The 70,325-nt window shown below is 46.0% G+C and overlaps 3 protein-coding genes across 5 annotated transcripts; 1 reads left to right on the plus strand and 2 right to left on the minus strand.

The window, feature by feature from the left end:
• Positions 1-263: 263 nt before the first annotated feature.
• On the minus strand, positions 264-5,009 carry HEBP1 (heme binding protein 1). Its single transcript, XM_009491339.2, has 4 exons — positions 4,932-5,009; positions 4,620-4,758; positions 2,916-3,096; positions 264-1,567 (listed from the first exon to the last, which is right to left on the minus strand). Exons 1-4 carry the CDS (start codon positions 5,007-5,009, stop codon positions 1,396-1,398), a joined length of 570 nt encoding a protein of 189 aa, XP_009489614.2. The 3' UTR covers positions 264-1,395.
• Positions 5,010-24,927: 19,918 nt separating this feature from the next.
• Positions 24,928-46,304, plus strand: FAM234B (family with sequence similarity 234 member B). 3 transcript variants are annotated; one of them, XM_075724340.1, is made up of 13 exons: positions 24,928-24,964; positions 30,979-31,371; positions 32,317-32,415; positions 35,590-35,778; positions 37,267-37,397; positions 38,081-38,228; positions 38,578-38,719; positions 39,381-39,524; positions 42,988-43,069; positions 43,300-43,455; positions 44,072-44,189; positions 45,352-45,578; positions 45,999-46,304. In XM_075724340.1, exons 1-13 carry the CDS (start codon positions 24,928-24,930, stop codon positions 46,002-46,004), a joined length of 1,872 nt encoding a protein of 623 aa, XP_075580455.1. In that variant the 3' UTR covers positions 46,005-46,304. The 3 variants fall into 3 exon arrangements, with proteins under 3 accessions (XP_075580455.1, XP_075580447.1, XP_075580438.1); XM_075724332.1 differs by lacking the exon at positions 45,999-46,304 and having other exon boundaries at positions 43,300-43,484; positions 44,086-44,189; positions 45,352-45,650; XM_075724323.1 differs by lacking the exon at positions 45,999-46,304 and having other exon boundaries at positions 45,352-45,650.
• Positions 46,305-48,903: 2,599 nt separating this feature from the next.
• Positions 48,904-56,019, minus strand: GSG1 (germ cell associated 1). The gene is made up of 6 exons (XM_075720946.1): positions 55,957-56,019; positions 55,499-55,817; positions 52,944-52,991; positions 50,556-50,708; positions 50,321-50,432; positions 48,904-49,219 (listed from the first exon to the last, which is right to left on the minus strand). Exons 1-6 carry the CDS (start codon positions 56,017-56,019, stop codon positions 48,904-48,906), a joined length of 1,011 nt encoding a protein of 336 aa, XP_075577061.1.
• Between the last annotated feature and the right edge of the window lie 14,306 nt (positions 56,020-70,325).

Consider the following 70,325-nt stretch of genomic DNA (forward strand, 5'->3'; position numbering starts at 1 on the left):
CCTCCTTTTACTGCTGAGATTTGTTCTCAGAAAGCAGGCACATGTCAAACAGCTCAACTGGCCAGAAACTGGGGATGCCATCTGACAAATCTCTCTTTCAGCTCCAGGCAGAAAATGGCTTTTGGAAAGCGTCTGAACTTTGCAGCACTTAAGCATCAGAGGAGCACACCTCTTTTAGTGGAGCTAAATTATACAGGTACCCACAGTAGCATGGTGTGTGAGAGTGTTCCCACTGCAGGCATCCTGCTGCCTCCCTGGCAGAGCCAACAGCTACAATGCTGGTTTGATGCCTAACAGTTAAACTTTGCTGGTCTTCCTAAAACAAGACCCACCCTTACTATTGTATCTTAAGTTTCCAAAAGGCTACTCATTATTTGACATAAATGCCTGTTTTCAAGGACAGCCAGGTTTTCCTCCTCCTTTAAAGAAGGCAGCTGCTCTGAGTAGCCCTTCAGAAACTAACACCATTTAAGAGCAGAGGTTTTTTTAAAGATCTGTACCCACGGTGGTTCCACTAGATGCTCACCATTCTTCAAATGCACCCTCAGATCACAAGTAATAGGCACCTGCTTTTTTCGCAGCCTGTATTTTTCTAATTCAATTAGATTACCAGACACATTTTAGCTTTGGCCCTTGTGTAGGCTAGTTTCACAGAAATGTTACACACAAGTAACAGGAATGTGAGAAAATGGTCTTGGGGTCTCCACACCACATCATCCAGCTGCTAGCTGAGATCAGGACATAACACGCTCCAGAATGTCTCACCTCAAACAGAAGGATAGCTGCAAACAGAAACCTGGATCTTCTTCTAAATGATATTTCTCAGTCAGATGGCCGAAGTGTTGCTCTCCTGCACACTGAGAGTCAATGTAAAGGATGCTTATTTTCACTGTGCTGTGTTGGTAGTAATGCCCATGTCCCTTTAGACTGCTTTTGGAATGGCACAGATAAAAGCAGCATTTTACAGCTGCAGCAAGCTCAAGAAGATAAAAAAGTCCCTGTATGCACTTTTGTCATGTTCTCCTGCCTGCCTCAGGTGAGACTAATAGTCTGCCAGCACTTGGACGTGACTCCTGTCAGGCACCAGTCTTACTAATTAAGTACTCTGGCTGTCTTGGCATTGAACTCTGTGAGCATGAGGGAGATAAAAGCAAGCGACCGAGAGATCATGAGAGTCTGTGTGGTTGAGGACTTGGCCCGGAACGAAGGAGCAGGATCGTCAAGAGGGCTCTGCAGTGTTCTTCTAAAATTGTTGGTCCATAAAAGACCATAGGTGTGGAGGGAGGAAAAGGATGGTTTTCTGCCTCTGCCAAATTGTTAGTTTATTTTCAAGAACACAGGGACATAGTGTGGGGAAGCTACCAGTGCAAATCAGCACCACTGGGAGCCAGATGCTCACTCTTTCACAAACCAGACCTCATTGCGTCGCCCATAAGGCTTCATCGGGGGGTCATAACCATTGCAGAAGTAGAAATCTTTGCGGTATGCAGCTTCACTCCCCAGAGCAGACTTCAGCTTGGCAGCATAGTTCACATAATCCGCCTCTTTGGCATAGCCACCAAACTGCCTGCAAAGAAATGAAGCAGAGAGAGGTGCTGAGCATTCCTGGCAGAGCACAGAAAGGAAGAGAGGCAGAACAATATATAGCCACAATGTATTTAGCCACACATTTTGATCCAGGTCCCGCCAACATGCAATCATGCAGGTGTTGTTCTTTGTGAACCAGCACTTTGTCTGTGATAGATTGTCTCAAGGGTTACACAGCTGGGGTGCAGTCAGCCATTGGCAGACCCCAAAGCGACACCCCGAAACAGACCCATATATATCAGTCAGCAGAATGGCCCTGCCCTTTGAATCAACGCCATATCAGAGGAACAGCTTCCTAGAGCACAACATTATCTCCAAGTCTGCTCAGCCCATAGTCCTTACACCAATGCTGTCAACAACCATGTTCACTGTGGTGTGAACAACCATCTGCTGGAAGCCAGATCATGAACGGAAGCCAAACTCTGGTAAGTCCAAGGGAAAGGGGGAGTGGGAACAGAGATAGGGGGAGTGGGAACAGAGATGTTAGCAATTACAGCCCACAATGATATTTAAAAGGGGTGGGCTGGAATTGGTGTGGTTTATGTTGATCTCCCACCAACAGGAACTGTTTCAACATCAGCCAACACCTCACCACCCTGCCTCAGGGCCAAGGTTCGAGACAAAAGAGCCTGTCCTTGCAGAAGTGGCCCACGCCCGCAGCAAAGGTCAGGCAGCAGTCACAGGCAAGAGAGGAGCTGGACAGTTTAGAATCAGCCAAAACAGTTCAAGCAAGGAGGCAGGGGAACATGCAAGGGGTTAACATGCAAGGGGTTAAACACAAGGTGAAGAGCTTATTGCTATTGTGATGCTAGTTTGAGCCCAGCTTGTCAGTCAACAGCCGAAGACATTCAAAGGCTATTTGAAGCAATGCAATGGCTGCTTGTTTCCATGATGGACTCTGGCACGAGTCCATCTAAATGAGGCTTCAGCTGACACCTGTCATTTGATGTGAACCACACCAAAGGACATTCCTGATGACAAGAACAATCTTGATCCCAGAAAGTGGGGAAGACAATGGTTTTCAGAGATTAGGAATGACTCAGCAACTTCATATTCACCCTCCCCTGCTCTTCACCTCCCCAAGTGAAACAAAAAGGCTTTCAGGGCTAACCGGAAAAGTTTCCCAGTGGAAAAAAAATCTGTATTCCAAATGGGTGCAGCATGACCAATGATTAAGAAATGCCATAAAAAACCTGTCTTCAGTCTAGAAAGACCCCTCCATCTCCTTTTACCACATGCACCCATTGTCCAGGAAGTCACCTGGTAAAACCAACACTGCTTGTCAGAGCGCGCACTTGGGACTGGAAATCCCAGGATGCATTCCTTACGTGGAATAAATGGTCATCCCCTGTCTCTCTTCAATCTTAATGCTTTCATCACTAGGACAAGGAGGGTTGGCTTGAAACTGGCTTGGGATCCGCAGAGAGACCTTCACTTTCTGCTGTAAGGAGCCATCTTCAGCAGGAAAAGCAGTGATGGAGACAGGAGCAGTCATGCCCATTCCAACCCCTGAAAGAGACACACAGACATTACTAAAGAAGTCTAGGTTCTCAAGAACTCACAGAATTAGCAGGGGATTCACAAAAGCTAATTTTAGTTTAGGAAAACTCCTCATACTGAACTCCTTGTACAGTCAGTCAAGAGTAGGGTCCTCAGAGACATGCAGAATAGCCACACTAGGGTTCTGCTTGGGCCAAACTTCTCTCTCCACTGACTACACAAGGACCCTGGCAAATAAGGGCCCCAGGCAACCTCTGGATGGCTTTCTGTTAATGGTTCTGTTTCTGTGATTCTCAACCATGCAGCTCATGCCACCGAGACAGACTCTGTTCTGACAATCACCTCTAACATAACAAGGTCTACAGTTCCGGGGCAGGTTGGTGGCACATTTAAATCTATGTCAGTATTTAAATTGTTATCATCTGCACTTAGTGGTGAGCCCATGGCCAATACTGAGTGACAGGAGCTTTCTCCTAAACCCTTCCAAATGCTTCCAGATATCCTAGAAGTTCCAGGGCCCCAAAACTCAGAACTGTTCTGGCTTTCAGCAGGACTGTCCATGCTGTCCACCACTTCAGGAACAGCATGCTTCTTGTCTGCTCATTACTGCCAAGAGATACCACATGGCACTGAAGAACATTTTCCTTCCCTCTTCTTTCAGCAGTAGGGAACCTCCAACCCTCAGGATCAGGTAGCCACAGAATCATCTGAGATCAAGCCATCTTTCTCATTTATTTTGCTTTGATACCATACCTGTCTGACAGCATCCTTTCTCCTACAGCAACAGCGATCATCACCTTTCCAAAACATGCTGCTGTAAATGCCATTTCTCTCTGCATCTAGCTCCTATGCCCATACAGACTATACAAGTCCCCCTACCAGTTGCCTGAGAAAGATGTGAGAGCAAATGTATATGCCTCAGAACTACTCTGTGGTCTTCTCCTCCTGCTACAGGTGATTATCGATGCACATACTTTAATAAATTGAGAATTATAAGCAATCACCTGGAAGCACCATTATAAAACATTACAAAGTACCATTAAAAGGCAAGCTCATTGTTCATTATCCTTTCATGAATAAATATAGCCAGAGTATATGATACAATATCAGGGTCATAAAAGTTATTGTACTGCCTACAAGGGCACATCACAGAACCGAAGTGCCCCAGATACCCTGGATTTCATCAGCTACCGCTCATGCAGGGAGTTGTGATAAGATATATATGTGCCTATACTCACGGCTATCCCAGCTGCAAGGTAACTCATTCCAGCTTAAACAAATAATTTTTGAGATTTTTACCCTGGGTTAGGAATGGACTCATAGCATGAGTTGGCTGGGCACGCTTTGACCTGTGGCAAGTTTATTTTTCCCAGCAAGGGGCCATCCCCATCACAGACCCCCAGTGCCGGGAGCTGCAAGCCAGGCGGGCCTGCGCTGCCATCTCCTCCATCCATCCGGCTTTCCCCGTCCCTCTGCTAGCGGCAGTCAACCACAAACATCAGCCAAGCCCCGCTGGGCGGGGAGCATCTCACCCTTGTCGTTGGTTCCTCCAACGTACTTGAGGAGCTTGAGCACCCCTTCCTTCGAGGCTTCGTCGAACGGCTTCCCCGACACCTCCACCATCGCAAACTGCCCACCCTCGCACGCCCTCTCCTCGTAGCTGAGCTGCTCCTGGGGAAGGGGATGGAGAAGGTGCCAGCTGCCTGAACAAGCTGGGAAGAAAGCGCTGCCCGGAGGACACCCAGTGCCCCTGGCAGCGCCTTACTGGGCCCGGCTGTCACAGAAATCCGCCGGGGGAACAGGGCCCGGGGGAACAGGGCCCGGCTGCCCGCCCTGCCACCTACCTTCTCCCCCTTGCTCAGCACCCGGTAGGGCCATGCCTCCACCGTGCTCAGCAGGGAGTTCTTGATCATGCCCAGCATGGTGCTGCTCGGCTCGACTGGGCCCCGCTAGGCTCGGCTCAGCTCAGCCCCGCTCGGCTTGGCTTCACTCGGCTCGGCTTGGCCCTGCTAGGCTCAGCTCAGCTCAGCTTGGCCCCACTCGGCTTGGCTTCGATCGGCTCTGCTCGGCCCCGCTAGGCTCGGCTCAGCTCGGTCCCGCTCAGCTGGGCCCGCTAGGCTCGGCTCAGCTCGGCCCCGCTCGGCTCAGCTCGGCCCCGCTAGGCTCGGCCCGGGCGAGGTGGGAGGGCCCGGAGGAAGCCCCGCCGCCTGCAGCACGACGCGCCGCCGCCAGGGGGCGCCCAAGGGCCGGCGGCGGCGGGGGGGGGCGGTGGGGCTCGGCCGGGGGCGATCCGGTCGCGGCGGGCTGTGGGGGTGGAGAGCCGGCGGCCCCGGGGGGGGAAGTAATGGAGGACGCCGAGCAGTGTTGAAGGGTAATAAAGTGCGGGAGCAGGTGGAGTTCATCTGGGGGAAAGAGGAAGCCTGAAGGAAATAAAATACAAGGGAGGGGAAGTACTGACAAAAGTGTGTAATATATAGCTCTCCTGAAACTGCAAAATCGTAACTTTTTTTTTTTTTTTTTTAAATAAACGGAACTAAGGGGGATCACAGTTCTTGTCTTTTAAGACAGTGAATGTAAGGGAGTGCTCTGTGTCTCTCTGGATGTTTTAAGCTTTAGGTAAGGGGTAGGTGTTGGAAGCCGCTGATGATATTTGCTTTCCCTCCGCTGACCTCTGCATGTGTTCAAAGCTCAACCGGCGAACTCCATTTAAAACTCCAGCCAGGTTCTTTCCCAGACGTATATGTAAATGAACACAACAGGGGGCTTAGATGGCTTATAGAGCTGAGTATGTTTATGTGCATGGAGGACTTAGATCCTTCATGATCACAAGCGGGTTTTAGTTGCATAAGCCGTGTCAAAGGACAAGTGCCAGGCAGAGAAAGTGCCTTGCCCGGGATCGTTTAAGAAGAGGGTGACAGAGACGGGAATCAAATACTGGTCAGTGGGTCAGCCATGGATCAGACCAGCCTCCCCAGGCAGATGAGGTAGAGGCACCTTGAGATGCCTGCTCAGATGGACTTCTGCCTCCTCAAAGAGAAGGTGAGTGGCGTGGAAGCAGGCTGATGCGTAATTTTACTATACTCTTAAAACGAAAAAGAGAAAATGAGAAAAGAAATGTGCCATTAAAGCATTTCCATCGAGAGAGAGAGGGTGGTGCAAAGACAAAGAAGTTAAAGCAGCTGGCCATGGTCATCTGATCAAACAGGCCATGTTCAGGTCAGAGAGCAGGGCTGGAGCCCAACGTGGACTTTAACAGAGTGAATGGCAGGGGCTGCTATCAGTGGTGACAAGGCCACAGATCTAGTCATTTATTAACCATTTATGTCATTTGGTTTATTCACCATTATGCAAGAAATTGCAAAATTGTAATATACATTGCGTGCTGCAGCTTAGTTGTTCTCTTTTAAAAGAGTGAGTTACTCCATTGAGCTGAGGAATTTTGCCAAAAATACCATCTTGCACATATCAGTATAGGAATACATGGACTGGGTCAGAGCAGAGGTCCATCGTGCCCAGTCCTCTGTCTCTGGCAGAAGTTGGTGGTGGACAACTAGGTAAAAAGTAAAGGCATGCAGTGATCTGGACCTCCCACCTTCTGCCATCTGTGACTGAGGGAATTTCCTGAGCTGGAAGCCTTACCTTTCTGTTCCATGTTGGATTTTATACAACTTCAGGTTGCCTGATAAAACGCTCATGTCTAAAATATGAACGTGAAAGCTGACGTTTATGTTGTATTCTTCCTCTAGATAGGTCAAAGTGACCAGCAGTCCCTACAGCCCCAAGCAAAGTGTGTAAAGCATCCCCTGGAGGGACCAGCAGTCTGTGCAAGTGTACAGCTAATGCTACAGCACAGCCTAGTAGTTCTGAATGCAGAATAACAAGGAGGAGGTTGATGCGGCCTTTCTCTCCTGTTATTCCTTGTAATTTAGGTAAATATATTCTGGGATCAAAATACTCTACATTTCCTGAGAGATGATGATGACAACTTCACCAAAGGCACAACTGTATCTTTTTATCAGCCTTTTCACAGGCTTGATTTTTCCCTTGTCGTGTTAAGCAGTGTTTCAAATTCCAAAAGCCAAAGAAAGACCTTCCAAGTTAGAGTTTTGTTATTTTCTGAAAACCTGAACTCAGAGAATTTATGTCCAGGAAATATTTAACAGATTGTCTCATATACTCCTCATACCTCCCCCACTCAACTCCCAGGTCACAGACAAAATGCTGACTGTGTTACTACTTCTGGTTCATTTTGAAAGATTTCATAAAAAACTTGTTTTTCCCCTTTCCCTCTGGAGGTTATTGTAGTGTCACTGAACTTCTTTCCATAAATTCAGGCCTTGGGAATCCTTAAATAGCTAGTCTGCATCCTCACTGTTTATGATTGGAGAGTGTTTGCAAAACAACTGTCATGCCAGCCTCCCCCACAACCATTTAGACATAATCCATTCTTTATTTTTGTTTTCATAAATTGCTTCATCCAGACCTTAAAAATAGAGTTTATTTTTCTCTCTGACTCTCCTGCCTGTGTTTCAACAGATTTCAGGTATGCAGTGGCTGCAATGCTGGATAGGAATCTCTCTATTGGATTTACCTTTAGAGACCTGAAGGGCAAGCCCACTCTATCCTCTGTTCAGTGCATAATTTGATTTCTGCGCTGTTTTTTATCACCAGTTCTATCATCAGGAAGCCACAGGCAAAGACAAGCCGAAGGCAGGGTATTCTGGGTACTCCCAGAGGCACCAAAGTCCTTGAGTTTCATAGTTATTCTTTCTCTACAGATCTTAATTGTGCTAAAGGATGTTGGAAAATGTCTGGAGGTCAGTGCTTGTATATGGAGAAAACACTCTGGGAATTAGACACCAATTGAATTATTATCTGTGATTTTGGGGACTGAACTGTCTCTTAAGCTATTCTGGAAAATCCTTCTAGACACCTATCTATGCCATTAGGTATCTAAATAGTTTTGAAGACACATCCCCTGGTTTCCAAGGGTCTTGGCAGAAGTCAATGCGATGTCTTTCAGAGTGCTGGAAGTTCTGAACATATCTGCTGAATAACAAAGTTTTGAGTACCCAGTTCCAGGTAGGTAAAAAAAAAGCTCTTTGCAGAAGATAGATGTTCAAATTTGGTCCCTAGAATCTGACCCATCTTCAGTCTTGAAACATGATATACAGACTAAGGTTATCCAACCCTACCCACCCTCTGAACATGTGAATGGGGCATTCTTTGCACTGATGGAGAATAGGTTAAGGCTGTATTTTAAAACATGTCTTCCTCTCCCCCTCCCTGCCCAGCTGCAATTGCCAAACACTAATCTATCCTTCTGTATTCATCAGGCGTTCAGCACTTTTAAGGATCAAATTCCCCAGATGTGTCAGATGGGAGTGCTGTAAAAATAGGACAGAGAGAGAAATTCACCTGATCTTTATAGAAAGACCTTCCTCTGGTAAGTGGAAAGAATGACTGTATAGCCTGAAGGTATTCACACTCAAGTAGACTGAGCTTGTCAACTCATTCTGCTTGGGACACAAAGCAGCCATCACTGAAGAACAGGGTCAGATTTCACCTACTGATCTAGGTTTGAAAGGCAGCAACCAAATGCAGAAGTTCCAGTCTCCTTAGTAAAGCTGACTTGTATGTGCTTTACTTTATCCTCTCTAGCAGTGTCCCATGGAGAAAGGCTTAAGCAGATGAAAAAAATAAACATTTCCCTTTTTTCTGGTAGAGAATTAATTCCTCTGAGGTCTCCTGCGAGCATACAACCTTCTTCTATGCATCGGAAGTCTCCGCAGCTGAGTATTTCCACGCCTCTGGCTCTGCAGAGCGTTCAGTCGGATGGGAAGGACAGTTTTGCTAATGACATTGAGGCGTTCATTCAGTTCTTCTAGCCTTTTCCTTATCGACTGGACTTCCCTCACGAGATTGTCCACAGCCGCGGAGACAGGGCGGAGACTACAAAGAGAGTAATACAGGAGAATAACTCAGTGTGAGGAGTGTTCCTAAGCATGCAAAATAATTTACCATGGCCTTGCATTTGTTGGTGGGGAAGTTGCAAGGAACCATTAACAGATGCTTCCAAAGCCACCCTGACCCTTGGGTGGTGGGAATTCATCTGAGATACCCCCATCTGAACCCAGGAAACCACAAGCTTCAGGACCGTCATGGGCGACACGCTCTTTCCATCACCACCAAAGCGCAGCTGGCTCGGTGCAGAATGACAGATGGTTTATGAGCTCCCAGAAGCACTTCACAGCACTCCTGCTTTAAGGGGAGAGATAAAAACCATCCTGCATGTCTGGAACCAGCAGGGGTAGAGAAGAAGAGAGCAGCAATGCGTGAGATCACCTATGAGGACTTCCCAATGAAGGGCAGGCTGCTGCGTGCCATGGTACAGCTGTGATTGCACAGCCCCCTGGTCACTCCAGGCTGTGCCTCTGCCAGAGCTGAGCGGTGGGGGGGAGCCAGGTTTTACATCAGGATTTGGTAAGGTGAGGGCTGCACTGATGGACCAGTGTGCTTGGGGGTAACCATGTCCCTTCCCTTGGAGGGCTTCTTCTCAGTCTCCCTTTGGGTGTTACGAAGCTCTGATAATCATTCTAATTTTACCTGATATTAATTAGTATTAATTAGCCTCACTGTTAATCAGGAGCAGACATGGAGGCTGGGCCAGTGATTCCCATGGATTACTGTCAGTCCTCAATATTTCTAATGGGCTGGCCTGTGTCCTTACCAACAAACTTAATTCAAAGCCCTATGCAGGAAACATGGCTGAATAATCTCATTACATCTCCCTGGACTAAAGTTAGAGCTTTCCAAATACATGACTTAATGTTGGCCCCAATAATCTTAGGCACCAATGAATTTCAGCACTGGCACTGTGGAAGTTGTGATGAATTCTGTGCTAATAACACCAGCCGCCATGCAGTCAGGGAGAAAGCCACTTGATGATAAAGGCCAGCGTATAATCTATCAACTATACCCTCTTGAAACCCTAATTTGTACAGATACTGTGTGACCTTCTGACTAGTGCCATTTTATTCCTCTAGGCTTTCCTCCTCAACTTGTTCAATGCTTAGCAGTTGTGGACAGATACTATTTTCTTTTTCCTAACGAGAAAGCTGAGTTATGGAAGAGGACCACTTGCTTTAGGAACAACTCTGATCTAAGTGATATTTAGGTTTCTAGTATTCCCTACTCCTCTCTCTCTTTCATTGTCTTTTCCACTCTGTTCCTGGAAATTTCATATTAAATTAAATTTTGTGAATGTGCTTAATTATTAATATTTCCTGCAATGCAAAGGGGGAAATATGAGGACATGGACTAGAAAATAGCTTTCTCTGATCTTGGTATTACAGAGATTGAAATCAAAAACATCACAAGCCAAATCAGCTTCTTCCTGCCCTGTGGCCAAATCTGTGTGTGGCTTTGCAGCACAATTCATTTTTCCAGCCTGTTCTCACAGGAGTGAGGTGCTGACAACAGCCTAAATTTTCTTTAGGATAATTCTTATAATACAGCCATGACAATTGAGAATGTTTCACAATAAATAGTCAGCAGAATATTCAGTTTACTAGAATAATCAGAGCTGCTAAGCACAACACATACCAAGACAGTGGGATTCATCTCCCCACAAGTGAGCAATCTGAAAGTTCATCTTAAACAAGATGAATCCCGCTCAAGGAAGGACACCCAGGAGAGGACTGAATCCTGCCTCCAGGTGAAGGGAATTACCTGGAGAACTCAGGTAGTAAAGCATTTGGGTTGTTCAGCAGGGTGTGCTTCATTTGCCAGAAGATGCCATTTCCCCATTTCTCAAGTGTTTGAGTAATGCTGTTAATGCCTTCTATGTTGACCTTGTCAGCTAGGATAGCAGGACATCCATGGAAGAGAGGAAGATAAATGGGACAGAACAAGAAAACATGAGCCAGTAGTTTGAGTTTGATTACACTCCCCATCACTTGCACTGAGTCGCAATGAAATGCCAATTATTAAACATACGGAGCATGTAAATTAAAAAGCAGATAACTCTTCCTCACAGTGTAATTCTCTGCCTCCAGGTGCCCAAGTTTTCTGCTGTCACTGGATAACCCAGCTGATTATTTCTAAAACCATTTTTCTCTCCAGAAATTTCAGCAGCTACCCAGGAATCAAGAAAGAGCACTCATGAACAAGCACTGCGTGTCTTACTCCAAGGACAAAACAGGCGAATCTTCAGCTCTGAGTTACTGAACACCTCCCAGGCTGACCCACCACCACCACCTTACCACCTTCTCTGTAGTTCCATTTCTGATGCTGGTCCAGGAAGTCCTCCTGGGATTTACTGCAGGGCAAGAGGATGAAGAAGAGGAAAAGAGGAAGAGTCGCCATGATGGCTGTTCATAGGATCTTGACTTCCCCCTGCTCTGTGGAGACAAAAAATCTTGCTAACTGCTTTATTTCTCTCTTTCCTCTCTGTTTCTCCACCCCCCACCTGTCACCCCAATACCAAATTTCTCCCTGATGATGTATTTCTTTAAAATGTTGTTCAAGTTGCTCAGCCTAGATTTTACAGAAGCACATGGACTGTTCTTTTTCACTAGTACAAACCTCCTTACTTTTTTTTCAAGCCATTGAGTGGTACAGAGATGCTTCATCAACCGGCGGCAGCTAGGAAAGTAGCTTTGCTTCTTACACAACCATATTGGAACAGCACCTTTTAGCTATAAATGTTCTATCAATGTCAGGAGGAGGTACTATGAAGTCCAGAAATAGCTGCATCCCCACTTTGCAATTAGGGAAGGCAAGGTTCAAAACAGTGAAGCAATTCATCAACGTTTTAATAGAGGCCAGAATAAAAACCTGTTCTTTTTGATGTGATCCACTAACCAGTGGCAATAACTGAGATGCTGCCCAGTGATGGAGCCTCAAAGGCAACCCCACTCCCCATGTACTGTCTCCACCTTGTCCTGGTGTCAGGGGTCAGTTCCTCCTGAGCAAATCTGCAGACTAGGCAAGAGAGGTATATGAACTGTTGTGAGCATTTACCTAAGCTCCGTGTCTTGTTTCACATTTACCATTATTCCCAAGCCAATGGAAGTCAACCCTAACCTGGAGGCCCTTCTGGACAAGTACCATCTCTAAATGTAAGAAGAGAATAGGTCTGTCTCTCCACAGCTCACTAATGCTAATTTGTTATTCTGTCTTAATTAAATAGTCCCTCAGTGTTGAATCTGATATATATATATATTTAAATATCATGAACAGCTGTTCTGGTAGAAACTGGCTGGAAATACCAATTCTGCACATATTGCACATAGCAAACAGAAAAAATGCATTGCCAAGCTCATGGGTTTTAGTGATGATTTCAGTCATCTGTAGTCACAGTGATGGAGGGGCTTATGTGAGAAGTAGGCACATTCAGAAAATCCAAATTATTCTCCTGTTCAGGTACACGCATCAAAAGTCTAAGACCTCACTGCAAAATATGAGGACATTAAATTGCTTTTTGATTATCATATAACCCTCATCTCCTAGCCATCTGGGAAGAATTCAGCCACCTCAAAACCTACTAGAAGCTGTAGCAAATAAAGCAGTACCTAAATAAATCCTTTTACTTTGTGCCTTTCTTACATTCAATCACTAGTGTATTTTAATTGCAACTGCATTTATTTTTCCATATATTTAAAATAGCAGTATGAATATAGCCATACTGATGGAAAATGTCATGCTACTTTAAAAATATCACTTTCCACCTGTCAGGATGTATTTTGTATTCAGTATTCTTCTTCTAATTGCAGTATTCATTTAAAGGAAAAAAATAAATCACCTTTTTCCTATCTCGCACATACATACACCTCTTCTTCCCCCCAACCCAGAGCTGCCAAAATGAAGATCTCTAAGAAGGTCTGATGGTATCACCGAGGCACATAATGAAAAGGTCTTCATGGACCTTCTTGAAACTATTTGCATTGACACTCCAGCTCCTCTGCCTCTCTGCATTTCCAGATAAATACTCCAGCCTTTAGATTTTTTTTTTTTTTCTTTCTTTTGATGACTATGCCTTTTTAATCTTCCCTGATGGGAAAGGACTTACCAGACGCCAACATCTCTAAATGCAAATGATTTGAAAATGCTGCCAACATGAAGGAAGCAGCGTGGCTTCCCAGCTCATTTTAAAACATGCTGAAGAGATTGTCCATTCCTTACCCTTTCCACCTCCCACCTGTTTCAATACCCCAGGGCTGGGATACTTTGATCTTTCTGTATTTGTTAAAAGAAGGGTGATGATACATTCCACCTACATCTGATACTGAAAATCAACCCTACCTGATCTTAAACTTTTTAAAACATCAGGTGTCCAAATGAATCACAAGACCCACATGCTTTATTTCCAGGTCCCCTTATGGACCAGTTTCTTTGTAGCTTTGCTCCCTGCATTCCTGAGGGCCTATTGTAATTTATTATCATAGTAAACATAGGGTTATAATCATCTCTGAAATAGATTCCCATTTGTCAGACACTTACACAGAAATTGAGCAATCCTCCCTCTCTTAGGTGGAATTGTAGAAGACAAATGGATATTCACTAATAAGGTTTCTAGCAGAAAAAGTCTGCAGGGTCATCTGTAATAGGAACCAGATCCCAAGCCCATTGCAAATACGTCTTCAGATCCATTGCAGTGTCGCACTGGAAAATACTGTCAGGGAGAACACGGATTGACGAGCAGGGAAAACTCTCTTACATCCTTGGATGAAAGCACTTTTCTAAGTCCAGAGAATAACAATAATAACATAGTAGCTTTGTTATTGTTACTATTAACTGCAATAGTATGGCATGCTCTCTGTCAGAAAATTACATCATATTCTGCCCTTGCAGCAGGGTAGTCTCAGTGATTACCGACAGTCCCTTCATGTGCAAGCAATGAAGACAGACATACTTGTCTCATCATTACACTATTTTTTTTTTCCTTCTGCTAACCTCCCAATTCCTCGCTCCGACCTGATAAAAGAGCTCTGCTAGCTCAATACCCTGAGCACAGCCCTGCTGGAATCCGCAGTTGTGCCATCCAAGCCTGAATCCCTGCCCCAGAGCAAATGAGTGCTACCAGGATTTGAACTCCCATTGCTGCCCCTCTCCCATTCACCCTTTCTGTTTCTTGCTGCTCCAGTATACTCCATTTCCCACAGTGGGGAATGGCAGTAAAGCACGGAGATTTCACTGGTACCTGCCCCTGATTTTGACTCACTAAGGGAAAACAAGTGATGACTTGAGTTCAGTGCCGCCCATGGGTTGTGCTGTCTGCTAGGATATGGGGGAATTGCCTTGGTTATTCTCTCCCGGTGCCAAACACAGCTTCATTTCAGAGAGCCCTCTCTCCCCTGGAGCCTGAGGAGAACACACTGTTCCTATTGCAGACGCATGAGTTGTTGCATTACAATTCAGAGCTTGCCTGCCCCTTATATATCAAGAGGGTTTGAAACCTTTCCTGAACTTCTGACTGCTTTTAACACATACACTCTCCTGATGCCATGCATGAGCATCCCAGAGTGTTAGCTCAAGCCCATGCTTGCTTTGACAGGAGGATTGTGTTGATTAAAGTTAGAAATCACTGTAGTGATACCTAAACTGAAGGATTTTTTTTCTGCAATATTGGACTGCAAGTGAATTAGCTTTGTGGTTTTCATTTGAGACCCGTTCTCCTCTCATAATTTTCCCAACTTCCTTTCAAGCTACTTTCACACTAAAGCTGAAGAGTGATACTGGGGTTTGGGTTATTTGCAGGGAAATAAAATATACTTTTAAATGAATCAGGGAGTTTGATCTCAGATAAATCATAAATACATAAAATGTAGCTCTCACTCCAATGGCAACGGGCATTTAAACATCAAGGTAAGTTTAAGATTCTCAATTTTGTAAAGGATCTCAATAGATAATAAAGGTATTTTTGCATATTGTTGGAATTTCTCTATTCCCATATGCAATATTTCAAGAATATTTTAAGGTTATATTACTTACACGCACCCAACTAAAATGTTATGTTTTATGTATAAAGTCAGAGAAGGTTTAGGTGTTATAACCAAACAGCTTCACATTAAAAAAATATGTAGCAGCTGCACACAATTTCTCAGTTAATGCCAGTTCTGTCAGAGCTCCCAGGCTGGGATCCTGAAAAGACTCCGAGCTTTTAGAGGAGAAAGCTGCCAAGACTGCGAGTCCAGAACAATCAAAGGATTTGCAAGCTCTACTTGCAAAGTGGATAGCATTTGTTAGCTCTCCAAGCAAAAAAAAAAAAAAAAAAAAAAAAAAAATCAGGGTAATATAAACATTAGCATATGCTTGTAGCATTATATAATGGTGGAAAGATCAAGGAAAATGCCAAAAGCAATTTAAAAAATTGGATCCTACAATATTAACCCAGCCACAGTGGTACAGCTAGAATATCACCTGTTTCAAAAGTCCTTGTTAAAAATCCATCATAACATATTCTACTGTTTATACATGCATGGATATAGTGCTGTATGTTGGTACATGCACACACCCAGCTTTGGGTTATGTAGAGATAACAATATCTTGACTTTTTAAAGTTTGGCAACATGTTAGAGTTGAATAGTGCTTTTGCATATAATTAAGAGATACACTGCTCATTTTCTACCTGGATGTTGTGTGAAAGCAAAGAGCACTTGAATCCCTCCAATAGCCTGATCATCCTGCTAAAAAAAGCAATCTGACTGACAGCCCCAATGACTGACAGCTAGGGTGATGTTGTTGCCAGCAGGCAGGCATACTGATGCTGAAGAAGAAGGAAAAAAAAAAAGCCATCCAGGTGCAAAGTACACATCTACTGCAAGTCATAATATCAGTAAAGTACTGTTGGTTTTGAGGAAGTAATATACACCTTCTGCCTCTTCTCCAGGTGTACTTGCTTTTTCAGGATATGTCTTATCTCCATCTCTCTCTCATTTAGAGCTTAGTGCTCCCTCTTAAGTTTTCTCTCTCTCCCTAGACAGGTACCCACAGACCTTGCACTCTCTATGTCTGCCTGTCTGGCTGTCTCTAAGGATTTGCTCACTCTTCCTTTCTCCCTCCTTCTTTCACTTTGCACACCCCTGTTCTCTGGAAATGTAAGTAGCAATCTTCCAACCTCCAAGTCCATGCCAGTCTGCACATGTTCCCTCCTCTCCTGGCTCTTCCCACAGGTGCCTTCCCACAGGTCCCTCAACCCAACAAGCTCTTTCTGAGGTGCGTGGACGTGTCTCCTCCAGAGGAAGAAACAAAACATTCCTGGGAAATAAGGCAGAGAATTGCATACAAGTGTTACCTGTACTCTTGAGGCCAGTCCTTCTGTGATGAGGCTTCCAAATCTCTGCCTCCCTGCTCCTCTTCTCCTCACCACCCCTTCTGCATTTCAGCTTGCAATGAGTGACGTGTCCCTCTTCATTTCCCTGCTCTCTGTGTTTCCACAGTCTTTCAGTGGAGCCTCCTCCAGCTGTACCTCTCCTACCCCTCCCTCCCACTCCTGCAAGCTAGCCATCTCCCCCCACACATGGGAGCCTTATGGGAAGGAAAGCCTGGGCAATGGAGCCCCTCTTGAAACCAGCTCTCTCTGCAAGGACACCCATATATTTTTGCCCCTGGTTCTTTTGGGCAGCTCTCAACCGCTGGCTCTCCGGCACAGCTGTAAGACTTCTCTTACTAGTCACAGTTTCCACTATGCAGTGCTTCTCTCTGGCTGCTTGAACCCTCCGGCCATCCAGCCATGAATTTGTTCACTGCGTTGTTCCTGCCTTTTAACAAACATGCCAATTAATTCCCTGCTGATTAGTTCATTCCTGATGCACTCTGCCAAATCTATTTCTGGTGGAATAAACAAGGAGGGATGAATCGGATGAATCGGCTGCAGTGGTGGTATTTTTTTTTTCCCCCTGCCCCCCTGCCTCCAGGTCTATGCCTGCCAAATCAAACACGCTCAGGTCTGGTCAGTACTCAATAAAGAGATTTCTGAAGGAACACAAGGTGTTAAAGGGATGATTTTTGTGAAGCAGGAGGTGGACCCCTGGCTAATCCCGGGCCTGTGTCAGACTGACATTTTGCTGTGATTTGAGAGGATGTGCAGCTGCCACAGCCTGAAGCTGCACAATTGCTGCACACCCAGGCTCATGACTAGACCCATGGCACTGCTTGTGAGTGCCTTGGCCAAATCTGCATTCTTCCTGATATTACTTCTCCAGTATCAGCTGGCAACAACACCCTCTCTTTCCTGACCATCCTATTCTTATTTAACTCCATTTTCCATGGCCAAAGCGTCTGCATGCAGCAGTGAGGAAAAAGATGCTTTGCTCACAAGGGCGAAGGACTGTCCAGATGCTCAGAATGAAAGCAAACACCCAGAAGTAAGGAGCCAGAGGATATGGGCAAGTGTTACAGACAGAGCAGTTACAAATGCAGTATTATGATTGCAACAATGATGCTGGTTTACCCCAGGTGAGGAGCCAATGGGGAGGAAAGCTGAGTGGCATCCTTCTAAGCACAGTCCATAAACATCAGCCAGCACTATCATTTAGTCAGCCACTTAAATACATCCAACTGGGGTTGGTCCAACCAGGACCACACTCAGGGGTATCTGCTTCTCTGACACCGGGATCATGTGGTTTTGGCTGCTCCTGCTCCCCCAGTCCCACTGGCTCTGTGGCAGGGAAATTTCTGAGAAGAGTGCCTTGTTTATGGAGCCTGGCCACTGAAACAGCAGGACACTCATTTGCAAAGTTATAAAACACCAGTTTTCAAAAGCAGCCCACAATATACAGGCTTAACACAGACCAGCCTCTGGAGGAACTGGAAACCTATTTTTTCAGGGCTCAAACAAGGAAACAAAATGTCCAGGCAACAGGCAAATAATCCAAACAATCATCTGACTCCAGCTGTTCCCCATTCAGCATGCAGAAAACACAGTCCTGTTATGCTGCAGTTGCAACTCCCTGCGAAGAGGAAACGAACTGCTGACAGTCAGCATGGGATGGGGATGCTGGCTGGAGGAACGCTCCGAGCAAGAATCCCCCCATGGCATGACACAGAGACACCAGCTGAATGAACCTGATGGGGAAACTCACACAGGCATGGCAACACACTCCCAAAACCCTTGTCCAAATCCAGCCTGTGCTGGTGAAGGGTCACAGTGTGTGCCCGATGTCCTGGTCTTGTGCTGGCAGTGTGCTACCACAGCACGGCTCTCAGCAGGCAGGAGTGCGTATCAAAGAAATTCCCCATACCCTGTGTCTCCTCGAGGATTAGTGAGGGAGGCAGGACAGGAGGGAGCTGTAGCACTTCCCTGTCTCCTGCCTGCTACCATTCACATTCCCAGTGATGTGAAAGGAGCACTGCCCAGCCCACCGTCACCACCATAGCTGCATTCAGATAGGGGTACCCAGCGCCCATGTGCCATCACTGTACCACACTAAGCAGAGACCGAGAACTTTAATACAACCAACGAACAAGAAACACCCTTTTTTTTTTTTTGCCACATTTCTGTGACTGTGTTGTAAGCAACTGCAGGGTGTTTAATCTGCTCTCCTGCATGAGGACTGCTGCTTGCAGTCAGTTTTCTAAACTTGACTAGCATCAGCATGAAGCTTGCTTGTGAAAAGAGGTTGTAGTGAAGTAGGTGTCGGTCTCCTCTCCCAAGTAACAAGCAATAGGACAAGAGGAAATGGCCTCAAGTTGTGCCAGGGGAAGTTTAGATTGGGTATTAGGAAAAATTTCTTCACTGAAAGGGTTGTCAAGCATTGGAATAGCCTACCCAGGGAAGTGGTTGAGTCACCATCCCTGGAGATATTTAAAAGATGTGTAGATGTGGTGCTTAGGGATGCAGTTTAGTGGTGGACTTGGCAGTGCTAGGTTAATGGTGAGGCTTAATGATCTTAAAGGTCTTTTCCAACCTAAATGATTCTATAATATGCAAACAGGCTATTGCACATGTCTGGCTGTGGGTCTCTCAGGACACACAAGAGCACCGAGACAGCAAAATCCCCCTGGCAAGAACAACGTCTGCAGAAACATTTGTGCTCATTTCCCCAGACCCTGGTTCAGCCTGCAGCCTTTGGGCAGGTGCAGATTTAGCAAGCTGAGGGCAAAAGGGACTCAAACCCTCCCTGTAACCCCCTGTGCTTTGCAGGGTATTTGTGCCCTGGGCCATGTGGGACAGCAGCAGCTGTGAGGGTCTCCCCAACGCTGCTTCTTGTGTCTGGCCCTTACTGCCATGCACACACTGAGACAAAATACCCGCAGCGTGCAAAAACTGGGCACCGTGAGATGGAGTCACAGAGGAATTCCTGACATCCCCCAGGGACCAGAGGGCAGGCTGTTTCAGAGATGTTAACAGCTGTAGGGCTGGAGACCTTTTAAAAGTCCACACATGAGTCACCAGGGATTTCAATAAAGCTCTGAAGAACCACAGATGCTCCTGTGCAATTTCTAGGAGCATCCATCTTTGGAGCTGCCCCAGCGATGGCTGGCTGCTGCTGAACTCTGACTTGTCTCAGCCCTGCACATGAGCTGGAACGCAGCCTGCCTGAAACAGCTCCTCTCTCCCCAGCCTGACTTATGGGGCTGGTCACCTCCACCACCACTGTGCCCATTCTCATGCCTGTCCCTGCACAAACCACCACTGCTTTGAGATCTCACCCATGCAGCTGCAGCCACTTCTCTCTCACATCAGATCAAGGCAAGTGCTGAGCACCTGTTGAAGTGCTGCTCTCTTCCCCGGGTAACATTTTATACCTGCTTTGGACTGCTGCAAATCAGTGAGCAAAATGTCTCCACCGCATGATGCTTCCTCCCTTGCCCAGCTGGGATGTCTGCATGTCACTGCTCCAGGCACAGGCACCTGCAACAGGACTCAGACCATCCATGGCATCTCCATGAGCTGATGCAGGGAGGCGAGGCTGTCAGATGAAGCCACGAAGAACAACAGGCGACATAGGTCTGGCACTGAGAGCCTACACAGCACTTCACAGCATGTGTTGACCTGGTGTTGTCAGACCCAACTGGTTAGAGGGAAGAGGGTAATTCCCAAGGGTGCATCAAGATGTATGCTTGGTGCTGGGCAGTTTGCAGGATTTTGCAGCAGGTGCTGCCTCCCCTTGTGCGTAACATATCCCCTTAGTATCTACCCTCTCCTTCTCTTAATTTATTGCTTCTCCATTTCACACACCACTGAGCACTTCCCTCCAGGCTCTCAGCCACAGGACTCCCAGCATTGGCAGAACAACACTGAGACTAGAAGAGTCTCTAGAGATGGACCCATTGGGAGTTTGGTTGGGGCAGCCCCCCACAGTAACTCCCTCAACTAACACTCCCTGTGCTTGCCTCTGTGACGGCACGTTGGCACACCACACAACCTCCGGGCTGCAGAGCTGAAAACTTTGCACAGCTCTGACCATCTTTTGGCCTCTTCCCATGCTGGGGTGAACACAGGGCTGGCATTGGTTTTACTGCCTGGGTTCATTAGAAACTTTACAATCATCTGCACTACTTAAAATTGCCTGAAGTGTGCTTGCTGTAGGAATTCAGAGTGTTTTGCACCTGCTATAAATGTTACTGTCACTTTTCCTGGTTTTTCTTGCTTTTATTGTTTCTTCCTGTTAGCCTTCACTGCTTGATTGCTTTTTATTTTGTTGTTTGAACAAGCATTTCCTATTTATTGCAATATCTGTTCCTGTGTGAATCCTCTGTCATGGAGGGACTCAGCCAGGCACAGAAGGACAGAGGATGGTGCTCCTGGCCCTGTCTGTGTAGCCATGCAAAGGAGAAGGGTGGGACAAGAAGAACAGGTAAAAGTATTAGCTTAGCGCTAATAGGAGTGTAAAGATGCAGGCTATTTCTTCCCTCCAGACACCTGGAGGAAGGGACAGCTGAGAATAGCTCCTGTCCCAGCAGCTCATCAGGAGGCAATTGCACCTCTGATCTTACAGCAGAACTGCATGTGCAATCGCTCCATTGTGCAGCTCTGCCTGAGTTACCTGCTCTAGCTTGAGGACCTTCAATAACAGTGTTTAATGTGGGTCCTTTCGGTACCAAGGAGCAACCAGAGGTTCTTGTGCAGGCAGGCTGGAAAAGGCTGTAATTTCTGGCAGAAAGGTGGCAAGAAGCAAGGCAGTGGGGTGCAGGACCTCACCAGTTAACCCTGCCCTGCTGCAGCCCAACCCAAACCTCTTTCTCCATGTGTTTGCGTTAGCCCATCCTTTACTAAGTATTGGAAGCTGTACAAGAGGAATCACAGTACAAAAAGGGCAGCGCTTTTCAGTGTGTGCTGGTTCAGTGGCTAAAGTGGAAGAGAACTGAACAAACTGATTGCAAGCGAGGAGAGATGTTATGCATGGCCTGTCCCAGAAAGAAAGAAAGGAAAGGCAAAAGAGAAGATAGCTGCAACCTGGGTGCAGGGCTAGAGTGCATTATCTGGGACTTCTGGGCAAGGCAGCTGTCCCCACATATTGTGTTCCTGCTGCTGTTCAAGGACATAGAATCATAGAATCATTTAGGTTGGAAAAGACCTTTAAGATCATCAAGTCCAACCATTAACCTAACACTGCCAAGTCCACTGATATTGAAAATTAAGGCTTATGAAAACTCTCTAAGACTCATTTTGGAGCTTTAGAAAGCAGGCATTCTTTATTTACAGCGCCAGATGCACGGGGGATACTTCCACCTAAGGTGCATGCTGCACAACCAAAACCATACAATTTATGTAGGACAGAAATGTATATATTCATCATATTTCTTGGAAAAGGTGGTCTTATGATAATGAATCCCCAGAACTTATTTACATATTCTCTCCCCAGGTACACATGCTCAGTGATTTGGGTCGGTGGTCCTTGAGGGTCCCTAGTGGTCTTTGTAGAGGGGTCTTTCAGTGTCCTTTCCATGAACGCTGGATCCTTTTCCCATATACAGTCATGAGCTGGCTCACTAGGCAGCTTATCACAGCTTTGCTACAATATGTGTTAGTCCTAACTAGCTTCTCTGCACTTATCTTGGGTGATGATCCTCCTAGTTCTTCTGACCTTGGTTTCTGCCAGTTTCAGGCTGTGATTTAAAGAGCTTGCTCAAGGTTTGTTGATCTTACAGTACAGAGATACCATTTCAAAGAATCTCTGAGCAGGTCCACAGTTTCTCTCCACCAAGAGTTAAAGTCACAGGCCAAACTTTTGATGCAAAAGTATAGATCTTACATTCTGTATCACCACCACTAAATCACCCCTCTCCTTTTGTGTGGACTGACAGCAAGAAGTTACTGAAAGAGGTGACACTGAAAAGGTTTCCTTATGGTGTGTCCCACCATTTTTGAGCCAAGTGCAAAGTCTTCTGCACTGGCCCTGCTGGGTGGACCCTGGATATCATTACAATTTGTGTAGGTCAGGTGAATATTGCATACCCATAGAGCGACTCCAACACACTGGCATTTCAAAGGGCATGGGTCAGGCCAGAAATTGGACATCCAGCAGGGCACAGCAAATTTACCTCAGGCAGGGTCTTCACCTTACACAGGACAACAGGTGCCAGTGTGGGCAGAGAGGGCTTGCACAGGTTGAACACTGATAAGGGGCTGGTGGGTGCGTATTTTCATGCTTTTTGGCTTGTAACATTTTTTTAAACCACCACACTGCCAACCCAAAGCTCTCAGACTTCTAAGCTGAAGCCCAAGTATCTCATTTTTCAGCATCTGGCTTTTTCAAACTGCTCTGGGAAAAATAAATAAAATGAACAGCAACATTCACATAAATGAATGATTTATTTGCAACTTCAGTTTTATTTTCGCAGCTTTTTGATTGATATTAGTACACTTGACAGGTCCAATTTACATGCAAATCAGCTTACATTCACAATGTAAAGAAGGAAATCTTCATTTCTCATGCTTTGCAAATCATTACATACTCTGAACACTTTGCTTAGTCATATGGTCCTCAAAAGCATTGGTTTTCACCACAAATCACTTGTCTTTGCTATCTGTTAGCCTCACAGAGATCTCAGGGCTTGGGGAACAAGCCACTTTTGTGGGGATGCATGAAATTAAGAGTGGGCTATGCTGTACCAAAATGTACAAGCATTGTAAACTATGGGCTCTTGCGGTTTATGTGTGTGTGCCAGATGTTAGAAGATCACAGATGAGGACACCAGATTTTCCAGTTCCCGTGTCTGGCTGCTTTCTGCCGTACCTTTACTCACAGCTCTAATCGGTGCCAGAAGCGTTTTCTTAGAAAGAGCCGCTCTGCTGGACAGCTCTTGTCCCTGTGTATTACAGGCTTTGCTAACTGAGACTTGAAAAGGATCCAGGATCTCTCCTGTAAATATTTACATAGATACAGGATTGTCACCGCTCTTAAATCAAAAAGTGGAGGAGGGGAAATGGCATACAGAACAGAAGGGCTCTGCATTCAGAAAGACCTAGAAGGGAAGGAAAAAGAACTACTCTGACAGCTTCTCCAGAGTTAGCCAGCTGGGACTGCCCCCCAAGTGCCGTGTTCTCAGGAAGGTCCTGATCCAAAGCCTGATGACATCAATGCAAAAAATAAAAAAATCCCTCTGGTACCAAAAGGGTTTGGATCAGAACTACTCTCTTTCCAGGTCCTATCTGAAAAAAAATTCTCTTCACCAGCTAGACCACTTGGTGTCTCTCTTCTGCTCCTGCTTTATTGTTATTAAAAGAGTTTCAGGGCAGACGTGGACAGGAAAGGGTAAGTACATTATTCACAGGAACAGCGCCTGAAACAGGGGAAAGCAGCAGCAGATGCTGAGGAAACATGATGTGTTCTTTAGCCAGTCAGACTCTCTTTTGATGTATTTAGCCAATACTCCTTTATCTTCTTCTGTGACAAAGGAATCAGCCTTGAGAGTTCTCACACAAATCATGACTTGGAGTGGTAGTGTTAGATGGCCTGTGCACGGGTCTGGGAATCAGGAAGCTGGAGCCTTGTGGCTTTGGGGAAGCCACAAAACCATCCTTGCTTAACTTACCCATCATGGGAAAGGGAGAGTTCACTTGTTCACTTACCTCAGAAGGCTGTGGTGAAGATCGAGGACAACTTTGGAAAACGCCCTAGTGGTCTTTTGTACTGTAATTAAGGAAAACAAAATGTTGCAAAATAAAACAAAATCACAAAATACAATTTCTTCCAAGCAAAAACTTCCAAAGAATGAAGGTATATATTTATACCAAGAACAACTTAAAGGATTGGCACTTTCTGTGTAAACCACTTAGGACAACGACCATATTTTTGCATGAGCCTGTGCCCAGCACACAGTGGGGGCTGTGTAAATCTGGACTGTCCATGGTCACGGTTCGCTGCCACAGGGCCCCACCACCCTGCGGGTCTCTGCCCCTGTAAAACAACAGGGAAGAAACGACGGGTGACAGAACCAGTGAAGAGCTTTGGTTTCACGGTGGGAATCCCAAGTTTATGCCAGGCAGGCAGCCGCCTTTGAGGGAGAGCGGCACCTCGCCGGTGAAGGCCCCAGCGCCCTCCCAGCCGGCGGCCTGCGGACCCCTGGAAGGCCCTGCCCCGTGGGGAGAGGCCCTCAGGGCCCGGCGGCCTGCTCCCCTCCCACCCCCCGGCTGCCCACCGAGCGGCCCTCACCCTCCGCTCCCCGTGAGAGGGACCCCCGGGGCCACACCCGCCCCCCCTCCCTCTGCCCCGGCAGAATGAGGCCGCGGGGCGAGGAGCGGCGCGGCTGCGGGGACCCCGACTGGTTTGGGGGGGGGGATTGGAGGGGGGGAGACGACTCCCACGCCGCAGAACTACAATTCCCAGCAGGCCGCGGGAAGGCGCGGAGAGGGAGGGGTGGCGCGCATGGGCACTGCGCTTCTCCAGCATGGCTACGGTGCTGTCCCGGGCGCTGAAGCTGCCGGGTAAGGGGTCCGCACCTGCGGGAGGGAGGGAGCGCCGGGCCGGGCCTCGCCGCGGCAGCCACGGCCGGGTCTGCGGCCGGCGGCGGGGAGGCGCGGTTGCCGCTGCCTGGGGGCGGTGGGGTGCGTTGCCATAGCGATGTGGCGATATGGGGCTGGGGCGAAGGGGCAGGCCCGGCCGCCCTGGGGGCGCAGGCGGTGTAGGGGGGGCGGTGGCCTCTGCCCGGGTCCCGTGGAGGAGGGAGGGCTGCAGGGGACGGGGGCAGCGCCTCGGGGCTCCGGGGGCGTCGTGTGTGGCGGCGGGGGGCCTGGGCCTGGCCGCGGCCCTGTGCGGGAGGAGGCGGCGGGTCCCGCAGGCCGCGGAGAAGTGGGCACAGGGCTCAAGACAGCCGCCACCACAGCGGGAAAGAGTTAGTCCCTCTCTGATCCACTCCTGCCGGGTTTTACCCCCAGAAAACAGGCCAGGAGTTAGGTAAGTCCCACTGCAATTACCCAGGTAAATGTTTAAAGTCTGCCTACCACCTCTGTATACCTTCCAGCCAGAGATCTTTAGCGAGATGAAAGGATATTCAAGCATAAGGGACCATTGTGTTGGGGAACCTGATCTCGCAAAGATAAGGCAGTGAGCAGCAGTCCAACAACCATTCTTTTCAGCCGGGAGATTGAAAGGGAATGAAAATACATTGTGAAACCAGATTTTGAGAGAGTGCTAGTTGCTGTTGGGTGGTGCCAATGCACCTGGCTGTGCTAACCCAATGGGAAAGTGGCTCCTTGCCCCTCCTGGCCATGTCTTGCCTTCGGGACAGCCATGGGACAGAGCCAGGGCCCAGCTGTGCTCTGCTGGGGGAGGGCTCCTCCCAGCACCACGCACCACTGTGGTCCTGCAGTGCACCAGTCTGTGAAGCTGCACTCAGTGAGCAGGTCGTACTTTCCTCTTCCATCGGCCCATGAAGATCACAATAGTGTCTTCAGGGCCCTTCCCACCAGCTTTTAGTAACCCATACCAGGAGTCATTATTTTTCAGTTTAGGTAGTGCCTGTTAGATCTCGTTCAAAGAAGTTTTGTTTGCAAATCAATTTTAAATGGGAAGGAATACATTTTACATGAAGATTATTTAGAAAAAGTGCGAACTGGTGGGTATAAGTGCATGTATTGGGCTGTGACTACTGGGGAACTGTACAAAAACAAGTACAGATCTCTTCTCAGACCTCTGGAACCACCATGATCTATTTGATATCTGCTGTTGGGAGGCACTGATTTGGAAAAGAGCACAGGCCTTGGAACTGCAGTCAAGAAAACAGTTCTTGCATCAGTTCTTAGGTTAAATTGCATATAGCATACCTTGTTTGTGTGGTTAACTCTTGAAAAATGTGGCTTTCAGCAGCAATGAGAAAGCAGAAAGCCTGTTGCTATAGCTGGTTTTTTCCTGCTGCATCTCATTAAATTAATTACATCAGTATGTGGCAACTTATCTCCCCCCAAGGACTTAGAGATATGTCTGCAGTACCCAGTGACTGGTAACTGCCAGCTGGGTAAAAAAAAGAAAAATAAACAATGTGAAGCAAGTACAAAGGATACAGGAACCAGTATGTTATCATTGGAATAATGCACTGAAAATTGTACTCGTCTAAAGTCCAAGATCCACTCTTTTCACTCCAAAGTGAGTGCAAAGAGAAGCCTTTCCAATAAGTCAAAAGCAGAAAAAAAAGATTATAATTAATGTCTTTCAAGCTGTCAGCACTAGAAATGAGTATTTCATTATGAGTGGGACCTGATTCCAACATGGATCACCACACAGATGCCTCCTTTCCAAATGATGATCACATGATTCATCTTTTCTTCTTTGAGAGGACACATTCTTCTACTGCAATAGTTGTAAGAGCTGCCTGTGCAAAAAGTACTACCAGGCAAATGCACAGGGGATTTTCAAAGTCATAAAGTGCAGTTTAGAGTGCAGCTGGCCTTGAAAGTCGGTAAGTTGGGGGTATTTTCTCCCTCTTCTGTCTTTGAAAACCTCCCTGTTCAGTATTTGCTTTTTCTTCCAGTGATTGCAAAAAAAAAAAAAAAAAAAAAAAAATCCAGGGTGACATGACCAGTAACTTAGCCACAGACCATGAGCAACAGTTCCTCAGATTGATTGTAACCACAGGCCACTGACTGGGAACCTCTGTTTTATCACTGGTGCCACGGAAAAAATGGAATACAATTCAGAGCAGGTCAGAACAGAGGCAGTTTATTTACTATACCTGTAGGAGAGAACACAGAGCAGCAGGGAAACTGCCTTTGCTGATATGAACTCTGTCCCTGTAAAGTGGATGCAAGGTTTATGTACGCTTAGAGATGCTATGCAAAAGACAGATAAGATCTGAGTTAGACAGATCTGTTACATACACAAGACCACAGAACTGCTCAAAGTAGGTCTGGAGGCTGTTTTCTGTAGCACAGGGACTAATTTATCATGAAGGTTATGCAGTGATTATCATTTCAGGAGATAGGGTGAGAGTTTGACCAAGAGGCTGACTCGAGTCTTGGCATTTCTACTTCCACGATGGAAAACTGAAAAGTGCATGGGAGTGTTGGATTTTCTGACAGCTGATTGCTTGGAACAGGGGCAGTTTTAGCTTCCTCTTGATGGACAAACTGTCTTCCCCCAGCCTGAGCCTTGTTGTTGATCAAAAAAGAAAGAATTTGACTTCCAGAGCACTTCTCAATAAATTGTAATCCTCTAAATGATGTGAGACTGTCCTTGTTTTCACACATTCTTTAATGCTGTTTATGTGTCTCTGTTCATGCTTTTCTGTTGAAAAATCATTTGGGAGTGATTAGTGGAAGCCAGGTGTGGTATCCGTCCTTCCCACAGCAAGTGACCTACAACTTAGATGAAGAGTTATATTCCTTCTGCTCTCTCTCCAGCCAGGTGAATCATGAGTTACATATTTGAACAGCCTTGAGAGGCCGGGCTGAGCACGTCCTCACCAGCCCTCCAGACGTATTTCCGAAACACCTACAGATCGATTGTTAGGGCTCTCTGCAAACAGTGGGAGATGAGCATTTGAATCCTCTGAGATTAGAAATGCAACTGGGTTTCCCATGTGCTAGGTGAGTGCTCCAACAGCCATTGTTAAAGGGTAGTGTCTTTCCTTCTTTTGGCTTAAAAAAAAATCGGCAGGGCATGTTATGCCTGACCTTACTGAGTGGCTGTGCCTGTGAGAGTGCCAACTGACCTTTTGAGGAAAGATAGCGAGAAGGAATGCCAGTTTCTGGTTCCTGGTCAGGCTTAGACATGAAATAAGACTGAGCAGCACTCTGCTTTATAGCTCACCTATAACTCAATAGACCTTACCTGTGTAGATCACCAAAAGCTGTGAGTTGCTACTGTGTAGTAGCTGTTTCCTAGCCTCTGATCAGTGGTTCTCCGCAGGAAAGGTGTTCCTGTTACAGATTGTCTGTGGTTGACAACACTGTTGATGTTGCCAACATCTCAGTCTCTGCCAGTTCAAGGAGTGGGTGAGCCATAGTTTTGAGGTCCTTTCTGTCTCCTAGAGATCCAGAAAAAAACTGTACCAGATAAAGCTCATTCCTATCAAATGTTTTTAGTTGCCCCAAGGAGGAACAGCAGGTTTCAGTCTTCTGGGTTGACTGCCTGGAATTAAAATAATTAAACAAATCACAGTATACCCGAAGTGTAAGTATGCTGTTGAGTTGTTAACTCAAAGCACACCAGTTTCCAAAACTGGGAGCAGTCTGGTTAACGTAACTGTTGACTTTGACTTCCCAGGCTAAATACCATTTACTCTTGGGCCAGCAACATTTGCTTTTCATACCACTCTGACCTGGCTTGAACTGGCACATCTGGTTCTGTAGTGAGAAGATGCAAATACACTGCCAGCAAGTCCTCTCTGGAATTTCTTGTTTTTGCTGAGTACTTTTTCAGCTACTTGTCAGCACAACCTACTGTACAGACATCTGGGAAATTCACACTGTGCTGTCACTGCAGTCTGAGCAGAGAGCTGTGTGCCACCAAGGTCGCTGGCCTTCTGTGCTGCTCACAGGATGGAGCCAAGGTTATCAAGACTTCCTGAAAAGCCCACACTTTGAACACATATGTAGGGCAGGTCTATACGAAACAATGCAGCGTCTCATAGGGATACACCAGACCATCCCATGTAGTATCTTTTAGCTGGGTGCTCTGTCTCCGTAAGGAACAGCTTTTTGGAGTGTGCGTGTGCACCAGATTGTTTTGATGCGAGTCTTTTGTAGAAGTTCAAAAAGGAAGGGCCTGATTTAGTTATGTGATCTCGAGGGATATCTTTATTTCCCTCTGTTCAGTGTGGGTGGGTTGTCCTGGCTGCTCCACTTAGTGTGGGACATTTGGCCTTTAGTGGGATTGACAGTTTTTCTTAAATCCTAAAATTGACGCTGAATACCGTTTATAAGTGGTACAGGAAGGGGAAGTGATGGTCCTTTCATGGGACGAGAAATGAGAAAGAAATGAGATGCATGTGCTGCAAAATAGATTCTAGATGATGCAAAATAGGTGTGTTGAACTAACTAGATACTATGATAGTATGTCTGTAACTGTGAGTCTGCCTTTAACAGGAAAACCACAAATAAGGCATATTATCTTATATGAGAATAATAATCATGAAAACCCTTAAATTTCCGCTCTGTAAAGCCTTCCCATCATCTTAGTGTCTGAGAGTGGTTACAGCTTGCGTATTTTTGCTTATTATTTATGCCTTGCATGTGTCACTTCAAACATCTTTGGGCACAAGTTAGCTCCTGTCTCGGGTCAGCTTCAGGCAAAGGGAAATGAAGCAGATATTTGGGCTAGCAAACTCCCACCTTGGAACAGGGCAGAGAGAGAGAAATAGACTGAGACCCTGCAGTCATTGGAGCAGTGGCCATGGCTCCATGCCCAGCCTGGTGGTGCAGGGCAGCTCCCTGAGACGTGATCCTCCACTCGTAGCTCAGGGCAGTGAGTCTGCATGATCTTGCCTGCCCCCATAAACAGATGGCCCTGGCCTTACGCCAGTATGTGCAACAGGGCTCTGCACCTGCCCTCGTCACACTCCCTGCGGCTGTCTAGGGCTTGGGGGAGAAAGTTGTCCATGTGCCAGGCATCTGTGGGGGTGACACCTAAAGCTAAGCTACTTTCTTGTACCAACACCTGAAGGCATCAGCACTAAGTTACCTATCTTGACAAGGCCAAGCACAAGCTGTCAGCTCTGATGGGAGCAGGAACAGAGCAGGAGCACTGTGGTTTCCTACTGCAGGGGCTGGAGTGCTCCCTCTCGCAGTGCTGAGCCATGCAGAGAAGGTAGTGTCTTAGAGGAGCAGCCCAAAAGGGCAAAATCACTTCGTCCTCATCTTCAGGGATTCAATACCCATTTTTACCAGTATGGCAGAGAAACCGTGTGCAGTGCTCTATCCCTTCTATCCCTCATGAAGCAGGACAGCAGATCTGGCACACTAGAAGGCAGCAGTGCTGCTTGGACCAGGCAGGAGGAGGAGTGGAAAAATGAGTGGCAGAGGGAGGCCCCCTTGGAGAACACAGACTACAAGTGAAAAGAGGCTGTGTTGGGATTAGAGGCTGGCAAATGCTAAAGGAGTTCAGAGTCTGAAGTCAAGAGAGTGCTGCAGTTTAGGTACTCAGAGCATTAAGCGTGACTTCGTGTCAGTGTGTCTCATTATCAAACAGGAAAGTATTAGAATTAAATCAGCCATGAATTCCATGTATATATACACATACATACGTGTGTGTGTATATATATATAGATATTATATATATGTGCCTTTATCTTGGGGAAATAAACTGTCAGCATCTTTTCTCCTGCAGCTGCTACTCTGAAACATGGACAGACCCTGTCTTTCACACGTCTCACTTGGATCCATGCAAAATCCAGACTGCACTGTCGTCCCTTCTGTATCACTCTCCACTGCAGCCTTTTCTCCACTGAGATCCTGCAAAAGTGAGGAACTCGTGCTTTATTGTCTCTCTCCATCTCTTTCCTCAGGAAAGAAGAGCCCGGACCTTGGGGAATACGATCCCCTCACTCAGGCTGACAGTGATGAAAGTGAAGATGACCTGGTACTCAACATCCAGAAGAACGGGGGGGTCAAGAACGGGAAGAGCCCCCCTGAGGAGGTGCAGGACCCTGACTCTGATGTGGAGGTTGGGATGACAAAGCAGCACACATCAGAGAGCGCGCCCGAGGGTTATCCTGCAGAGACGGCTGGGAGTTTGGAGCAGAAGGCTGCTCCCTCCCTCATGCCATACCTGCGCACAGCGATCTTTTTGCTCACTGTGGTGATCTCGATGATTCTTGTGTTGGTGTGCGCATTTCTAATTCCCTGTCCCCCTAGAGACTTGCATAACACCTGGAACCGCAACCTAGGTCAGGGAGCAGGTGAGAAAGCCCCAGGAACAACATCTGGCGTGGGGGAGGTGGCAGCTCCCAGGCTGGGCATCGGTGGGAGAGACCTATCTGGGAGAGCCAGGTGGTAGCAGAGGCCCTTCCTTGCCACTGCACATGTTCTGAGATAGCAGCAGGCGGCTGCATCCTGCTCACTCTTCAAGCTAAGGCCTGTGAAGTCTGGCATCAGTAGGTAACAGTGCCACAAAATCTTGTTTCTGTCAACACCAAAAAACATTTCGACTCTTCTCCCAACCTGCCTTTTTGTCCAGATGGTGCACTCTGTTCCAGATGGAGATGGCCCAGCCCACTTTAAAACATAGCACTGTCCTCTCTACATCTGGGGTTTCACCACCTCCACGCTGAAGTGTCTGGGTGTGTTCAGGAGGAGAGGGATAGAAGTCTTTGTGTCTTCTAACTGGCTTAACTAACCTTATTTCTTTTGTCGTCTTGTCATGCTTGAATCCGTAAATCAACATTCGGGATCTTTGGTTATCCTATACAGGCCACTGGTAACATTTCTAAAGTATCTCCTGTTCTGACTTCTGCAGTAAAGTAACAGTGGTTTGTGAAATAATTTCTGCCAGGTCTAGATATGTCTCTCCCTCCTTGCTTTCTGCCCCTGGCTTCCAAATCTAAGCCTTTCATAAGATACGTGGCTACCACATCACCTCAGAAAGTGAAGGGGGAAGCAGAAATCCTTTTCTGTTAGCTCCTCCATTTTTCCCTTTCCTTTCTCTAACCCAGATGCTACTTTTCTGCCTTTCCATGCAATGAAAGATCTTGCCGTGGTGTGAGCTGCCTGGTATTGGTTGTTCTCTAGCAGACTCTGTGAGGCTTGGGTGTCTCTTTTCTGGGCCAGCCCTCCTCTCCCAGTGTAGAGAGTGGGCTGGGTGGCCTTTTTGACAACAGTGCAGTGATTCTCTGTGACTGTTGCAGGTGGTGTGTTATCCCCGTTGGAGCTGTGTGATGTGAACGGTGATGGGCTCCCTGACATCCTCGTTGTCTTCACTGCCTTGATGAATGCTAGCGTCATGGGTAAGCACTGCAGCTCCTTTCCACTCTTCTTTCTGTACGTGTCAGTACGGACCTTTGTATGTTTGTCTTATGCACGGGAAGAGTTCTGGCCACTGCAAATCCACTGCATTGCTCTTTTCAGAGTTCTTTAAAATGGCTGGTGTACTGTGCCTGTGCTTTGTCATGCTGTTCATAATTTTCTTAGCAAGTCTGTGCTCCCATACCTGTTGGGTCAACGTCATCTATTTCCCCTTATCTCATCTTGGGGCAAGTCTTTGTCCTGTATTTGTGCACACTTGGTTTGGGGGCAGAGACAAAGTGGTCAGAAAGTACTGCTCTACAAATAGCAGTTGGAAATAATTTGGGGGTTTACCCCCTTTTTATCTCAGAGCCCTTCACAAAAGAGCTCAGTCAAACTACCTCCATTTTACAGGCACAGAAGTGGAAGCACAGAGAAGGGAAGTGGCTTGACAAAGGTCACAAATGAGATTCAGTGGTAGAGTCTCAACTCTTTTCTGATCTGTGGTCCAGTGTCCTGTTCATTACCAAGGGTAGTTGGCGACAGGAACAGTGATGGCAGAGCTGACTGTTGGAGCACTCTGGTTCTTCTGAACTAGCCAGTTGCTCGCCAACAGAGACCATTCTGGATTTTTTTTAGAGCAGCTGTAGGTTGGTGTTGCAGGAAACACCCTCACCTTGCTGCCTTTTTCTTCAGGTCACTCCATATACTTGCCAGGCTCCAAATCATTGTTAATTCACAGATAATAGACTGGCTGATGGTGGGGAAGCTACTGTGCCTGGCTGTTTAGCAGGTATCGCCCTGCTTCCTCCTCCTGGCTGCTTTTGCTTTCTCTGTTAACCCTCACACCCCTCAGGTAACATAGCAGCAGCTTGCTGATACTGGCCAATGTTATACAGGGGCTGCCAAGTGCGGTGGCATCCTATTGCACTGGGCTTCTGGAGGTTCCCAGCTGCCCACTGTACTGCATCTGCCCAGCCTGGCACCACCTGAGATTACGTGAATCTTTCAGTCTCAGACACATATTCAGGGTGCAAGCACACATTACACAGTCTGAAGAGAACTGTTGTGGGAGCAATATGCCTTGGCTCTTCAAAGAGTATGGTAATAAAAATATAGTTAGAGGATAGGGAAAATGCTGCTTCTCCATGGCCCAAGCAAGGCCCTTGGTATTTTACAGCAAGTCCTATAGAAAGAAACCTATGAGCAGAGAGAAAACTGTAGAGTCAGTTTAAAAAGAAAGTGAGAGAGGGAGATACTGTTGTCATAAAGGCTGCATTCAGTTTCCAGAGGTTGTCCTCGTGTTCTGTATTTTGCTGTTGCATTGTGTTTATATTTCATCACAGACATATGTACAGTTCTCAGCATGCTCTGAAGTGAACTAGTCATACCTAGCTGCATCCTGGGCTATAGCTGTGCTGGAAGACAAAAAGCAGACACTAAAGCAGGTGTAAGCGCATCACAATCCTAAAGCCACATAGCCGGACATTGGCCCTCCTGTAGCTTGTGCCCAGAACATTCACACAGCGTCAAGTAGATTTAAGCTTGGGATAGGTACCTGATGGAGTAAGCTGTGATGTTGTTAGCTGTTTCTCCAGCTTATACACACAACAGCTGTGAGCTGCATTCAGGAGTTAGTTGTTCTTGCTCCCTGCCAACCCCTTAACATAAGCCAGATGATTTTCAGTTTGAGAAGAGAGAGTTTGATTTAGAGAGTGGGCTCAGACTTGGTTTTAGCCAGTATTGTGGTTTAACCCAGTAGGCAGCTGAACACCACACAGCCATTCGCTCACTTCCCCCATCCCCAGTGGGATGGGGGAGAGAATCAGAAAAAAAAAAGTAAAATTCATGGGTTGAGATAAAGACAGTTTAATAGGACAGAAAAGGAAGGGATAATAATAATGATAATAATGATAAAAGAATATGCAAAACAAGGGATGCACAATGCAATTGCTCACCACCCGTTGACCGATGTCCGGGCAGTTGCTAAGCAGTGGCCAGGCACCCCTGGCCAACCACCCCCCCAAGTTTGCTTGCTCAGCGTGACGTCATATGGTATGGAATATCCCTTTGGCCAGTTTGGGTCAGCTGTCCTGGCTGTGTCCCCTCCCAGCTTCTTGCGTACCTCCAGCCTCCTCACTGGCAGGGCAGTATGAGAAGCTGAAAAGTCCTTGACTCTGTGTAAGCACTGTTCAGCAAGAACTAAAACATCAATGTGTTATCAACATTATTCTCATCCTAAATCCAAAACACAGCATTATACCAGCTACTAGGAAGAAAATTAACTATCCCAGTCAAAACCAGGACAGCCAGTGGCCCAGATACACCCTTTTTGTAGTCAGGTCACGTGTTGTTTTGCTAGTAAGACAGGAGTCAACTGGGACTGTTATTTTGAAATGTAGGGGAGTTCCTCTTAAATTGCGATATGAGCATATCAGGTGGAGATTAGAGTAACCACAATTACATCTGAGGGCACGCTGAGCTAAAAACTGCTCACATTTCGAATCACAGCCAACAATCAATTGAAACAGCATAGAGCACTTTTAACAATTATTTTGTGCTAACTGGTGAATTAGGAAAAGAGCCCTGAGTTACACCAATTGGTTGCATTCAGTCTGTTTTTCACAATAATAAAACTCATTTGGAAAAGAAAGGAGAAAGCTCTCAGATTGCCAATCACCTGCTGCTGCTCCAGAATTACAAACAACCCAGGACTGTCACATGAGGTGTCATCTGTCTTGGGAGTCACTTAAGGTTTCCCCTTGGTGCTAGCCATTGTTTTGAGGGAGAGTGGATCAGAACGATCAGTCTGGTTTGACAGCAGTACATTTCACACCAGGAAGTCAGCACAACTGAGCAGGTTGTCCCCAGGATCTTGGTTCCTCTGTGCCCAGCTGACCACATTTCTTGCTGTGAGCTCAGGTCCAACTTCCATGATTGTCTGTGCTGTTGGCTGACAGCCCAACTTGTCTTGAGATCACTGCTAGGCTCTGCTGGCAGAGAGACTCAGCCATGGAATGGGATTTGACCTTTGCTTTCACACAGTGCAGATGTGGCTGGCTTGAGCCACTCAGCTCTAGGAGCTAGAGCTGGAACTCCAGTGTAAAGACCAAAGGCAGCATGGACATAGCCTCTGATGCCAAGGGATTTCACTCTCTCTTTCCTGCCTCTTCCAGGTGTCTCTAGGCCCTCCGTAACTGTGGTGGCCCTTTCTGGTATGAATGGCAGCACCTTGTGGTCCATCCAGCTTCCAGAGGAGACTCGGAGTGTGCAATGCAAAGGGCTGTCACTGGGGGCACCTGCAGAGCCCGTCTGCCTTATTACAGGAACATCAAAATTCCTCAGCCTTCTCAGTGCCTCCACAGGTAGAGTCAACTACCAGCATATTAGAAATATGCTACTGCTTTTTTGTTTTCTTTAAAGGACTAATAAGCACGAATGATTCAGTGCTGGCACTTTATGGTGGCTGTTATCTAGCGACACACAAGAAGGAGTCAAAACACTAATGAATTTCTAGTTACACAGGATAAGAGAATCCAGACCATTGCTGCTCTGTGGCAGCATCTTCATCCTACCATCTCAGAACATTTCAAAGTGTTAAGCTTATCCTGTAGCATCCCCATGGCATAAAGGATATGTAAGGTCTGTTCTCATCAACATTGAGCTGTTAGTACAACTCGGCACCTACCTAACAGCACTGAAAAGCTGAACAGCGTTCTTGGAGAAGTTATATAAGGACATGTGCTACAGCCAGGAAATCTTCCAGAGAAATTAGGCCCGTAGAAGAATTGATCAGATGTGAATGAATATTGCATTTTTAATCACTTGATCATGTGCAGCTCCATTCTCTGATTGTTGTTTGTTCTACCACATTAATTCACTGGCAGAAATATTCATAAGTAGGTGTAGGGATGTTTTTGGAATCAGAACAGAGAATGGAGGCGTGCAAGAAACCTTGGGTTTAAGTGGCAGACCTAGTCAATGAGCAGCAGCCCCTACCTTTCAAATGCTTTTAGGGACAAGATTACTTGCACAATGTTTGCATGGTCAGGACCATAGACTGTTTCGTTTACCAGCAGTAGTAGTGTTATTAATGTGCACAAGTTTGGTTTCCTTTGTCATGCAGGGGCAAACCCTATCCTACACAGCAGCAACAGCATTTTTAAACTCTGATTGAAAAAGCAGAACTGTTGGCAAAAGGTAAAAAAAGTAAAAGCATTGAATTTCATTTTGCCTTTTTTTGGTGTTTATTTGCCTATTTGCAAGTCAGGTTTTACTGAGTTTCCAGCTGGGTCCATGCTGGACTGCTGAACCATTTGACATCATGTCTGCTAACATGCTTTCACCCTGAGGTGGAGTGAGCATGCCGTGCTGGAGTGGCTATTTGCTGCTGGGAATTTTACTGAGATGCAGATTTGCACTTTGAATATCAGAACTGCCCATCTGTTCCCTTTCCTGGCATCTACCTACAGGCTTTACTGCTGGCCGAGGAAAACAACTGCTGTCCTGCAGAGCAGCACTCTCATTTATGTTCTCCTTCGAAGAGTGAACCTCAAATATTCTCTGCTATTTCAGGAATTGTTTTGAGCTCGGGTCTTTCTAGAGAGATGCTAAGAAGGAAGCACAGCAGGACTTGAGGCATGACTCAAAGACAATCGGAAGAAATGCTGGGGGACGAACTTTGCTTCCCACTGCAGCTTGCCCCAGTTTGTAGGCTTTTCTTTCCTCTTCTCAGAGAATGGCAGAAACAACCTCTCTTGGTCCCTCCTTCAAGAAGGTTTTGTGGAACCCTCTGGGGATGTCTGCTGGTTCCCCAAGTGCTGCAGGTGTCTCTCATCCTGTTCTTCCCGCAGGCAAGATCATCTGGACACTGAACACCATCCACCTTTCAAGTGGGATCCTGGCTGCACCGGCTGCAACTCTTCCGGATGTAGATGGAGATGGGATTAGGGACATCGTTGTTCTGGCTCTCAAAGAGACACAGGTACAGCATATTTGTGCTCAGGGTTTGAAAGGACCTTGACTATCTAGAGGAAGAACAGGGAGCCTAATGTAGAAAGGCTGTAACAGCAGCTGCAAGAGCCCCTAATTTTCATTCCCTTAGATTTCCCTGAAAAACACCCTTTTTCTTTCAATAGGTCAGAGCAGTGAGATCAAGCAATAATGACACTACCTGCATTTCTTGTCAGCTGGGAATGAACAGAAGGGTCATTATTTACCCCTGGCTGAGACTTGAGAATTATGTGTTTCTGTTCAGTGAAGGCTTTGTTTGAAGTGAGTGTTTAGCAGCAGCGTAGGGAGCCATGTTGAGATAGATCTCTGGAGAAAGGAGCATTCAGCTTACCCAAAAAAAAGAAATACTTGTGTGATTAATTCAGATGCAGATTTCCTCTATGCTCATCCCTCCCCACAATTCTAGCATTAATGTTGTTAGAGGAGTTCAGGTTTTTGAAGTCCCTTCCATCTTTGATGCATTTGCAGTCAAGAGAAAAGCATGAATGTAAGACACCCAGGAGGCCAGACTGAGCAAAGAAAAAGAGACCACTAGTTAGACCTTGCTGTGGGGGGAAAGAGCAATGGAGCTTCATGCTGTGGCGACCAGGAAGATTCTGAGAGCACAAGTACATGAAAGCAGTGCTAAAAATCTTTACACCTGTCTCTTTGCAGCCTGATGTGTTTTTCATCTTGGTGTCAGGAAAGACTGGGACAGCTTTGGGTGGGCCTGTGAAGTACAGCACCAATGGAGAAGGAAAAGTGATCGGCCCCCAAGTCCACATCACCAGCCGGGGTGCCATCTACATCCTGTTTGGTTTTGGTAAGATGCACCTTGCCTCTCCAGCACTTCACCTTACTGAGAAAACACTCATTTTACCTAAAATGGCCCAGAGCGTCCCTGGGATATTTCTACCATGCCTTCTGCTGTAAAAGCTAGGAGTAGAGGGCATGGGAACAAGTCTCACTGCCATGGTGTGGAAGAGTGCAGGAGCACCAATACCTGCTAGCCTGGAATACACTGGAGTTTCCCAAAGGCACATCACGCCAGGGAATTTCCAGCTCTGGGCATTTCTTTGCCTTCTGCACAACTGCAGTGGTCCCAAGGACCCTCTGCTACTAGGGAGTTAACTTTTGCAGGCAGGACTCTTCATCTTTACTCTTCCTGGCAGGTAATGTTCAAGCAGTTGCCCTGAGGGATATCTTTACCCAAGCCAGAAACCGTGACAGCTTTCCTGCAATGCTGCAGCAGGAGGAGCCGGAGTGGGAAAAGCGCAGATCTGTCAACCTGTCAGAGCTCATTGACATTTACAGGTAGGAGATGGATGGACTTGTCCTCTTGCTTCTGCTGGGAGAGGAATGAGAGGGTAGGCACCTCTTAGTACTCCTAGAGATGGTCCCTTCTACTTCAATACTGTCCTTTTCGTTGTCCAGTTGATAACAGTACTCTGGGGAACCCCTTGTTTCCGCCCTGTCCTGTGGTTGTCCTAGCAAAAGAAGTGCAGAATATGATAAAAGAGAGTCCTTTGCTTCTCCTGCTTCTTGTTCCTTTCTTCCACCCCCTGTGCATACCTGGAGGAAAAAAAAAAAAAGGTGTTCCCAGCTAATGGAGTCCCTTTGGGAAGCTCAGTCTGTGTACAGCATTGTGGGCCTGGATTTCTCAACTCCTTCTTCTTTACTGCCAAACTGTGGTCAAGGTCAGCCTGGATAGGAATAAAGGGAGGGAACAAATGTGAACCCCAAACTCAATGCTTTTTATAGTAACTCAAGATGTTCAGGAGACCCCACACCTGAATTTAGCCCACTTAACTGAGGAATCCCGAAAGGAAGCTAAGCTCCATCACTGGGGAAAAGATGGGTTTCTCCAAGAATAGCTCAAATCTTAAGTAGGATGAATTGCCATGTGGACAGGCAGCTAGTGCTGAGATGTGCAGGTACAAGCTGTGGAATCTCCTCTGCTTTCCATTTGTCCCAGTGGGGGTGTTGACTTCCTGCAGACAATGAAGACACCTGACACAAACTGCAGCAACCTGCTCATCACAACCAAAGAGGGCTTGATCCTACTGCGGGGACAGGATCTGGAGCCCCGCTGGACCCTGGAACTGCAGAACATCAGCAGGTTACATACTGGGAACGTTTTTGTGTCCTATTTCTTCCTGTATCATTTCCTGCCTTTCACTTGTAAGCACATGTGCTCCTTAGAAAGCAATTGAGAAGAATTCTCCAAGTCGGCAGAGAAATCTAAGAACTGGAGGTGTGCAGCTGCACCACTGAGCAAGTGAGGAGTGCAGGGGGAGCAAGGAAAAGAAGGCTGGAAACCTGAGCTGTGTGTTTGTGAGTGATCACAAATAAGGGGCTTGATTCAGGTACCCAACACTGATGTCATGGGAATGTTGTGGCATTGGAATTCCGGGGATTACTGGTGTGTGATTCAGCCCATCTGCTGTCCAGGGCTGCCACTTGCTAGCTCAGTGGAGAGAAGCAGTTGCGTTAGTGATGTTAAGTATTTAGAGAAGGTGTCTGAGTATGGCCTGCGGATCTTAATGTTCCTTGAAAGTTGAAAATGAGCACTCTGATGGCAGTCAGCATACCATCTATACTAAATGTAAACCTTATAATACTGCTCATCCTCTAATTTCACACATGGAAATTAAGTAATTTGTCAGATCTTATGGGTTGATAATAACCAGCAATTTCAGCTTGCCCAGTATTAAATATTTGCAAAGGGTAGTTGGGCACAGTTGAGGGAAATTATGTGGGAAACAAATTGCTTGCTCTGGTATCTAGAGGAAAGAAAGCAGCTCTCAGCTCAGTGTTGCCTGACTGTCAAGAGCATCTATAGGAGGAAGGCATTGGAACTTCATTAAGCAAAAAAAAATCGGTGTTCAAGTAGGTTTGATATTCAAATAATGTCCACATTCTTGAGGGCTGATGGGTGACATAAGCAATGGCTTTAGGAATGGCTTACAGCTAGTTGATCGTGCTACTGAAAGTGTTTTGGGCCCAGAGTCTGTACACTTCTGGATGTGTCTGGGGTCTAGTTTTAAGGGTAAGTGTGTACTGACTAAGCAAAGACAGTTCACAGATGCTGTAAAATCAGTTATACACAAGAAATTTCTAAATGGATCCACTAATGAATGGAAAAATTTCTATGGGTTCAAATCAAGAAGGGTTGAAAACTGCTTTACCTGTTCCATTCACAGAATCACAGTATGGTTGAGGTTGGAAGGCACCTCTAGAGATTGCCTAGTCCAGCCTACCTGCTCAAGCAGACTCGGCTAGAGGAAGTTGCTCAGGACTGTGTGCTGTCAGGTTTTCAGTATCTCCAGGGATGGAGACTCTACAACCTCTCTGGGCTACTAGTATTACAGGTTGCTGCACGCCAGCCCTGTTTTTTCTGGTTCCATGACCTCCCAAGGGACAGAGTACAGCACGTGTACAGGAACTGTCAGATAGTCATTGAAAAATATTGAATACAATTCTTGTTCGAGGCAACTGTGCTAAAGTCCTGGACTGCCTGTTTTCTCAGAATTAAGAGAGACGAAATCTGGTAGACAGATACATTGTGGACAAGCATTTATTTAAGAGAGTATTTTTATTTTAGGACTTAGAGCTAAGTTCTGCTTAAGCAACACAGGGTGGGGGACAAATTCAGCTCAGGGATGTCACCACAGAGTCAAACAGACCGAAACCCAGTTCCTCATCAGACAAAGCTTACAGAGCCAGCTGAGAGCTCCCCTTTTCCTAGGTAAACCTGCCCCAAGCACACCACTCCAGCCAGGCAGACTGAGTCCAGCTGCTTGGGAACAGTCTCTGAGAAAAAACAGCCTGGCTGCTGCAGATGTGCTACATTTCCAGGTAGCTTTTGACAAGATCCCTGGAAAACTATAAAGGAAAATCAGTAGTCATAAAACAAGGACGAAGTTCAGAGACCATGAAATTGAGTAAGCAGTTGAAAATTGTGTTGTAAATGGATGTTTCAGATGAGAGAGGATTAATAGCAGGTTGCTGTGGGGATTACTGTTGGGGAGGAATAATTACTAGCCTTCTGGTTCATTTGAGAAAGTGCCCAGGGGATTTTTCAGTTGATTGGTAACATCTAAAATGTATACGTCTCTCTGCATTCGGTTTGTGGGATCTGCCGCTGACTGTAACCCATAAGGGACAAGAGAAGAGGCACCTTAGGAGAGGTTTTAAGTTTGTGCCCATAGGATAGAGCTACTTACCACTTCCTTTTGCTACTGGAGAGCTTTCAAGCTATTAGGAGTGTCCCATGATACTGCCTCAAAAGCATTGGTTCTGTTTGCCAAAGGTGTCTGTAAAGCGAATGACATTGTTTGATGTAAGTATAAATAGTTAAGCCACTGCCGTACTGTGGCATTGCTGTTTAGGAGCCATTCTGGTATGCACATTTTAAAGGGGAAGCTGGGAAAAACTGGAGAAAAGGGCTGGAAAAAATGCTTTAGCATGGAAGATTTAAGTCAGTGGGTTTATATGATCAAAGCGAAGCGGGAGAGGTGAGTTCATAAGCATGTGTAAGTAATAGGAGCTAACAGGCATTTTAATCTTGTCATAGCAAGAACAAGTACCTTGGAGCGAAAGCCGTTCATGTTCAAGAAAATTAAAATGCAGGCATGTTTCTTTGGGTGAGATTAATCATTAGAACTGACTGTCACAAGAGGTGATGAATTCATCTCATCTTTTATTTCTGTAGCTAGCCTCATGGCTGGTAGATCTAGTCAAAAGTCAGCCTACTGATACTTGGTTAATTGGGTGAAATACAGCAATCTGTCATAAACAAGAGGAGGAGGACATATTCTGATGATCCTGCCTTGCCATAAAATCTCTGATTCTGTGCATTTTGAAGAGTCGTCTGTGCTTATTCAGAACCTTGTGTCTAGCTGTGGTGAATTTAAGGAAGACTGAGATAAGACTGAGAAAGCCAAAGGCAAGCAAGATGGTTAGAAAACAGTTATAATGAGACATATTCAAGTAATAGTGTTATGTCACCTAGAAGGGAGAGGATGAGAGGGAACTTCATTTAAACTGCTGAAGGTTATAAAAAGGCTTGTAAAACTGCCAGAAGTAAGAAAACAAAGAATCATGGGCTGACATTAATGGTAAGTATATTAAGAGCCATTTCACACAGCTAAGGCAGCCTGGTAAATACACTTTCAGCAGGAGGTCAAATCTGCCAATGCATTTTGAAAGGTCTGGGTAATTTTTTATGACTGTAGCAAAACTGTACAGGTTCTCTTGTTAAGGAAGGAATAATACTGAGTCATGTCACAGGTTGATTAACAGATGTCTACACAGCACAGCAAGGGATGCCCCCTACACAGATGACTCAAGAATGGTTAACAAGCGCCATGGGCTGCTTGATCATTTTTCACTTTTCTGATCCACCAACAAATGGTTCCTGACAGTCAGAACAGTTCTGAGTGGATGAAAGATCTTAGTTAGCATGGCAAATCCTGCCTTTTTAAGAGGCAGAATGGAGGATAAAAGCAACTGTGCTGCCTCCAGCTGAAATCCCTGTTTTTCTTCCATGGGGCTGAGTGTTTCTTTTTCCAAATCTGCAGCCAACCTGTACCAGGTTATTTCGGTGCTGACCAAACTCTGGACTTCATGCTGCAAGCACAGACCGGAGATGGGAACAAAAAGGTAAAACAAGTGAAGGCAAGGAGGGCAGTGGCAGCACAGGAGTGAGGGAGGTTGGGTGGAAGGGGACAATCATTCCCTGCTGCTCCCTCTTTCCATTTCTGTGGCTGACACTCATCACTGTGTGGCCACAGGCGTGAACGGGAACAGCCCAGGCCATGCCACTGCAAGGGGGCTCTCTGCACACCCACACCTGGACACCCGTTAATGCTAGATCTCTCCCCTGCCTTAAGGTGGTGGTGATAGATGGCAAATCTGGCCTCCCTGTTTGGAACCAGGAACTCCCATGGCAGAAGCAACAACTCGATGCACTGTCAGTCATGACTTTGGACAAGAAGTCTGTTTTTCTCTTCTGGGCTGATGAGGCACAGCCTGTGTTACAAAGTTTGGTGAGCAAGCATCCTTTCTTCACTTTGAGGTTTCTCTGTGAGGCACATGCAATCTCTGTCTTCTATTCCTAATGTAAATGAACTTTAAACCTGCCATATAAGAAGGCTGTCAGGGACATCTTTTCCTCTTGCTTTGACACTCTGACTCCTCTGAGCCTGAACACAGGAGTTTTTGTGTGCAAATTCTTCACCAGAAAGCTTTATCAACAGAAAGTTTGCATCCACAAAAGCAAAACTTTCTGTGTGAATTTCATTTTTTTTCTGCAACACTGAGATATTTTTACTGCAGATTTGTTACCAGCCCCAGAGCGCTGCTTCTCTGCATGCAGGCGCACAAATCAGCATGGAGACTCAAACTTGCAGACTGTAGCTTTGCCCATCAAGCTGGCTTTGAGAGAGCCAGACCTCAACCTTACCAAACAGAAGTTGTGGAGCAAATTCTGTTTTAGAAAAAAAAACTTTGCAGGATTTAATTTCTGTAAAACCATAGAGTTTTTGATTCTCTGATCCATGTAAAGACAGTGCAGCATCAGAAAACTTCTTTATTTCTTCGTCAAAGCTAGACTCCTCTTTGCTAGCCAGCTGTAATGTTTTCGTCTGTCCTTTGTTCCAACAGCAACCTGGTCCCAGACCTGAGCGCCCAGGGCTGCACCACCTCTATCTCCTCCATCCTGTTTTTCCTACAGTCCTTTTGGACCTCACCAATGCAACAGACAAAGTCATTGCTTCAGCAGGTGAGTACAAATGGGGGAGAAACTACCTAGGCTAAAAGAAATATGGAGGGAGCGGTAGCTGTGAGAAACAATGGGGTGTAGTTCTGCCTTTAAAGGTAGCACCTGAGGTCCACTACACATAGGCCAGCAATGGGAAATAAGATTTATCTTCCTCCTGAAGGAAGGTCCTGTCCAACCCCTACTTTGCAAATAAAAGACCCACCAAGTTTCTTGCATATGTTTAACCAAGGAAAGGTCCGCATTTGATTTCATGCATGTTTTACACCAGAGAAGTTCCCTGGCTTTCTATGGAGCTATTTATGATTTAAGGCAGTGCATGAAGAATCACTATGAAACTTTTCTCTGTCACCTCAGATACACTTCTGCCTTTGTTGGCCATCTTCTCGGCTCTCTGGGATAGCAGCTGTGCTGCTTCTTCCTCTTTCTTTTTGAAAGGGGGAATCCAAAATATTTAAACATGTGTTTTCAGGGAAAAGTAGATCTGGATTTAACATCTATACAAGATTGTACAGTCCCTGCTGGATTTCGTTGCTCTTTCTAAAGCAGTTCAACCAACAGCCAGCCTGTTGAGCATGGCAGGATGTGGGATAAAAGATCAGTTCATCCAGCTCTGAGTCCAGTAGGCCAGGAAGCATAGAAAAGCTGCTACATAGTGATACATCTAATTGGATTTCTATCAAAAACACAGCTTAGTCAAGAGCAAATAGAATATCATTTTTAGAGGGGTTTGTTAGAAACTGGGATATCTGAGGTCTGTACAGGTCATTCTGCAGTGACTGGAGTGAACTGACTTGCCCGTGCTTTACCAGTTTCCCCTTCTATAGAGGTAAAACAGTATCTGCTAACAGGTGTGTGAAGGAAAGCTCTCTGGAAGTGAACTGCATTATTGAAATATGTGCATCTCCTATGTCAAGCTCAAAAACATCACCTGGAACCAAACCCTTCCATTTCTGATCTAAATTTCAGTTTATTTCCGTGGAAAATTTTTAACTGAAAATCATTTTCCCTGATTGACTAAGGTACATGCAATTGTAAAGTCAGACTGAATATACCCTCAGTCCAGTTGGTGTTTTGACTGAGTAAAGACTGTAAGATTTCTTTTGGAAGAAACATAATAATTTCCTTGTCACTGATATTTTCTCTCCTTTTTCTGATGGACCAGTTGGAATTAACGATCTCCAGAAGGATGCATTTCACATCACTGTGACAACAACTGCAACCTCTGAAAAACAGCCAGGATTTCTCTCAGTCAGCAAGCTGGGCCTGAAGTGGGCCATGATGAGTCAAGGTCGAATGGTTTGGCTAAAGGACACGACCACTCCCAGAATCAGCCGTGGAGAAGTGAGGCGATTTCTTGCCCGGCTGAAATTTGTTGACTTTCCTCAGAAGGTGAGATTGTGCAGGAATCCCTAATGAAATCCAGGCCTTTGAAAAATCTGATCTCTTCCCTACAGACATAGTTAGGTGCTCTTCAAGAGACTGATGGGATGCAAAGAGACTGTTTGCAAGATGATTGGCTGCCCCTTTGGGCATAAGCTGGGCAGATTGTGAGGCCCAGCTGTACTTTGGTGTTTGGACAAGGAGAGGGATCTTAGAAAGAACCAGGGATGATGATCAAACAGGACTGACAGACTTACAGAGGGAACAGAGAGGTGGGACGGAGATCACTTGTTTTGACATGGGCAAACAAGGGTCCTCCATATAGTGGTGCCCAGGTTCAGTTGCTGATCTGTGAATTACCACTTTTCTCTACCAGACTAGGTGATAGTAGGTTTTGGCTTTCATTTTTGTTTGCCTTTCTTTCTCCAGCTCTAGCCTGATGGTTCCTCAGATTTTGGTGGGACCTGTGGCCTGTACGGGGAATATGGGAAGCTGCTCTCTGGATCTTCAGGAAAACTGCTGTGTAGAGGGAATGGGGGCTAAAAGCGCTTCCCCTTTCTTCAGTTCTCTGGGGAATGCTGCTGGAGGCAGGTTTGTCCTAGGCAGACCTGTCCTGTACCAGAGGAACCTTGTTCAGCGTCTCCCCCTCCATATGCCATTCTTGCATGCTTCCTTCCAGGTAACACGGGAATGTGAATTTAGAATTTATATACACATATATATATATAAAGGTAAGTTTTTATATATATATATGTATCAATTTATACAATATATGTATATTTTTTGTATGTTTAATTTATGAACAAGATTTAGGACACTCCTTTTTATGTCCAAACAGTATTCCCAGGCAGTCAAACAAGCTCTAGGCCTAGAGCGGGCCATGATGACTCAAGGCAGATGGTATGGGTAAAGGACACCACCTGCTTTAATCTTTATATTTTTGGAGATAAGACTCTGTCTGGCTCCTGCAGGGCTAGTCTTGTCCACAACCGTTCCTGTGCTCTCAGCCCTCTTCTCCATTCTGTCACCAAACTCACAAACAGGCTAGCTCTGGCTGAATTACCCAATCTAGAAAAAGGTGGTCCCCACAGCATTTGCCAGTTCTTGCACTTGTATTTTTCTTTTCCCAATCCCAAGTTCAAGATGGGTTCATGTGGGTGATATAGAAGCAAAAGATTCACATCTTATTTCTATCTTCTCTTCATCGATCCCTAAGCTTTTTATGAACCCAAAGTGTCATTGTAACATCACACCGCAGTCCAGTAGGCTGAGTCCCCCTTTGCAATGCACCACAGCCCTTTTGGGATAGATTCCCAGTAGATCCACACTGGCACTGTAATGATCACACTAGATCCAGTCACAGCAAAGCTGATTCTCACACCATGCTTCAGGGTTTAGAGGCTCAGACAGAGGCAGAACTGGAAAGCTTTTCTCTGCACTTTACCCCTACTCTGAGCTGAACTTTGCCGTTCCCTTGCCAGCCCAGTCCTGGGTGTAGTTCCAGGAGGAAAGGACTACCCCCAGGGCACATTTGCTCTCAGTATGTTTAGTGCTTTGAACTATGCCTCTGAGTGTGCCATCAGTCTCCTGTGTTGTAGTTGTAGAGCATCTACATGAGATTGCTTGTAATAGAAATGACAGTATATAAACCAGCCACTTTGGTGCCACAGCAGCTTCTCACAGTGCAGGGCAACAACATAGGAACTGTTTCCCCAGTATGCCTTTCTAGGTCTGACCTTTGACATTGGGCAAAGCCGGGCTAAGATGAGGATTGCAAAGGACTCTTCTGTCCTCCTGCTGGCACGTGCCCTTCCAGCCTCCATGCACTTCCCTGTGAGTGGTGAGGTGATGGCAGGACTTTGACCCTCCCTCCAGATGGGCATATCTACCATGGTTTGCTCTTCTGGGCTCTTGCCACCTCTCCTTGCTATGTCACCTTCTCTCTTCTCCTTCCCTGCATCTCCATATCAAGCTTCCAGGATAGCCCTTCAGGATTAGCTGCAAGCCCCAAGGCTGGTTCTTGGGCCCTGCTCTCTTAATGTCAGAGCCTGTGAACAGTTTGTATATGTTTAATGGTATTTTTGTGTAAATAGCTTTGTATATATTAGCACAACTGTAGCAATGGCTCTAGGCCTGGCATTTTCCTCCAGACAGGTTAGTGTTTATAATATATAGTCAGTTAATACAGCTGCATAACAGGGACTGAAAGTGTGAGGACCAGTAACATAGGAGGATTAAACAGGAGTGCCCCTTGCCTCCTGTCTAGCCACCACCTTGCTGGGAAAGGTGAAGCGGCTGTTACCTGAAGTAGTTATTCTCCTGAGGTTCTTCCTGAGAGAACTGATACTCAAGTGCAGTGACATTAGCTCCTCCAAAAATGTGAATTCACCCTGCCTGCACACACATGCATCCCCACTGTGAATAAAGAGTCTGTCTGTATATTGTTGGGAAAATGTATTTGAACTGTGAACTGCAATGGAGCAAATAAATACTGTGTACAGCATCAGTGTGTCATGTGAACCAGTGTTTCACCTTTGAGAGTTTATGAGTTTGCTTGATTTGAGGATTGTTTGTGATATTTTTAGGATGGGGAAAAGGGGACAGATGAAGAGAAAGAAAAAAGCAAAACCCCAGCCAAGGATTCTTAAAGGTTGTGGAGAAGCGCAGTAGAAAGAAACAGACAGGAAAGTACCTCAGAATGGGAGATACTGGGGGGAAAAAGCAAGAAGAGAGCATGTGGGAGTCATTACATTTAGGAAAGAGGAGGAGAGAGAGGTGTGAAAGCAACCCCCCATTCCTACTGCAGCAGCACTTTTAATCTGGAGGCAGGGAGAAGGGGAGGTTGGGCCTGGAAATGAAGAATAAATAGTGTTCAGAGAGGATTACAGCCAATCAATATGAGCAGCGATGCACTTCACTGTAGCACTGAACCAGGGGGGTTGCTGGAAGGTCAATGTGACACCACCCAAAGAGGCCCAGCACTGCAATTTGCCAGCTGGATGGCACTGACTGTCTGTTCCCGGGGGCAGTGCTGCTGGGATTAGGCCATCTGCCTCAACTCTGAAAGTGCGTGGAGACGGCTGGCACCAAAAACATGTCCTTCCTGTTTCACCCTTCCCAGCTGAGGACACCCATCAAACTGTGATCAGGCAGGATCCACCCTGCCAGTGGTGGCACTGCTGTTGCCCTGGCTCAGTGCCCACCTACTCTTCTCGCTCCCCGAATGGTAGAGGAAGGAAGAGCTTCCCAAGAACTTGCAAACAGTGATGCTAGTGTTTGGTTCAAAGCTGTTGTGCCTCCCAAACCCCACTGCTCTGTCCCTGCGCACTCATCCCTAACAGCGATCCTCCCCGATCGTCTGTCCCAAGACCTCATCCAGTCCCAGCTCTGGTTCCCGCTGTAGCACTTTCTGCTGTAGCTCAGAGTAGAAGTCGACTCCCTCAGAAACTGAATGGAGGGGCTTGTCTTGGGGCTTGTAGTAGCTGCTTATTTGCTGCTGTATGAAGCACTGGTGGTGCTGAGGCTCATTCCTGAAGCTCCCATCGTAGCCCTTGATGTGGTTCCTTTTGAACTCCAACACTGTCTTGGTGTAGGTGTTCAGAGTGGTGACAGCAGAGGCCATGCAGCAGGTGAAGGAGGCCCAGGCCATGCTACAGGAGAGACACAAGAACAGCAAGCACATGCTGTGAGAAGCCAAGAGGGTAAGGAATTGAACTGCATGCACCGTGATGCACCCTGATTTTCCAGGCAGAAGCTGCTGGGTATGGACATGAACTAGAAAGACTAAGGCTCATAACGTTACAGTTCTTAGGGGTTATCCCACCACAGGATCCTTCTTAGATCAGTGGCTTAAATACTGGTCATCCTTGTCACAGGGAAGGGAGGGATACAGGGAAAATGAAAAGGGCAGCAGGAAAGTCTATAACTAGTCAGAGCAGGACAGCACAGCTTGGAAGCAAGCTCTGTATTTCAGGGCTGCTCAGTGTCTTCCTGGACATGAGGCATGTCTACCTGAGCATAACCAGATGGCCATGCTGACATTTGATGTCCACAGCAGGCGCATGGCACTGGAGTGTTTCAGTCTTAAGAATCAACGTGGTCATCATCAGTACAGCATTGCAAATTGAGCCTGCACTTTCCATGGGCACTTGCAAGGCTCATCCAACTGTTTTTCAAGTCAGTTATGGCATATCAGCTGCAGCTGGCTTCTTTAGCCTTTAGAGAAAGGAACTCCGAGCCACCTGCTTTTTGCAGCTGCTTTTCCTGGCTACACTGTCCCCATCTTTAAGCGTGTGTCTAGGCGTCGTTCTGCAGGAATAGGCCCTTTGGACATTGGTTAGTGAAGATGCCAAACCAGCATGCAACTTACTTAAGCTGCTGAAAAACAAGACATGTTTGAGAGCATCACCACAGGTGTGACACTGGCCTCTGCACACAGGGAAGAGCTGAGACCAAACAGGGCAAGCCAGCATCGGGGCAAACCTGATTAGTCAGTAGGGTTGAAGGCACTTGTTTAGGTGTGACCCCATGGTTTTGCCAGTCCTTGGTAGCTACTCATTTAAGTAACTCAGCAACTATTTGCTAAAGCAGGGGATGAGGCAAAGACAGGAGATTAGCAGTAGGAGAACCATGGTACACCTGTCTTTGGAAACACAGGAGGTCAAGAAGGGAGGAGCTGGGTTTTGGCAGGGTGTAGCATGGCTGAAACGCAAAAGGCTGGGGTGGTGAAGATGGTTTCAAAGTTCACATACTAGAATGCCCAGCCATAGTCCCATGAGTGTGGTCTCCAGTCCTCTGGTCCCAGACTAACTGTTGCCTGGAAGACTTGAGTGTACATCATGTGTGCCACCATCCCAAGGAGACCTGACACAAGAAGACAAGAAAGCAAGGAATTTACAGCAGGAGCCAGAGCTGCATACTTCAGCCTTGTATGGAAGAGGAGGCTCTCCTGCTGCTGTGATTTCAAGGCTGCAGTAACACACTTACCTGACAGCACCGAGGAGACAGCAGCAAAGGCATTGAGCTTCAACCCACAGACAGGATTGCCAGTATGGAGCATTTCCACCATCAGGAGGATGAAGCTGATGAGCAGCAAGCTGATGTACAGCATCTCTGATCCCAGCGACAGCCACAGGATTCCTGCCAGGAATCAGACACTCCTCACATCAATGCAGGATGGTTTGTTCAAGGGAGAGTACTCCCCCATCCCAACCCAATCCTGAAAGGATGTCCTCTGTGAAGAAGGGAAAGAGGGAAAACAACGAACACCCAACAGCAATCCCCCCAGCCTGTGAGCCAGGACTCAAAGGATGCTGAAGGGAACAGAGAGTCCGTCACAGAAGATGGCTTGCCTGGTCTGGCACTGCAAAAGCTGAGAGGAACTAAACCAGCTGTTTGTAAATAAGCCAGCATTAGTCATAAACAGCAAGGAAGAAGCCATGGGGAAAGAGGCAGGGGAAAGCTGCTGACTACAAAACCTACTGTTCATAGGTTGGCTATGAACACATCTGAGCTGGATGTTAGAATGTTCTTTCTCATTAGACCTTCACAGTAGGTTTCTAAACACAACAGTGGAAGCAAATGACTTTTAACCTGGGAGTCTACTGGTTGAGAAAAGAACTGTATGGTGCATCTGCGGCAATGGCTAGGACCTGGCCTCTGGAATTCAGGAGGTCCCTTTTGCAGGCCTGTATTTCTCACTGAAACCTCAATTAAAGTGAAACTACATTCCTTGGGGTGGATATCCAGCTAGGGCAATAACATTCACCACTCAACCTACTGCTTCAACAGAGTACAAATACTTCCATACTGGGATTATCAATGGGACTGTGATACCACGGTCCCCAGCTGAGCTTACTGTGCAGTAGGACTTGGAGGAGAATGAGAGAAGGCACTCTGTAATGCTGGGCTGTGGAAGAGCACAGGATTCACTAAGGAAGAGACGTTAATCTGACAAATGAATCAGCACTGTGAACACTAATGTTAGCAACTATTAATGGCTGTAGAGGAGACATTCAACTGCAGAAAAGGAGTGTGAAGAAAACCCTCATTAACATGGCACTGACTTGACTCCTCAACATCATTAGTGCCATAGAGTCACCCAGCTCTTTATCAGGAATTTATGAGCTGCATTCCCTGCTTAAAACAGTCTATAAGGAAGACATTGGAAGCAACAGAGCCAAAGGCCTGGGCAGGGAATGAAGCACAAGAAGGTGAGGAAGCAGCAAAATGTGTTGCTACTCCCTGTGAAGTGAGCATTTTGTGGGAATGCAAGAGTCATTCAGTAAACACAGTTAAGTCATTCATTTTATGACAAAGTGGAGATCTGCATGACTTCAAAATGATCTCGTACTTTGAATTGTGTGAATACTGTTTCCCAAACTAATAAGCAGGGGAGGTTTTTCTACCCTGCCGTTGTGCCAGGAGTGACTCAGGTTAACGTGCAGAGTGATGCCACTGCGTGCCACTTGCACCAGACCCCTCAGCTCAGAATGCACACCACTTTATAAAAGCAGGTCAGCAGTCTTTGCCAGTGTTTTTAAAATAGGAGAAAAAAAGCACAAAAAGAAGATGAGTTCCCCAAAAGTAGTCAACTCCCTGCTGGCTGTTGCAATTTCCCAGTGTTTGTTCCAGCCCTTGGTCTCATGGCTTGAACACTGACACAGGCTCTGCACCCCAGGCCTTTCCCTTCACATATGAACATCCTCTGAAATGACTTGCCTCCATCTTCCATCTCAGGGAATAGTTAGCAAGCCCACACCAACTGAAAAGCTTTCAGTAAATAAAATCTCCATTGCATGTGTACACATACATCTAGGTATACTGAAGTTATCCCCAGGATAATTTGAACCATGTGATAATGACAGGAGGAGTGAGCTCTCCAACCCAAATGAAGTTTTGTATTTGATGAGGCAAGGACTTCACCCTGAAAGTGTAACTTTTGGATGCCCTGGTCACTTACCACAAAGTAAGAAGTGGTTCAGCTTCCAGAGTCACCTCATTAGACCCCAAAACTGAAGCACTGAGTCAACATGTAGCATTTGTGGGAGGGACTACCCTCAGGTGGCATCAATCCCCTTCCTGCTGACTACAGCAGGATGACAAGCTCAGACTGGGGAACTTATTAGATGAGACAAATCCCACTTCATATGGAAAAGGGTCTGAGGTTTCCAGCACTGACCTCACAGATGTCAGTGGTTTAGGCAAACACCTGGGAGGAAATCTTCACTTTTTTAGCAACCATGAGGCCAGGATTTCATGCCTGGCTCTTTGGGGACCCACCCTGCTGTCCTCACACAGGCAAAATGTTGCAGGTCCCCCATCCCAAGGAGGTGGACTGGACAGCTACATTGATGTATGGGGATTTGCTCTTACCTCTCTCTGCTGGTGGTGAAAGCTCAATAAAGCTACGGCATTTCTCTCCTGAAACACAAACCCAAAGGTATTAGTTTGCAAAACAATGCAGGGTACATAAGGGAAAAGAAAATCTCTCCCTCTCACTCTTCACTGCATAGCTCCAATTATTGCTGAGCCTATCCATCAGATCTTCTCACCTCTGCTCTCTTTCTGACCCTCTTTCCAGACCTTCACTGGGGCAAGGTAGGGGAAGGCAATGTCTGCCTGGAAAACTAGACATGCTCTTTCCAGAAAAAAAAAATCAGCAATTTGTAAATCTTATGAGCCTCTGATGAATACAAAAATCTGTTGCTACTCATACACATTACTGTTGGTCAGGCCTATTAAGGATGTAGCTTACAACAGATTGCAGACCCACCATTTCTGCTGAGGATGTGAATTCCCACTCACCCCAGTCTCAGCAGAGCAGTTCTAGCACTCCTTCCCAAAGAAGAAAGAAAAAAAAAAAATCTTCTCGAATGAAATGCTGCGTGACAGATGTGAGTCCCTCTTCTGTGGCAGAGAATCACACAGAAATATGATCTTCTGTCCTCACATTTTAGGCATGCTGTTTGGACAAACAATGTTCATATTTGCTTTGGCTTTTTGTATTGGCCAGATGCAAACTATTGTTTCAGCTGAGGGTCCATCATTATTATCTGTAAGTCTCTCTTACTGCATACCGCATTACTGAATTTGAGGGTCCTCTACTCGGCACAGTATTCTCTCCCAGAAGTATCAGCCTGATGCTTTTCATGTAAGAATCTCATTTTCTTAATTTCTGTCCCCAGTTCTAATCTATCCCAATTTCCTGTATTACTTCTGTCATCCACAGCTCTCAGGATGCTACCCAGTTTAGTGCCATCTGCAGTCCTCATTAACTTGTGGTTTGCTACTTCACCTAGAACTTTAATGAGGTTATTCAGTAATGGCTCATCTAAACTGATCCTGGGATTAGCCTGAATAATGAAATCCTTTCTCCAGCTCAATTCAAACTCCTTTTGCTCATAGTAGCCACTTTTGTCGTTGTTGTTGTTGTCTAGGCACTTGCTTCAAAGACCCACAGCAGTGGGTGGGTTGTTCTCAATTTACAGGAAGCAGGGGACTGAGACTGACTTCCCCGTGCTCTTCCCTGTGGTCTGCTGTGATCCAGATGTAACGTGCTCTCTGCGTTCCTTCAGGCATCGGGGTTATTCCAGGACTGCCCAGTGGCCAGACAAGTCTTTCAGAGAAAGCTGTCAAGGGATGTAGTCCCATTCCCACAAGCACCATGGAAACACACCCCAACCCAAACCAGTCCTAAATAAACACATCTCCTTCTGCAGCATGTCTGGAAATGCTCATAACGAAGCAGCCCTCTCGTTAGGACACGAGAGTTTCAAGCACATTCCCTCCTGCTCCCACCCCCCTTCTGTCTGCTTTTATTCACCAGCTCTTTATTTTCAAACTCTGACAGCAACAGATAAGAAAATGAGAAACGCTCTACTAGAACGGTGGAAGATGAGATGTTTGTGCTTGGGGAGAGCTGAAGGGTGGTGGGCTCAGAGGAGTAGGCCTGATGAAAGTGACTTTCGTCACTGTATCTTTAGATACAAATCTTCCTGCTGGGCACCTTCCAGGTCAGTTCTGATCCTTGACATTTGTGCCAGGCCGTAAAGAGCATCTGTGCACTGGAGAGCATCCACCTGTGCTGGCATGGCACAGGTTTCAGCAGAAGGACTTCAGTAGGGTTGGTCAGGAGCAAGTCAAGGGTGAAGAGAGGCACCAAAGGGGTCTAGTACAGGTTGCACAACCAGCTCCTGGCACTCCAGGGTTTACAGTGACAGTCCCACATGATCAAAAATCACAAATGAAACCTGTCACAATATCACCAAAACAACTAACAAGATTACAATACTGCAGCTCTAATCCTCAGGTCAATTTGCCTCCTAGCTTTAGTTCCTCTGGGTACAGATCCTCCAGCTTTTCTCTGTATCTATAAGGCAGTACTTCTCTTTCTCTCTTTATTTTTTTTTTTTAAAGAAAAGCCCAGTCCCTATTCAATTCACAAAACTTTTCAGTTTGGTGATTTAAGGAGAACACCAACTATCACAGTCCTCACAGTGATAACTATAAATGACAACACTGCATAAAATCACCCCGCTTAGATTTCTGAGGGGGCATGCAGGAGCATGAAGTAAGCTGTGTGTAGGAATGGAGATATGGGGAAAGGGGAAGGAAGCTCATGCCAGTTCACATCAGGATGAACAATGCCATCACAAAGTCACTGCCACCACCACCAACTCTTGCACTTCACAACCCCTATTCCAGACCAAAGGGCACACCAGAGACAACCATTCTCCCTAGCTCCCCTCTGTAAACACCCCAATGAAGGACAGAAATATAATGACCACAGCAGTGCACAGGGCCAATGCCATCTAGGAAAAAGAAGGTGACTTTTCTCCCAGGTGTTGTCAGCCTCCCAACTTTCATTTCCAAACTCATGTGGAGTAAATACAAGGGAAGAAGTTGTGGCTGCCTGGGCAAGACGCTACCTGGCTCTTCCATGCTCTCTTCACAGGAAAGCCACATCCCCGTATGGAAGTATCTGAAGGCAAAGCGGTCATCCCCGGTCTCCCAGCTGTAGTGCACCACATCCTGGGATGAAACATTGCTAGCACCTGCATCAGGCGGCATGGGGACACCGATGCACTTGGTGGCTTTGCTCTTCCCACACAAAGGCTTGGGCACTTTCTGGGTCCCGGTGCACCAGTAGCTGCCGAGCAAGGCAGTGGTGGAGAGGCTGAGAGCCAGCAGGTTCAGGATGACAGCCAGGAAAGCACGGCGCCATGGCAATCTCTTCAGCAGCTCCATCTACAACACACAAACGGGAGGGACTATCACACCAGCCACTTGTCCCATCTAGCCTTATGAATCCCAGGTCTTTCCAGCCCGCACCTATGGGGAGGGGATATGAGCACTCTGCCTTCCTAACAAAATCCCAACAGCTCACCCAGCATGGAAGAAACATTTCCCGAAAGCCAGGGTGGTGGAGCAATAGGTCAGCTTCAACCATTTCAAAGTACACTATTTGAGTATCTGTACTGGGGAAGAGAGGGTGACCCAGTAGACATAGCAGGGCTGAGTGCATTGGGGTGTGTGAGCACATGAGCAAAATCAAAGGGACATCATATCCACTCCATCTCAGAGATGGTAGGGAAAAACTGTTAACCAACTTCCCCAAATACCATGTGTCGCCTTTAGATGAGGCATGATGAATGTTCTGTCCAACTAAATGAGAATTCTTGCTGCCAAGTGTCCCAAAACATTTTTTCAAGCAGATTATTACTGTACCTAGGGAAGTAGGGAGTGTATTGATTTCACACTGGGGAAAGGCAGGAAAATGTTTCCAGATCACTGAAGGTCACACATCAAAGCAGTGACCTGCTCAGGAGGGACACTCAGCTATCCAGACCTGGCAGCTCTAGTTCAAGCCCCAGAGCAGCACCTCCCACCTGAGCAAACACCGCTCTGCACATCAGAAATTTGATAGGGTGGTGGGATGACAGTGTCTCTGCTCTCACACAAAATGCCAAAGGTTTTTTTTTAAGAGCGAACATTACCACAAACACTCTTCCCAGTTTCATCTCATCAGAAAAAGTAATTCAGAAAGCAGTCTGTGTACCAGGGTCCTGTGGTCTCACCCAGAGGAAAGCTTAAGATTTTATGGTTCCTGTAAAACCCTGCACTGACTTCTGAGAACCCCAACTTATCACTCCATGGATTGATTAGATGTCATCTACCCACACATCAACTTTCACGTAATCAACGCATGCCTCTTCCCACATGGCACTCCCTATGTTTGGCACAACTTCATCCAGATACTCCCACCCTTTCCTATTTATGACTCTCAAAATCTATTTGCCCATGAAAAGATTCAGTTTGTACAGACATTGCCTGCTGCCGGTCCTCTTCACATAACTTTGGTTGACTCACCCAACATTGAACGTGTCAGAAAGGCCCAGCATACTGTGGACACTACTATAAATAAAGGATACGAGACTGAGTTTTGTATTGTTTGTGACTGCACCACAGCTAAAAGTGGTGCAGTTAGAAGCATTTGTTCTGCTAACCAGCAAACTTGGAAATGTGGTCAATAAAGATGGTGCTAAAGCTCCTCCTGGAAAGCAGGACTTCATTAGCATCTCATCACACTGAGAAAACAGTGCCTGATCCAGAACACCCTCATTGAAGGCAAGAAAACACCCAGCTCCTGAAAAATTGCTGTATTGGTTTATGCTCTGGCTTCTTTTGACTCTTCACAGGAGCATTTCTTTCTTTCAGCAACGGAGATGCTGCACCCTGGAGATGGTAACATCTTAGTGATACCAAAACTAATGACTTCCATGATCTGAAGGCATGTTGGATATCACCATTTTCACAGAGTAGACACCTACTAGGAACAGTTAATTATGTGAAGGTTTCTGGCTAAGGTTGGTGGCAAATTCCTCAGTGAAAGTATTTTCAGTGGAAAATTTGGATTATGACTGAAAAGGAAATTATAGATAAAATTGCTCTCCTCAAAAACATGATTTTTACTGAAAATAGAAACCTTCAGCACACAAAGTTTTTCAGTTTTTCATCAATGCTTGATTATAAGATTTTCTATCATCAGGTTTTGGTTTGCTCATGCTTTTATTTAAAAAAAAAAATCTTTCCACTCATAATATTGACAAAAATAATTTTTCTAATGTAAATCTTCAATAGAGGGAAAAATATTCTCTCCAATTGATTTGTGATAGTAGTTGAAAGGCCATATAGTTTCAGAACAAGTAATAAGGAAAAGGCAAAAAAATATAAGAAACAAATGAGTCAGAAGAAGGAACTGGATCAAGGATGCAGAGGACATAGGGAATGAGAAGCCAATCTGAACTACTCCTTCATGAGAATATTGTCAGAAAAGCTTCCCTCCATAAAAGCCAAGCACTTACTGACAGTAACTGACCATGGTATCTAGATCGTCCCAAAAGGAAAGAGAGTTGAATTTACCTTGGCAGCAAGTCCTTGAAGTCCTGTTAATTTGGAGGAGCAATACAGAAATGGGACTCACACTTTGTCTGCTGTTTTGTTCATCTCTAGATCCTCCAAGAAACCCAATTGCTTCAAAACCCCTTTCTCCTTTGCCTCTTCCCCTTGTCCCTTCCCCCCCCCAGTGATTAGTAAATGCTATTCCTCCAGCCAGCAGCTGTTTTGTGGAAAACGGTCATTTTGTAATCCACAATGCAATCACAGCACAGCTGTTCTGGGAGATTATACGGGAAGTGATTGGTGCTGCAGGCTGGGATTAAGTACAGAAGGGTGACCTGCGCTGACTGAATAGAAAGTTTCTGTAAAACACAGAAAGATCCCAGCCATCTCCATGTGGTGGCTGTTTGGGAGCTTGTGTGGAGTGAGCTGGTGGCTCTCTGGCCAGTGCTTCAGGGGACAAGTGACCTTAGCTGAGACAGTACCAGCACTCTTGGTGTCAGGTCACCCCTTGCCCTGTGCACTGTCTCAGCAGAATGGCAAAGGTCACAAGCCCCCCAGCCCTGGGATATCTTCCTGGCCAGACCTGCCAGTTGCAGAAAGGGGAGAAGAAAAAAATGGGGAGAGGAAAGTTTATGCGACTGCCATCTGCTCTGAGGACTGAGGATTTCAGACCCTGAAGAGATGCCAATCCAGCTCTCCCCATGGGCACTGGAGATTTTAATGACAAAAAAAGGAGCCCCTTAGCAGAAGCACTGCTGAGTGGCAGACTGGCACCGCAGCATTACCACCGTGACAGAGGTATGTGAAACCATGACGAGTCAAAGAAGTCCAATACTCAAAGGATGGGAGCATGGGGAAGACTCAGCGTCCCTCGTAGTAGCAGCTTTTACCAAGGCGCGAAGTTCACCAGGAATCCCAGCTCCCAGCAGCTTCACATCGATTGAATTTGGGAAGCTAGTAAGGAGAGAGACAGAAAGATTCACACTCATCCGAAGTCCCCTCTGAGCTCTTGTCCTGTAAGTTTAAAGGCTCCTACAATACCTAAGGGTGTTGATACACATCATTTGGTATCAGAACAGTGAAAAGTAAGAATGGCATCACTTTTCATGAGAACAAAGTGTTACTAGAGGGCATGGAGCAGCCCCGCATTGAATCAAACTGCAAGGGAGAGGAGCATCCCAAAGGTACACACCCTGTCTTCCCCACAAAGGCTTTGCCCAGTGCCACGCGGGTGAGGCTCCCACCACCACTGGGAGCGAGCAAGGCAGATTCCCTGCACGCCTGCCCTGCTGCTCTGCAGAGGCAGGGACGGAGGAAACCAGTGGCCCATCTGTTCTTATCCCCCGCTTCCAACACCAGAGCCCAGAGGCTGGGAGGCAGGTGTACGAATAGCTGTGGGTGACAGCACAGCCTGTGACAGCCCCTGCACAGCACAGGCAGCAGACGGAGCTGACAGGTTCATGGTCCCGTACGTGGGCTGTGCTATCACAGGCTCCTGACCCTCCCTGCCCTGAGCAGAACGGTCGGTAGCTCTGCAGCTATTTTAATCCTAGTCACTGCATAAGCTCCTCTAATATAGATAATCGTTTCTAAGACGGGCTAACTGAAAGCAATGCTAAATGTTTCCGTGCTCTATCGACTGCAGTTTTTTTGGTTAATAAAAAGGTTCTGTTTGACACAGATGTACTTAATTTACTGAAATAGGTAGAATAATAGATGCTATTTAAAAGGAGAGTGGTAATTTTAATTTTTTTCATTGTTCAGTCTCTCCACATCTGGACACCTTAAGTTTGGCTTCTAAATGCTCAGGGAAAAAAAAAGCCTGGTTTTCAGGCTCAAGAACAGATAAAGTCCATCTCTCTACTGATAATCCTTAACGCTAACATGTTCTTAATTTTAAGCTTGATGAGAGTCTCAATAAAATCCAGGATGCGATGTCAGTTTCTAGAACTGGGATCACGGCATATATGTTGATGAAATAAGACTGAATGAGATTTATATGGGTAAGAATTCAGATTTAGAAACAAATTTATCAAAAATATGCTATGGTTTCAAAAATATACGTATATCAGATTTAGCATTCTGAACAATGGCAGATATTTATCCGTCCAGAAGATGGCAATCTTTCTCTAGTCTTCTTTTTGGGAGTCTCTGCTGTTCGCATGTGTGCTGGGAGGAAGCAACACCCAAGTTTAGACTTCTGTTCCTTCCCTTTATGTTTTTCCCCCCTCTATCTTCCTCTTTTTTCCATTTCTTTCAACACAACCCTTTATCTCACCTGGGGATATGAGGGGTTTGAGTTATCTTTGAGTTATCTGAGCCTGGGGAGACTTCTGAAATTATTGTGGAAATTAAAAGAAGAGGAATGAATGGAGGAGCTTAGCAGGGCATTTGCTCCACCTTCTGCCCAGCACAGAACTATTCTTTCTAACACATTTTCCAATATTTTGTCAAGCACCATATTAACTTTCTCAACGTGTTTTCATCCCCAGATTATTGCACACAGCTCATAGAACATAAACACCAGAGCATGTTTCCGGACGTTCAACAAACTTCCCTTAGCAAAATTTTATGTTTTGTTTTGTTTTGTTTTTTTAAATCTCCATTCCAACCTCACCTTAATCTGACCAATTATGGACAGGAAAAGCAAGCTGTATCTGTCTTTCGCCCTACTGTGCCTTCCAGTTTTCTCCTCTTTGTATCTGGCATTTCCCACCATAACTTGGCTTGGCTAGAGGTTTTGGATGTCTCTTTCTCTTTGAACTCAGCAGCAGCCAGTCCCTGGTGACTCGTTTACAGTTCACCCATTGAAGTGAATGCCCATAGCAGTAGATTTCCTGCGCAATCAGCCAAGTGCTTGGCTTATAAAAACAAAACAAGGAAACGAAATGCAAAACACAATCCTAGTACAACACCTCTATGGAGATTGCCAGCTCTACAAAAGCCCGGGTGTTTAGAAGTGATGCATTTTTATCCCAGCTGTATCACATACATATGTAGGGTGTATCCTGCCCCAAAGTGGCACACTCAACTCCCAGGCATGTTGGTGGAAAAGAAGGGTGAGAAGCCCTTACCAGATAGGGCCCAAAAATTGCAATACTTAACTGGCAGGTCTCAAGAGGCACACAGCACTTCATAGCCCTCCATGCAGCCCTCCTCCCCAGAGACATCAGGGATCATACGCTGTCCTGACATTGGCTCTTCAACTGTCCTGAAGAGGAAAAGAGAGGAGGAAGAGTGGCTGTTTACACCCATAAGGTCGCTCTGTGAAACCTGGACAAAGATGGGCTCATACTCACCCCTCATTCCACACACTCCTCACACATGACACTTCCCGCTGCTCCTTTTTTTACAGGAAGACCGTCCAGTGCTGCAGTCCCCTCCCTTACTGCTACACAGAAAGCAGGATGTCTCTGGGTGGCAGTGACAATGAGAGAGCCAGACTTCTCAAACCCAGTGACAGACTGCAAATGCCAGATTTCTCCCTGAGCTCTGAATAATTCCACTCAGATTGTAACCTTTATTTAGCTGTTTGCATGATGCATTAACTCTTGCTCTGCAAATGACCTCACCAGGCATATTTTTTCTAGTCTAAGCACATTTAAAGGTGAATTCTGTTTTTAAACATGAACAGCTTACATTGCTAGACATCAGGTCTGTGGCAGAACAGAATTAAAGATTGAACCGGAAAAAGTAAATGCATCTTAAAGATGAACAAACAAGCTTGCCATCAGTTTGGACCTAAGTATTTTTTTTCCCCTACTTTTTTTTTTTTTCTTTGTTTTTTTTTTTTCCCTCAAAACAAGCCTTACTTGGCTGGAATTTTTTTTCTAATCTTCATGATTATGAACCATCCAAGAAACACATAGAAAGTAGACATGAAAAGAAAAATATCAAATGCAGCAACACAGACTTTGAGGACTCACTAGAGATCCTAGATGCCTCATTTTCTAGATAGGCAACATAAGACTATTTAACGGGGATTGCTTTTCACAGAGTACTTAAACTCTGGCAGCTCTAGGATGTGTTCGCCTGAGCACACAGAAAAAATGTTATTTATGACATTTAGCCAACCATAAACTGCAAGCAGACAAGTAAAAGAAAAATTTTATACATTTCTATAAGGATATTAAAGAGGAGTCGTTCTAGGAAAAGGTCCATACAAACCCCCAAGCAGATAAAGGCTTACCTTATCCACTGCTCAGCATCCCCACCTGCTCTTCTGAGGCATCCAGTGAAATACTACAAGGTGATCATGGACTCTCCCCACTATTTCTTTCTCTCTGACTGAACATGTAGCAGCCAAGAAATTCCATGAGATCTGACCAGATGCTTTGAAATGTATCAAGTCTGTCATTTTATTGATGGGTTAATTCTTTCTGAGCTTGCTAATTCATCACGGTACATTATATCAGCCTCAGGATTGGCAGGGCGTCCACTTCTGCAGAATGCGTCTTTGTAATTTGGTAGTCCCCTTTATGAAAATTGTTGCCAGTTTTAAATCTACCACTTAAGGGATCTCAGTCTGTTACTCCACAGAATCACAAACACCCAGACTCAATGGCTGTCACAGGCTTATAGGTTTTTTTATCATCAAGAGGGACCATTACAATAACATAGTCTCATCTCCAGTGTAACAGAACCCAAAGAACTTCAGACAATCATTTCCAGCGATACACAGAGCTCCTGCTGGAGCTATAGCACATATTTTATACCATTAACTAGTATCAACTGTGCAACAGGATATGATAGAAAACCCATCACATCCTTAGAAAAGTTATTCCAATGGTTAATTAACCTCATTCTTAAAATTTTGTACTTGATTTGTTAAGCACAGTGTCTGCTTTAGTTTTCCAACCTCATCAGGCTGCTCCAGCACACAAATAAATAGCCAGTGAAATTATTTCCTAAAAATGTTATTGTAAGAGTCACAAATCAATGCATTTCATTAAAGGCACACAGTGTGATCTAACAAGCTGGCTGACGGCCCAAATTCCTGGTTCTGTACTTGGCTCTGACACATAATTTTCCCCTCCCATTGGCCAAGTCATTCGTGGTGCGTTTACACTGCAGTCAAAGCAGTGGCAGTGATGGGGAGTAAACATTCAGTGCTTGTTGTAATTGGGTGTTGCTAGCAATTTCACTCCTGCAATATGGAGTACAATGCAGGGTACAACCTCAGTCCAGAAACAGAATAGAGTAAGCTGTGCTGAACTCCACGTTGCCATGGCTGGACTGATAGTTCAAAAATAGCTCTTGTTTCTCTACACTATGAAGTTGTGTCTTCATAGTCATTCCCACAGATGCAAATCTACAGCACAGTTGATCCTTGTTGATGTTGGAATCAGCACAAAGCCGGTGGGAAAGAGACACTCTGTTTTGATAATGACAAAACTCGAGGCTCTAAAATTACTCTGTGCAAAGAGTACATCACATATGCAGGTGATCTCGGAGTCAAAGAAACATTTAATATCAGTTTTAAAGAAAAAAAAAATTGAAACAGTACAGTTGAACCACACTGCCCTTTGGTTTCATGTATGGAAATGATTAAGTCAAAGCAGTCGTTCTTTGCTTCAATTTATCTTTTCCTCCATTTCACTGGTGAATCAGAATAAGCAGAGCTAGAGGAAGCCTCCAAAGATTAACTAGTCAATCCATCTGCATGAATACAACCGAGGCACCCTGAAGACGTTCAAGACTACTGTTAAAATTTTTTGCAAGGCAGATACTACTCCATCCTGGATTGAAGTCAGTATATTCCCTTGGAATATCTTGACTCCAACCAAACCACAATATCCAACAGAAAACTTTTCCATTTCTGCTATATGCCATGGTCTTCATCTCACATCTGAGTTATTTACTCACATGGATTGTCCCCTTGAGGCCATTGGAATGACACGGTTTACTAAAGTTATACTCACACGCTAGTATTTGAGGAACCAGTGCTTCAAAGGAAGATTCTAAGCTAGCAAGAGAGGTTTGGAAATCAAAGAGTGAGTAAGACAGAGAGTTAGCTTTTTTGAGGTGAGGCGTGGGAGGTGTTTTCGTTCTTTAGCTATTAAAAACTCCTTGCTTTGGCAAGGAAAAAAAAAGGGGGGGGGGGGGGTAGAAAACTGGGAGGGGAAGGATTCATGAATAAAAAGGCAGCATGGCAAGAGGTAAAGCAACCAGGGTGGCCAGAAGGCACAAGGGAGTTTCTCAAGCTGGCCTCCCCAGATGGAGCAGAGACAGTAGGGAGCACAGCTCAGAGGAGCCAAGGTCTAATATGCTGGTCTAAAGGGAATAATAAAACCAGCTTTCTTTGCAGTGCTGAGCAGAGGGTTTATGTTACAGTGGGTGCTTTGAAGACAACGGTGCTCGATATTATAACTGCACCTTTTATCTTTCTGGATGTCCTGGCAATTATCCAGGATTGAGGGCGTCTCCTTTTTTCCCAGATTTAATGAGGATTTTGAATCTCTTTCCATTCCTTCATGGCATTTTGGAGCTGTGGCTTCACGACGGTCCCGCTGGCAAGCGCCATCCCTGTGCTCGTGCCTCCTGCGCCCTTGCATGCTGCAGCAAGCAGCACAGCTGGGCTGCCTGCGCACCAGGCAGGGGACAGGTTGGGACAGGGCAGCGGTGACACAAGTTTGGGCCCCCGGCCCCGTGCCTCGGAGGCCCGGAGGGAGCAGGCGGTGCTGGGAGCAGGCGGTGTCACCGCCGCAGGCGCAGGGCGGATGCAGCACGTGGCCGGGGAGCTGCGGGGCGCCCAGGCTTCCCTACAGCTCCTGGGGGAAGGGAGGGCCCCAGTCAGTGGAAACGGAAACCAGAAATATTTTGGAGACTGCCGGTAGAGAACTTGGGCGTCTCCCTCTCTTCTGCTCATTTTTTTTTTTTTGCTGGTTTTTTTTTTTTTTTTTTTTCCTTTTCTCTCTCCTCCTCCTCTCTCTGTACCTCCCTGTTTCCTTGCAGCCAGGTTTCCGCTTGCCTGGGCAACCCCAGTCCCACGTGGGAGCGGGGACATCCCTTCCCCAGGGTGGCTCCAGCCGCAGGCAGGAGTCCTCCAGGAGCAGTGACACCATCCTGGGCCAGGGGAGGCCAGAGCAAGGTGACCCTGCAGCCACAGCCAGGGCCCTTTGTGCAAGTGCATTGTAACCTGGGCCTTAAATCATGTGCTATTATTTCCATCAGGCCCACAGTTAAAAAAACCAATAATAAACAACTGTCCTTCCTGGCCCCCATTATTTTTTTTCTGAGCAGGCTCAAGGTGCAATTACTTAAAGGCTCATTATTCAGCCAAATTCAGGGGGGAGGATTTCAGCATAGATGGCAAAAGGCATGTTCCTGACAGAAAAGTTGTGATTTATTTTAAAGCAAGACACTGCTCAGAAGCTGTTTTCTTAAAACAAGAAGTTATCAAGATTTTTTTTTTAAATGTGGATAAAACAGAATATTTCCCTGCCAGCATTGTTCTCAGAAACAGCTAAGTGGTTTTGACTGAAATTAAAAACAAAACCAAAAAGAACCCAGTAAAACAGCTGAAGCAGACATGAGCTAGAAGATGTTGGCTCCAAGTCTGGCAAAGGCAAAAGCAACCAAAGCCAAACCTTGTGATGGGATGTGTCAAGTGACTATTATAATAAAGAGGCAACGCTACTAGCAATGTCTTCTATGTTCTGCACGCCCATTGAAATGCTAATTTCAACATTAGTCTTTCCCAGGTAGCCAAGGATTATAATTGCTGAGCATTACAACTAAGTATTAAGCGTCGTGGCTGAACAGCTTGACTGAACAAGAATTATTTGCCATCACCTGAACAGGGTAAGCATGAAGGAAGGAGAACATTTGGCTACCGTGTTACCATGGGCAGAGTTTAGAGAAATTAGGTCAGGCAGAACGGAAACAAAACTTCAGAAAACTTCCAAACAGTGAAAAGTAGTTGTCTGTCAGTCTCTCATGGGAAGTAAAAGATGCCCATTGCTTAAATCATATACAACCAGATTGGATAATGCACTGGAAAATGTGCTGTAGGCAAGAATCTTGCAGGAACTGGGCTGGGCTAGAATGTGGGAAGATGGACTGGATGAGCTAGCAAGATCTTCCCATCTCTAATTTCTTTTTTTTTTTTTAAATTGGCTGTAGTTTGCATTGCTTGAAATTCCTTCACATGAGTTACAGAATCTCTGAGCGAGGCAGAAGATGGGGCTGGAGAGAGAGACGTGGGTGTGTTTCTTGGGTGACACAAAAAAACCCAAGGCTGCAGCCTCACAGAGGCTGTGAAACTAGAAAGACTGGCTGGAGAGAACAGGAGGGAATACAGCTCTGAGGGGCTGCTCCCACCTGGCTGATGCATGTGCAGGTGAACTACGCTGAGAACGCCGTGGGTGAGGATTAGGGGTTAGGTCAGTAGTAAAGATGGCAGTTTTGAGAGAGCAGTGACCCTCTTTAAGCATGCTGTGGTCACTTGTGGTCAGTCTTCAGCACTGAGCAAGAAGTGGGAAGGCTCAGCTCTAGCTCTCTGCATGATTCTCCCCTGCTAATTTTTACCAAAGGATTTTTGAGTTAGCAGAACATTTGATTAGGGGCTTCTCTCCCACCCTCCTTCCTTTTAAAGCAAGAGTCTTCTGTTTTGCTTTGGTTTGAAATCAGCTTTCAGAGGGTTGGATTAACACAGAGATTGCAGAGCTGGTCTTTCACTCCTTCATTAATCCAGTGCTGGACACAACAAAGATCTTTAATTACTCCCATCAGTCCTGAAGCCTCACACGCAGCTTTACCAATCCACCACAATCCTGACTTTCAAAATCCCTAGCATTTCAGTTCATGACTGGATACAGTCATTGGTCAGCCGCTTCCCTTTCATGAGATTCAAAGGAGGTCACGGGCCTGTGCTACAGCCCTTTACCGCTCCTGGTAAGTCTGTCTGAGTTGCAATCCTAAGGATGCCCCAGGACTCTTGCTAATGGGTACCTGAAGTCCAACCTGTATTGAGCAATCCTCAGTCAGCCCTAGGAAAGTCCATCCATCCTACCGTACCACATGTTTTACCACTCCAGCCTTGGAACACTTCCTGGTTTGGGCTAACACAGCAGTCCAGGATAACACCTCCCCCTGCAATCATCATGCTCCAGGTTTGGGACGACGATGATGTTTGAAGTGCAATATTGCTAAGATTCTCAACAAAACCGTTCTGGAATTTACTGGTGTTTCTCTCCACCCACAGTCTGTTACAGACCTTAAATGTGTGCTTCACAGCTTTGCTGGAGTAGATCTGCTCTTCCCCTCTTCAGAGATTAAAATGCATTTAATAATTATTAAATGACAATTTAACCCGGGCATGATTGAACTTTCCCACCATCCTTCATTGCCACTTTTACAGCTGGCTTAACCTCTGCACTGAATATCTGGAGACTGTTCTTTTAAAAGCTTAGATGGGGTCCTCAAGAGGCTTTGAGATCCTCTAGGATAGAAAAGCTACTGAAGTCTTTTTGTTGTTTCTAAAGAAAAAAAGCTGTGGGTCACAGATCAAATCTGGTAAGGCACAAGGTGTCCCAGACAGCTCCAACTGCTGTCTTGGAGATGTATCCTGGCGAGCGGAGGCAGGGATGTCAGATGAGCCATACCTCCAACCTGACCTTTACTGTATTTCCTAATGGGAAGATTCCTGTACTATTCCTTCTCCACCTCCTCACTCCCAGGCTTTCACCGGGGCCCTGACTCAGACGCCCAGCTCACTAGCACAGAACCAAAATCCAGGGAAAGTGACTTGACACCTGCAGGATCTCAGCCAGCTTATTCCATCACTGCTTGGAAAACAGCCATGGCTTGGAATGCCAATGTCCACCCCCAAAAAGCTTCCCTCTCTTTTTCTGAACCCCCACAGCCCCTCTTGTCTACTAGGTTATGTGTAGACGTTGAGACTTCCCACAGAAGAGAGCAGCAGGAAGTGTAGGGAGTGACACTTCCATCTCCTACCCTGGAGGTAGAGAGATTTAATCAACTGCTTTCCACAGAGCTTAGGGCTCCTAGCAGTGACAATGGAGAATAATGAGCTTCTTCCCGATCATTAGGAGGTTCTCACAGAGGCTTTCCCTGTAGTGATCGCACCCTTCAGGGATACAGGTGCATCTGCTGGACACTGCAGATATCTGCTCTGACCCCGTGCACAGCATTCACCTTCAGGGTCTCTCCTGCCCACACTAAGGCCATGGTTTCTCTTACATCAGTCTTTTTAGGATGACATCCAAGCTGTACTGACAGACTTCAAATGACAAGGAACTTACTGTCCCTAAACTGCCCAACTGGCTAACCAGCCTCGCAGTTTGGAGTGCACACCCTATTTCTAGATGGCCTTCAACTGTCAGCCACCGAGGTGACTTCTGTATTAGTAAGCTAAGCAGTCCAGGCCATGGACTCAAGCTCTGACGTTCAATTTTCTGCATTGTTAAACTATTAGTATGCTTTATGGCAAGTTTTGGCTTGCGGCAGCTAGTACTCCCCTAACAACAGCAAGACTGAGTCTGACACCACAGGTCAGGGCATCGTTCCCAACAGGTGATTTGGGCAAAGCTACCTTCTTTGGGGGAGAAGATATTTTATTCAGAGGGATGCTGTGCCACTTGCCCTCAGGTTTAGAGAACTGGCCCTGGATCACTTTATTTACTAATGTAGGTGTAACCTAGATTTCAACAAGACCTTTTCTGCCAGCATTGTTTATTATTTGAAATCTCTCTCCCAAGTGAAATATTTGTAGACTGTGATTAAGTAAATTCTTAACTTTCTCTTATACAAACTACATTTTGAATCCTTTCCAGTTTTCAGCATCCTTTGAGAAATACAAACAGGAAAACAGAAGACAGTACTCCAGTATGATCTCACCAGCTGTGCCTGTACTCTAGGTCCTTCCCAGCTTCCCTTACTTTATGAGCATGGCACAAGTCCTCCTGTCCTCACCTGTGTACATCATTTCCAGGGTCAGGAATCCTACAGGTGTGGGCCAACTGAACAATACACTAATCTGGTCCCTGACTCGAGCTCTCAGGGGACCAAGAGTTTAAAGGATGCCATGTTACACTTCCGCAGCTCAGCTTGGACACAGAGGTTAGTGGGACTGAAAAAATGAAAATATCCCACTTGCTATTCCCCTTATATGTTTAGGAGTGATGTTTTTCCTAAACTGTTGGGGTTTTTAGCCTACAGGTTATTTACCATGATGCCCATATCCTCTACAGTGGCACTGTGTTCCAGCATACTGTCTCTAGGAGCATCCCACATACACACTTTGCTACAAGAAGGTAGCCATGGCATTTCGTTGCTGAAATGCACTCAAGAGATGCATCTCTGCCTGTGCAATTTGAGCTAACCTTGCTGCTGTTGCCCTCCCTGCTATTATTTGTGAGACATGCAAATATGCCAGCAATTAAATTTTCCTGATAAATGAGTTCAGTACCATCAGGCTAAAAATTTACCTCCATAGGAACCCCACTAGAAGCACTTGCTGATAACAGGATCCGCGCCCCGCTCCCCCCCCCCCCCCCCGCCCCGGCAGGTACTTCCTCAGGTCTAAGCTTTCAAGTTATACAATTGAAACTGTGTTGATTATCTTTGCCTCTCTAACCCTGTCATCCACAAGAAGGTTTCTGTATCACAGCCCACGTACTTTTGCATGCCACAGTCTTGATCATTACGTCATAACACAAAAATAACTACTACAGATGAAAGGATGTCTTTGTATGTAAGGCATTGCTCTTGGACACCGTTCCAAGCTCAGCTGTACAGGTCTACAGAAACACCACTCCACCACTTTACCTCTCTTTATGAGTAGAGCAAGGCTCAGTCATTTCTGTCTGCAGGGGTGTTGGCAACACCAAACCAGGGAGCTACTGCAGGGCACTCAGTGATAGAAGTTAGGTGAGCACGTAGACAGTGTCATCCTGTCACTACGGTTGCACTCATGACTTGGGAATACACTGATGCAAGCACTGCACTGTTGCAAAACAAATATTACAGAGTTTCAGCCTCACCAGCTCTCTGGTGTGACACAGCTGTCACTGTGCCTCAGCACAATTGTCACCACCGTGTTAGGCAACCATCACAACATGGTAATGGCCTGTCAATATATGGCGGGAAGGTCACAAGGCCAAATCTTCAGTAGCAATCTCCAGGACTTCTTCTGTAGAGCTCCCCTCAGCTGGGTAGCTGAGCAAACTGATTCTCTCCAGCAAGCAGTATTTGCATGGGTAATTAAAAAATTAAAAAAGGTAAAATAAAAGCCTCAGCTGTTTTGCAAGCATGAGTTCAGTTTGCAACTATGAAGCTGAATTTTCCAGCCATCAGAATGTGTTCTACTCTGCATCTGCCCCTTTTCTCTCT

The sequence above is a fragment of the Pelecanus crispus genome, chromosome 1 (assembly GCF_030463565.1).
Source record: "Pelecanus crispus isolate bPelCri1 chromosome 1, bPelCri1.pri, whole genome shotgun sequence".
NCBI lineage: Eukaryota > Metazoa > Chordata > Aves > Pelecaniformes > Pelecanidae > Pelecanus > Pelecanus crispus.

What these genes read in the sequence shown, in the direction of transcription:
- HEBP1 (XM_009491339.2), bottom strand. Translation starts at nt 5,009, where the DNA reads ATGCTGGGCATGATCAAGAACTCCCTGCTGAGCACGGTGGAGGCATGG. An exon ending in TGCTGAGCAAGGGGGAGAAG is followed by an intron (nt 4,759 to 4,931) that starts GTAGGTGGCAGG and finishes CCCCTTCCCCAG; the next exon opens with GAGCAGCTCAGCTACGAGGA. An exon ending in TGGAGGAACCAACGACAAGG is followed by an intron (nt 3,097 to 4,619) that starts GTGAGATGCTCC and finishes TGTCTCTTTCAG; the next exon opens with GGGTTGGAATGGGCATGACT.
- FAM234B (XM_075724332.1), top strand. Translation starts at nt 24,928, where the DNA reads ATGGCTACGGTGCTGTCCCGGGCGCTGAAGCTGCCGG. An exon ending in GATGAATGCTAGCGTCATGG is followed by an intron (nt 32,416 to 35,589) that starts GTAAGCACTGCA and finishes TGCCTCTTCCAG; the next exon opens with GTGTCTCTAGGCCCTCCGTA. An exon ending in CTACATCCTGTTTGGTTTTG is followed by an intron (nt 38,229 to 38,577) that starts GTAAGATGCACC and finishes TCTTCCTGGCAG; the next exon opens with GTAATGTTCAAGCAGTTGCC.
- GSG1 (XM_075720946.1), bottom strand. Translation starts at nt 56,019, where the DNA reads ATGGTTGAAGCTGACCTATTGCTCCACCACCCTGGCTTTCGGGAAATG. An exon ending in TTCACCACCAGCAGAGAGAG is followed by an intron (nt 50,709 to 52,943) that starts GTAAGAGCAAAT and finishes GATTCCTGGCAG; the next exon opens with GAATCCTGTGGCTGTCGCTG. An exon ending in GACTATGGCTGGGCATTCTA is followed by an intron (nt 49,220 to 50,320) that starts GTATGTGAACTT and finishes TCTCTCCTGTAG; the next exon opens with CATGGCCTGGGCCTCCTTCA.